The 72,089-nt window shown below is 44.6% G+C and overlaps 3 protein-coding genes across 3 annotated transcripts; 2 read left to right on the forward strand and 1 right to left on the reverse strand.

Annotated features, from left to right (window-relative positions):
* The first annotated feature begins 7,129 nt into the window (after positions 1–7,129).
* Positions 7,130–13,610, forward strand: LOC100272329 (Ubiquitin carboxyl-terminal hydrolase 3). The gene is made up of 9 exons (NM_001359598.1): positions 7,130–7,261; positions 7,367–7,498; positions 7,619–7,675; positions 8,833–8,938; positions 9,621–9,679; positions 9,769–9,843; positions 10,211–10,259; positions 10,369–10,445; positions 13,107–13,610. Exons 1-9 carry the CDS (start codon positions 7,211–7,213, stop codon positions 13,188–13,190), a joined length of 690 nt encoding a protein of 229 aa, NP_001346527.1. The 5' UTR covers positions 7,130–7,210; the 3' UTR covers positions 13,191–13,610.
* LOC103653863 (protein ALTERED PHOSPHATE STARVATION RESPONSE 1) lies at positions 13,199–20,166 on the reverse strand. Its single transcript, XM_008680675.3, has 6 exons — positions 20,032–20,166; positions 19,109–19,171; positions 17,074–17,413; positions 15,133–16,993; positions 14,899–15,044; positions 13,199–14,809 (listed from the first exon to the last, which is right to left on the reverse strand). Exons 4-6 carry the CDS (start codon positions 15,632–15,634, stop codon positions 13,574–13,576), a joined length of 1,884 nt encoding a protein of 627 aa, XP_008678897.2. The 5' UTR covers positions 15,635–16,993; positions 17,074–17,413; positions 19,109–19,171; positions 20,032–20,166; the 3' UTR covers positions 13,199–13,573.
* Positions 20,167–39,940: 19,774 nt separating this feature from the next.
* Positions 39,941–43,323, forward strand: LOC103653864 (uncharacterized). The gene is made up of 3 exons (XM_008680677.4): positions 39,941–40,172; positions 40,294–40,584; positions 42,632–43,323. Exons 1-3 carry the CDS (start codon positions 40,071–40,073, stop codon positions 43,250–43,252), a joined length of 1,014 nt encoding a protein of 337 aa, XP_008678899.1. The 5' UTR covers positions 39,941–40,070; the 3' UTR covers positions 43,253–43,323.
* The last annotated feature ends 28,766 nt before the right edge of the window (positions 43,324–72,089 follow it).

A 72,089-nucleotide genomic window follows, 5' to 3' on the forward strand; every position in this document is an offset into this window, starting at 1 on the left:
CCAAGAGCATGGTATGAATGCCTTAGAGACTTTTTAATTGCTAATTCTTTCAAGGTTGGGAAAGCCGATCCAACTTTATTCACTAAGACTTGTGATGGTGACTTATTTGTGTGCCAAATTTATGTCGATGACATAATATTTGGTTCTACTAACCAAAAGTCTTGTGAAGAGTTTAGCAGGGTGATGACTCAAAATTTTGAAATGTCGATGATGGGCGAGTTGAACTACTTCCTTGGGTTCCAAGTGAAGCAACTGAAGGACGACACTTTCATCTCCCAAACGAAGTACACGCAAGACTTGATCAAGCGGTTTGGGATGAAGGACGCCAAGCCCGCAAAGACTCCAATGGGAACTGACGGACACGTCGACCTCAACAAAGGAGGTAAGTCTGTTGATCAAAAAGCATACCGGTCGATGATAGGTTCCTTGCTTTACTTATGTGCTAGTAGACCGGATATTATGCTTAGTGTATGCATGTGTGCTAGATTTCAATCCGATCCAAGGGAGTGTCACTTAGTGTCCGTGAAGCGAATTCTTAGATATTTAGTCGCTACGCCTTGCTTCGGGATCTGGTATCCAAAGGGGTCTACCTTTGACTTGATTGGATATTCAGACTCCGATTATGCTGGATGTAAGGTCGATAGGAAGAGTACATCAGGGACGTGCCAATTCTTAGGAAGGTCCCTGGTGTCTTGGAGTTCTAAGAAACAAACTTCTGTTGCCCTATCCACCGTTGAGGCCGAGTATGTTGTCGCAGGACAGTGTTGCGCGCAACTACTTTGGATGAGGCAAACTTTACGGGACTTTGGCTACAATCTGAGCAAAGTCCCACTCCTATGTGATAATGAGAGTGCAATCCGCATGGCGGATAATCCTGTTGAACACAGCCGCACTAAGCACATAGACATCCGACATCACTTTTTGAGAGACCACCAGCAAAAGGGAGATGTGTTTTATGTTAGCACCGAGAACCAGCTAGCCGATATCTTTACCAAGCCTTTAGATGAGAAGACCTTTTGCAGGCTGCGTAGTGAGCTAAATGTCTTAGATTCGCGGAACTTGGATTGATTTATAGCATACATGTGTTTTATGCCTTTGATCATGTTCCTTTATGCATTTTGTTGCTTAATTATGGTGATCAAGTTGTACAACGCAATCCCCGGATCTCAAAAGTCCATGTGTGAGTGATGCACATATTTAGGGGGAGATGTGCTACAACTTGATCCTTTGAGACTAACCATGTGCTTAAGTTTTCTTAAATTAGTCTCAAAGACATATTGAAAGGGAAAGGTGGACTTGGACCATGAAAGACTTCCACTGCACTCCGATGAGAGGGTAACTTACTCCAAGTTCATCTCCATACTCTTATTGCCTTTTATTCTTATTTGAAGATTTTGGTGAGGCAATGGGGTTTAAGGGCAAAAAATGATCCCATTTTGGTGCTTGATGCCAAAGGGGGAGAAGTTAAGGCCAAAGCAAGAAATGGATCAGCTACCACTTGAGAATTTTGAAAATAGTAGAGTTAGAGTTTTTGTTTTGTCAAAATACTCTTATGGTCTCTTATTGTCAAAAATTGGTCTCTTGTGGGGAGAATGTTTGATTATGGGAAAAAGGGGGAGTTTTTGAATCTTTGATCAATTTCTCTTGGAATACCTCTCTCTATGCCTCAATAAGTGAATTTGACTTAGAGATAGGAAATTGAGTTTGATTTGCAAAAACAAACCAAGTGGTGGCAAAGAATGATCCAAATACGCCAAATTTGAATCAAAACAAATTCTTGTTCTCATTTGCATTGATGTTGCACTTCTATATGTTGCTTTTGTTGTGTTGGCATAAATCACCAAAAAGGGGGAGATTGAAAGGGAAATGTGCCCTTGGGCCATTTCTAAGTATTTTGGTGATTAAGTGTCCAACACAAATGGTTATGTGTTAAACTATGCCAAATGGTGGACAAAGTGCAAATCAATACAAATGTATGATTCTAGACTTAGTACATTGGTTTTTGTGTACTAACATATTTGTCTAAGTGCTAGAATCAGAGAAAAGACAAATGGAAAAGACTTGGCTCGAGCAGCCAAGGCTCTGCTCAGTCTGGGTGCACCGGACTGTCCGGTGGTGCACCGGACAGTGTCCGGTGCGCCAGGCTGGCGCTGGTCAACTGGTCGCTCTCGGGAACTCGACGGCGGCGTACGGCTATAAATCACCGGACTGTCCGGTGGTGCACCGGACTGTCCGGTGAGCCAACGGTCGGTCGAGCCAACGGTCGGCCGCGCAATCCGCGCATGACGCGTGGCCAAGCCAACGGTCTGATGGGGGCACCGGACTGTCCGGTGTGCACCGAACAGTGTCCGGTGCGCCAACGACTCCAAATCGTCAACGGTCGGCTGCGCCAGAATAGGAAAGAAATCTGCACCGGACAGTGTCCGGTGGTGTACCGGACTGTCCGGTGCACCAGTTGACAGAAGGCAAGAATTGCCTTCCTGGATTGCTCTCAACGGCTCCTAGCTGCCTTGGGGCTATAAAAGGGACCCCTAGGCGCATGAAGAAGAAACCAAGCATTTTTTGATCATCTCTTAGCACCAAGACATCTCTCTAGCGCATTTGATTCGTTGTGATAGCAATTTGAGCTCCTCTTGAGTTGAGAACTCCGTGTGTGATCTTAGAGCTCAAGTTGTGACTTGTGTGCATGTTTGTGCTCGTGTTTTGAGGCTTGTGTGTGTTGCTCTTCCCACTCTTACATCTGTGCTTCTTTGTGATCATCTCATTGTAAGGGCGAGAGGCTCCAAGTTGTGGAGATTCCTTGCAAACGGGAAAGAGTAAAGGAAAAAGAACACCGTGGTATTCAAGTTGATCATTGGATCACTTGAAAGGAGTTGAGTGCAACTCTCGTCTATTGGGACGCCACAACGTGGACTAGGCAAGTGTTGTACTTGGTCGAACCACGGGATAAATCTCTGTGTCTCTTGTTCTCACTGTGTCAATTGTGGTTCACAAGAGCTCTCCTTAGCCACTTGATTTCATTGTGCTAACACTTAATCAAGTTTGTGGCTTTAAGTTTCAAGTTTAAATAGGATCACCTATTCACCCCCCCCTCTAAGTGCTCTCAATAGGTGGCATGTGGATGTTCTCAAAATCTATTCTAAGTTTCTAACTACACTGGATCATTGGTCCCAATAAACCATTTCCTTGAATATACATCGGCGATGATCAACATGCTCGACTACTCCTCGACACATCTCCGGGAGACTGCAACTCCGCCTCCATCCTTTGTGGCGCGACGGGGGATGTGGCACCGCGACACAAGTGATGGAGCCAGCGCCCTGCCCCTTGCCCTAGCCCGATCGACGGACTCCTCAGGACCTAAATCTCCTCTCCCAAGCAGTTCCTGCACTGCTCGTCACCGTCTCGGCTTCTCCATGCACACCAAAACATCTCCCCTCTCGATGTCGCCGTCTGTAGTCGTGTTGGCGTGCCCTCAAACCCACTATGTCCGCTCTCCGGTCCAGCCAGCGACAAGCTTGGTGAAAATCGAGAACTATCTCCCTCGAACCTTACCAAGATCTACAAGATAAATGGAGAAAACCTAGTAGCAGGGGAATAAAGATGTGAGCGAAGGTCAGCTCTCACATGAGGAGGCGTAGTTGCTAGATGCTAGCACGCCATGCCCGAGGGTGACGCCGACGCTGGAGGATAAATCCCAAGGTGTGTCAGAGGCGGTGGTTCGGTGACTCCACGTGACAAGAGAAGACAAATCGGGAATAGCCACCCGACGTCCGAGGATGTCAATTATGCGCTTTTTGAACGATGAATGAGCAAAAGAAATCGTTGGAACTAGGGTTGGACAAAAAGTTCGTGACTCGGTAACTCGCTCGACTCGACTCATTAGTGACTCGACTCGACTCGGATTGTTGAAAATGAGTCACGAGCTGAGCTAACAATTTAACTCGGTTCTTAACGAGCCAAACTCGAGCTGGCTCGTGAGTTACTCGCGAGCCAAACGAGTTGTACATCACTGCAATGGCCCAACCCAGACCCATATGGAGCAGCCCACAAGGCAACCCACTCATAGGCTCACAGCCACACGACCCACATAGGAGACATGACACGACCCACATGGCCACAAACTGAAGTGCTCAGCGCCTCAGTCCCTCACGGTCACGGTCGGCCTCTCGGTCACGGCTGCAGGCCTGCAGGCAGTCCACTGCCAGTCTCCCTCCCTCACCTTCTCGGTCTCGGTCTCTCCCTCTATCTCCCCAAAACGGAAACCCTAGCGCTGCCACGGTCCGTGGCGGCGTGGAGCAGAGCAGGCTGCAGGCGCCGTCGCTCCGGTGTGCGGGTGCGACGTGTGCCTGAGACTCCAGCACTCCGTTCGAGCCGAGACTCCAGCAGTCCAGCACTCCAACCGTCCAGCGCCCTCGCCTTGTTTGACTGTTCGATCTTCATCGTCTTCCTCGACAGCGCCCTCGCCCTGTTCGGCTATCCGGCACCCACCTGTCCATCGCTGGTCGGCAGCTCGTCGCCATGGAAGCCCAAGAACCGGATGGGCACGAAGGTCATTCGCGTCTGCCAATACCACGAAGTTCTAGATCAATGAGCAAGTGCATGAGCACGAGGAAGCTTGTGCCAGCAGCCAAGAAGATGTCAGCGGCGGCTAGCACTACACCTTCATCATCCACATCTCATTGTGGTGTTGTCTCTGTATCTATAGAAAAGGTATTAATGTATGATAAATTTCAATATTTCATACATGAATAGCTTTGATTTATGCAGATGTTTGTACTGTTTTTTTCTGCAGCAACTTGATGTTGTGATGGAGGAGGGGCAAGGGGAGAGCTGGAATTGGAGGTTATGTTGTCGGAATCAGATGACAGTGAGTTTGACCATCATTATGAGTTTCCACCTTCAACTGATGGATATATGATGAGTATGGCTGATGCAATGTTGAACAAGCTTGATAAATATTGGGAAGTGAGAAACAATGTCATGGTTATTGCTACAATCCTTGACCCTAGGTTCAAAATGAGATACATTAGATGGTGTTTTGGTCAGATTTATGACTCCTTAAAGGCTGAAAAATAAATAGATGCCATTGATAAAGAATTGGAAAGGTTGTACAAGGAGTATGAGGTCATATATCGACGCAAGATTAGTGAACATAGCCCAAGTAATGCCCAATCAACCTCTTCCTCGAAGGATACAAGCAACTCCTTAGCTTCTGTTGTTCCTAGTGGATTCCAAACTTCCTTAGAGTCAAGTGCTACAGAAAGCTCCAAATTCGAGTTGCTCATTTATCTAGATGAATCGAATGTGTCCATAGATGAGAAACACTTTGATCTGCTTAACTATTAGAAGGTGAATAGTCATACATTTCCTGTGGTATCTTCTATGGCAAAGAGGTTCTTGGCTGTTCCGGCTAGCAGTGTGTCATCAAAATCCACTTTTAGCACTGGGGGTATGATCCTTGATGATTACAGGAGTTCATTGAAGCCAGCAATAGTTCAGGATTTGGTGTGTGCTTCTAGTTGGATACGTGGGTCTTGAAGTTCACCTATTCTTGTAATTGTAAGTGTACGGTGGCAATACTTGTAACTTCTAAGTGTTTACTTGACATTTCAGTATTTGAATATGTGACACTCACTTTGGACATATTTTGTAGGGAGAAGGTGATGATGGTGACATCGAGTCCGTGGAATTTCCAAAGTGTGTGGTGGCAAGTAATTGTAAGTGTTGCTGACTTGTATTGTATGAGTTATGTACTTATATGAATGTGTTGCCATTTATGAGTTATATCATTATATGACATGTAGATGTAGTCATGTTTGTAGAAAAACATGGTGTTGTCCCTGATTTATGTGTTGCTGATTTTCTGATGACTTGTAGAGGCACATGGTCACATACTCACATGGAGGAGATGGAGGAGAGGGAGAGCTAGGACCCGAGAGAGGAGACAGGAGAGGGACATGGTCATTATATTTTGTTGGCTGCAACTGTAAGTCTGCAATTGTTGGTTGCAACTTGTAAGTTGCAACTGTTGCCAACCTGGCATATTTTGTTGGCTCCCTACAACTTTGTCCTGAACTCCTGAACCTGAAGTCCTGATCTATAATTGTTGGCTGCATCACTACATGTATTTTGGTTCTAGAACTGAAACTCTGAAAGTATGGAATTATGGATTATGGAATGAAATGGAACTATTATGAACTATAAGTCTATAATTGGTGGTTGCATGTATTTCAATGTACAATTATTTTTTTTGTTTAAGTGAATGAGATGGCTGCTATTTTTTAAATAGTTATATATGATATTATATATGATTATATGTATGGTTGTTGGCTTATGGCAACTTTGATAACGAGCTGTCTTACGAGTTAATCGAGTCAGACCGAGTTACCAAACGAGCCGAGCCGAGCAGCTTCTCCAGTTCATTATCATAACGAGTGCACTCGTTATCATAACGAGTCAACTCGAGTCGAATCGAGCCGAGTCGAGCCAGCTCGAACGCAAGTTTTTTTGGAACTCTATCTCTATGTCAACGAAGCTACGCAGCAACGAATAACAGCCCACGGGCTGTTGTACGGCCCAGGTAGGCTTCCAGCCCATGCGCCGCGTGGGCGTGGGCAGACAACAATGGGCCTGTTTGGTTCAGCTTTTTTCTGATCAGCTTTTTAGATAATCTAGCTGTAGGGAGAATCTGGCTGTGTAGAGAATCTGAGTATCATTAGGATTACGTGCGGATGAAGATAAAGTTGTCCACGGGGCTCAGGATCTATAAAGTGACGGATTACTACTATTGCGACGACTCAACAGATTATATGTTTATGTTGATTTTGAATGGTTATTACCCTAACGAATTTTATAGAAGTTGACTGAAAAGCTGAGTGTTTGGCAGTCTGCAGCAACTTTTGGTGGCCAGAAGCTGCAAAAAGCCGAAACAAACACGGGCAATGGCTTCTTGCTAAAATGGTCTACGACTTGTGGGTCTACCAATGTCTCTGAACTGCGGACCCATAGGTATTTTAGCAAGACCTATTATTGACGTGGGCATATTAGCAAATCTCGTGGGCGTGTAGCGTACGCCACCTGCGTCCGCGCCTTTTCCATTTCCACCCCGATCGCATTTTACCCTACTCCCCGCCGCCTGTCCCTGCGCTAGTCGACACTCGACAGGCTCGGTTTCCGCCCTCCTCTCCCACCGCCGCGCACCGAGAAGATGGGGAAGCGGTGGATCCCGCTGGAGGCCAACCCGGACGTCCTGAACCAGGTGATCTCTCGCACCCCTGCTTCAGCTCCCGCATCCGCCTTTGGCGCTTGCTAGGGTTTCGTTTCGCTCTCGCTGATTGCTGCCGCGGAGTTGGGGTATATACAGTTCATATGGGGGCTGGGAGTCCACGAGGAGGATGTGCAGTTCTGCGACGTCTACGGCCTTGACGATGAGCTGCTCGCTATGGTGCCCCAGCCCGTTCTCGCCGTCCTCTTCCTCTACCCGCTCACCTCCCTGGTAATTAACGGTTTTCATGTCCCCATTGGTTGGTGCGATCACTTTTGTGCTTAGCTTCGCTTTTGGTTGTGTGATGCCAAAGCGGGGATTGATGTATTCGTTTTCTTTCTCGCTGATCAGGACGAGGAGAAAGAAGAATCAAGTGTTTCTGCTGCCACATCGACCTCAGCGGGCAAGGTGTGGTTGTATCATCCTGTTCTGTTTTTTTCATGTGCCGTGATGGTAATGTTTTTGACACAATGCCTTGGCCACTTTAGTGATGCTCTATGGTCTAAGTCCGTGCCCTGGAGTAGGAAAGAGAAAGTTTAATTTGAATTGTGTTAGTACCTTTTTCAAAGTTGAGAGATGTTGATTTGTGTTGTTAGAATTGTATGCTGATTATCTTTGTGAAATTTGTACATGTTACCAGTGTTGGCCCTCCAGTCCTTGAAACAGATTTTGTGATTTAGTTTGTTCTTCACTGCAATATCATCGTGTGGTTACACATTTCCACTTGTGTTCATATGTGATAGATGCCAGAAATTGGAAAGAAAGTAACGGCAGCTGTTATCTAGGTAACCAGATATTGAATTGTATTGGAAAGAAAGTAATGGTAGCTGTTATCTAGGTAACCAGATATTGAATTGTACATGTTTTTTTTCACGTGTTTATTTGTTACTCTAAGCTCTATCCACACTGGTTTTGTTACTGGTCGAATCAAGTACAGTACTGTGTGGAGGTGATATATTACTTAATAAGCCCTTCAAGCACTGATCTTTATGCTGTTAGTGAATGAACTACTCAAGGAATACCTACAATTTTTAGATCAAGTAAATCTCCATCGACTGCTTCTGTGTTGTGGTACCAGTACCTATAGAATTGCTACATAAAAATCTTATAAATATACATTCATTTTCTTTGGTTACCTTGCTTCATATGCACTAATTTTTCTGTGGCACATCACAGCTTTTCACAGGGCAAATACAATGTTAGATGCTTTATGTATCAATTTCATAATACTATGAAGTATCAACTTCTTTTGATATCCAGCTTTTGTTCTTACTTCACTTTTTTGTAACAATCAATGAACTATCTGTTTCTTTTTCAAAGAAACAGTTTATTCACATCTGGCTCCCATTTTCTTATCCTTCCATTTAATGGTATGAAAGCAAACAGATACATGTGCATCTTGTCTACTTTTTGAGTTGTGCATAATTTTCTGATGGACATCAATGCACATGTATATTTGTATCAAATTTGAACAAATGTTAATTTATTTGAATTTCTTTTTTACCTTGAGAATATCCCTGAGTCAATGTTGGATCTATTTTTTTTCTATCCCTGAATTTGTATAGGAATTGAGCAAGAAAGTATACTTTACGAAGCAGACTGTTGGTAATGCTTGTGGAACAGTTGGTGTTATTCATGCAATAGGAAATGCAACATCTCAAATCAAGCTAGGTAACTATGAAGATTTGCATTGAGCTAATGGTGTACTGTCTTAAATTTTACAAGTTGCTGTTTTGAGTCACTACGAGTCTATGACCTAATATAGAAGGTCAAACTTCTGTTTCTTATGCCAGTTCAGCTAGTTTGCCCTAATGTAACTAGTAACTAGTAGGCAATAGGCATTCAGGTCTATGTACAAACAGTTAGTACTATTTATGATATCTGGCTTCAGAGTAAATACTTTGCTTGGATTTATGGAACTTCAGTCTGTCCTCTTGTCTTGGACACTAGTCAAACTTAAATTTTTTTGACTTAATCAACTGAGTTTAGCTTGATACCTGAGGGCATGGTTACTGGCCAATCAGCATGTTTTGGAGACAAACTACAATGATACTCTATTCAGCTCCTTGTCTGTTTTGCCTTATGTTTCCATGATCTGTCATCATAAATTGGAAAGTTATCCTATTCTGATCAGATTTTTTTTTGCGTAATATTATTGATGTATACTTCATATTTTCATGAAGGTAAGTATTGGCGATTTATGACTTGTCTCAGTAGCTATGCACACTTTTCTCTCTCTGTATGTTGTGAAATTCAATGTGTTTTCATGAACACACATGTTAAATGGAGTAGTTTGAATTTAAATTACATTTGACTTGCTTGTAACATGACTTCATGGGTACCTTATTTGCAGTTGAGGGGTCCTATTTTGAGAAGTTCTATAAGCAAACGGCTGATATGGATCCAGCTCAGGTTAGTATTCAAATATGTAACCTTATTTTCCGTAATCTTCATGGTCAACTTTGTTTTGTTCTCATGTACGAAATATTTCCTTCCATCAGCGTGCTGCCTTTCTCGAGGAAGATGATGAGATGGAAGATGCACATTCTGTTGCTGCATCTGCTGGTGACACTGATGTAAGACCACCTTAGCAGTTTCTTCTGATATGTATATTATTTGAGTTCAGTGTTAAATTGTATTCATTGGAGTATGAAATAAGTTTTGCCTCTGGACATTATTTTTGTTTCAACTCTTTTTTGATAAATGTTGGTGACAGAATACCATTTATAAGAGCCATAGTTGGTAGATTCTTCTATTTACTAGTTCAGGTGGTAACCTGCATGACACTCAAATAATATGCTCCTTGAAGGAATGTTCAATAAGACTAAAAGCTCAGTGCAATGATGGTAGATAAATAATTAAATGTGATAATAGTAGTACTCTATTCTCCTCTAAATTTTGTTTAATTTTGTCATCGTAAAGTTGTCTTTCTTTCATCTGCAGGCTAATGTTGATGTTAATGAACATTTTGTATGTTTCTCCTGTGTTGATGGTAGGTGCTGCCAGTATTGCCCCAGTAAAATAGTTCATCTTACAGTTAGTACCACACATCTATTTATCTATTAGTAAGCTGCTGAAATTATTTTCTTGACGTGCATCAGGTGAACTTTATGAGCTTGATGGACGAAAATCACAACCCACATCCCATGGCCCTTCATCACCTGAAACCTTGTTGCAGGTGCAATATTTCCTTCACTTTTGCTTGCTTCTTATCTTCAACCTTTTTGGTTTAAGAAATATGCAGACTTCTGTGATTTGTCATGTGGGTTGTTCTTTACCATATGGTTTGGTGCTTTTCTACCTTATGTGAATAAAAATTTATGAGTAAAATGCACTGCTGGTCCTGGAACTTAGTTTGGTGCCAGCCAGGTCCCAAGCTTCCAAAATACACATCCAAGTCTCTAAACTTACTATTTGTGTCGTGCGAGGTCCAAATTACTATAACTTGAATTAATTCGCCTGCATGTTATGCTGATTGCATGATGAGTGGACATCACTGACATGTGGGCCCTATATGCTAGTTTTATCTTCTCTCACCTATCGACATGTGCGCCCTCCTTGTCAGTGTCAATTTATTGTTCCATCAGTGTGTGATGTAGATGGATTCACTCAAGTTATGGTCATTTAGACCTCAAGTGACATAATTAGTAGGTTTAGAGCATCTCCACCAGTCCTCCTATAATCTGTCCCCAATATGTGTGTATTAGGGTTGCCTAGTATTATTTTTGTGAATTATAGGCGAGTTGCTATAGCAGTACCCTAATATCTCTCCCATTCTCGAATGCGGGTGTCGTTTGCCTCTAGGAAACCAAAATGCAGGAGGTTTCTTGGTTGCTTGTTAGAATGTTAAGACCTTAGTTTGCCAATTTTGTCTTTCTTCCATCTGTTGGTGCTAGCGATGGCATCCTTGTAGCAGGGATTTGAGGACTGCTTGTGCAGGCCCTTGGATTATCTTAGGGGACTTTAATCTGATTTGTATTGACTAATGAGTGTTACCGTGTTGTGTTCTGTATCTTGTATTGGGCCTTGGCCCATGTACGTGTTTTGGTATATATCAATATACCACTGCCATTTTAGGGCTAAGGTTTTAGTCTATCCAGCATGATATCAAGCTAGGGTTTCTTTTCTCTGCCCCTCTTGCAGCTGCCACCTCCATTCTTCCCTTCGCCGCCAGCCACCTCCCCCACCTCTGGCGGCCGCCCTGCCCTCTCCCCCTCGTCCTTCATGGCAGGCGACTGCGGCTAGGCCGCCGTTGCCGCTGGCGCGGCAGACATTGTCACCGCCTGACGTGGTCGCCTCCTTCAACGATGTGCGCCTCATCGGCCGCCTTGGAACCTAGCACCGCCACCGCCCGTCCTCCCGCACCTGCTTTGACACGCGGCCGTCATCGCCATGTCCCTATAAATAGGTGAGCAGTGCCCATGCATACGGACACACTGAGTCGTTCACGTATTCTTCTCACCCTGGGAGCGCTTAGCCTGCGAAGCTCATCAAGTACGTATACCTTCGGACGTTGTGTCGGTGTCTCGAAGGTAACCTTGTAACCCATTGTGATTTGCGAAATGAAAGTGAATGACAACGACTCAAACTTTTACATTCATGCTTTCATGCATCTCTACGTTTACCCTATTTTTATGGTCTCTGTCCTTTGCTTTCTTTCCTCACGAAGGCAAAGGGAGAAGGTACTATCAAATTGACTATAGGAACCTTAACAGGTGACCAACAGATCGGATACCGAATACCCGGACTCGAGTATGGATCGGATCTCAACCCACTTAGACGGGTCGAATTCGAATACAGATGAATAGAAAAAACTCGGCTGGTAGGGGAAAGACCGCTCCCACAGTATTGTATTAAGAAGCTCAATCGGAGCCCCGACCGAGAAAGGTCACGAAAGCTAGGCCCCCTATGCAACATGAGGGTCCATCCCCTATAGGCCAGATCTTTACTCATGCTTTGAGGCCTCCCAGCCCCTACTCGAGGATCCACCCTCGTAGGTTAGTCCATCTCACATGTGCACACAACTAGGGAAACCATCGAGCAACTTTTTAAACCTCAACCTGAAATTTGCTCCCATTGGGATTCAAACTCAGGACTGCTACTCAGACCACCTAACCAGCTCAGCTAGATGCCCTTTCTCGAATACGGACGGATAATATTTGTACCATTTCCATCCCTACAGATGTATATTGGAGTACTGCAACGACAACTTCCCCATTAATCACAAAATTTGGGACTACCCCTGTTTTTTTGGTGAAGTATTGGAGAGCTGCTGGAGATTCTCTTGCTTCCAATATGGTAGTTTTTATAGGATATGGGAAGGTATTAGGAACTATTAGAGATGCTGGCTTTGGTCCGTTGACACCCCAAACTTCTAAAACTGAAGAGTTCATGGCTACTGTTCCTTCTGTGAATAAAGTTTGTAAATATGTATGCTAATGTGTATTTGCGTTTACTCCCTCCGGTTTCCTATTAGTTGTCGTTTTGGATAAGGTTCGAGTCAAACTTATAAAATTTTGACTACAAATAACTATTTTGTTATTTAGTTTTGGAACCTAATATTTATATGCACCAATTTGTTATAAAAAGTACTTTTATAAAAGTATAAATGTATTAAGAGTTCATTTGTATTTTAACAAAAAATATTGGTCAAAGTTATATTTTGGAGACCGTGTCGTTGTCCTAAACGACAACTAATAGGAAACCGGAGGGAGTAGCTTTGTGCATTCTCTGCCTTGCCTAATGCAACATGTGTAATTGTTTATGTACCGAGGTTGTTTTCCTTTTTTTGTTCTATCATAGAAGTGCGATCTGATTGTGTGCTTCAAATCTGTCACAGGATGCTGCAAAAGTCATCAAAGCTAGAATTGCAGAGAACCCTAACTCGATGAACTTCAACGTCATGGCTCTTTCAAAGAAGTGAAGTGTACTGTGATGGATGGATTTTCTTTGGCAGAATACGGGCCTCTTTTCCTTTCGCTTCCGCTGGGCTGCACCGAGTGGAAGGTTTGCATGGGCAAACATAGGGGGAAAAAACTTTATATGACCTGAGATGTTTGGTTGATGACTCGATGTATTCTCGTGCCTTCATGGAGAGAGAAATGACTGTTCACGATTTCAACTTTTTCCGGTGTATTAGTAGTCGAATGGAGACTTGCATTGGAAGAGTTTCACTTTGCTGTATCTGAACCATTCTAGCTTCCTCGGCAGGTTGATTCCATAAAGCTAGCATTTCTATGTTTTCCGTGCAAACGCATGTAGTTTTCTGTAGAATGTAACTTATTAAACGGAATTGGTGACACCTGGCTAACGAATGGAAACATTATGTGGGGGATTGCATACATTTACAAAGGGTAACAAGTAACAACAGCCAAAAACACCAGGACTTTTTTTTGTGGTCTTATTCGTATTTGTATTTTCTCTCTGTGTTCTGTATTCTATGAATCTATGTATAGGTGCTAGAGACATGAAAAACAAAATGCCAACGAAAAAAAGAACGAGCGGATGGCTACGACTGCATGTCGTTGGTGTTCTGCTGTGGAGCCTTGCATGCGTCCTCCAGCGAATTCGCAAGCGACGCCGAGAACGCGGCCATGGACTGGAAAACGGCAGGCAGCTTCCCTTGCACGCCGGTGATCGTGGCCGTCCTCGTGGCGTCGATGGCCTTGGCATGCCTCCGCATCTCGTCCTCCACCATCTTCCGGCAAGCCGCGATCTCGTCCCTGCGCTGAGCCACCTCGTTGCCGGCGTCGCGCGCCTGCAGGTGGTCCCTCCACGCCGGCCTCCCCCAGTGCCACATCGACATGACCCCGGGCAGGTACGAGTCGTAGTAGCTCGTCTCAACCTGCCGCAGCATCCGGGACTTGCGGTCCAGCTCACGGGAGTACTGCCTGACGCGCCGCGCCACCCGCAGCTCGTCGCTCTGGAGCGCGTGGATCGCGCGGCCGCGCCCGCGAAGCTCTTGATCGCCTTGAGCACGTCGACGCAGTTCACGCGGTCGAGCACCTTCCCCCACCGCTCGACGAACGCGGTGAGCTCCGCGGCCAGGGGAGAGGCCTCGGCGGCGTCGACAGGCGTCAGCGTCAGCGTGAGCTTGAGCCAGCCGTGGATGGCGTGGACGTAGTCGCGCTGGTGCTTCGCCATGTGTGCCATGGCCGCGGCCCAGGCGGCCATGGCGGCCTCGAGCGCCCGCGTGGCCTGGTGGTGGATCTCGGTCGTGGGGTCCATGGACGTGCGGCTGCTCAGCCCGCGCAGCTGCTGCGCGAACAGGCTCTGCGCCCCGTGGTGCTGCCGCATCGCCCGCCACATGTCGAGCGTGGCGTGGCAGAGCTCCAGGAGCTGGCGCGCGAGGCGGGTGTCGCGGAGCTGGGCGATGGAGGCCGAGGCCGCGTCCGCGGACTGGGAGGCTGCCTCGAGCTGCGCGCGCGCCCTGTCCCACGCCGCCTTGAGCTTCTGGATGTCCACGTCGACCTTCCGGCTGTACTCCTGGTCCCGCAGCGCGGCGAGCTTCTTGTCGTGTCGTATCTGCAGTTTCTCCCTGGCCTGTATGGCATGGAGCATGGTAACTACTGCCATCATGACTACTTTTAGCAAGCAAAAGCAATTGGGTTCGATTATATATATGTTGGCACCTTGACATCCTTGTAGAGCTTCTTCTCCCACGCCAGGAGCTGCTGCAAGGTGGCGCTGTGCCTCTGCCGGCTGCCCATGCTGTCGACGCGGTCAAGCGCTGGCGCCGAAAGGCAGCAGAGGGCGCCCAAGAAGCTGTGTGAGCCACCTGCAAGCAAATTGAGGTGCCCACTGCCCAGTCAGTGACACACAGTCAGCGACTATCGGCCTGGGAGTCCGGCGACGCGGCGGCTTACCGTTGAACTCGGCGGTGGAACTGGCCTCAAGCAGGCTGGACACCGTGTCTCCGGCGACGCTGGCCTTGAGGAAGTACTCCTCCAGCCCCGCCGCGACCTCCGCGAGGCTCCGGTGCCTGACCACCATCCTCATCATGTCCTCCCCTGCAGCAGCACCGGCGCTGCCGCTGCCGACGCCGACGCCGGCAGAAGCGCCGCCCCGCGCCTCCTCGCGCTGCGGCTGGTCGATGGCGCGGAGCAGCGGCGGCGGCGTGGAGGGGGCGACGACCGGGCGGTGCGCGAGCACGGCGGGCGGGGTGTGGTCGGACACCGGGAGCGGCTCGCCGACCGCGAAGCGCGTGAGCGCGGACGCCACGACGCCGAGCGACCGGAGGTAGGCGGCGTGCGAGGCCGCCAGGTGGTGCCGCAGGCGCGCGGCCTCCCGCATCAGCCGCCGCCGCTCCCGGCACCGCCTCGTGTGCTCGCGCGCCGCGTCCCCTTCCCGCGACGAGGCGGCCCCCATTCTTTGCTTGCTAAGCTGCTGCTGCAGCTGCGCGAGCTAGCTAGCGTATGTAGTGGAGCTGGAGGCGAGGTAGACAGAGGAGCTGCGCGCCGAGAAGGTTTAGGAGGGTTTAGTAGCCAGCGTTTGAGGGAGTGCGCTTATTATTGTCGGCGTCGATCCCATTGTTACGAGCACGCACCCACCGAACAGGGTAGTACTCCGTAGAAAGGAGGACGTGGAACGGGAGAAAGTAAGTATGTGTTTGGTTTTGGAACAATATGGGTCGGGTCGGAGCCGTCCCATTTTTCTGGGTTGGGTCGGACCCGTTTCTTGTTTGGTTTCAGGGATGGGTTAAACCTAGTTTTTTGTTTGATTACAGGGTTCAAGTGGGTTGGAGCTACACCATCTCTTGTTTGGTTTCATGATGAGGGATGAATAAGGGATGAACTGGATATGACCGTCTTCCTGGTCATATTACCACACTCAGAATATCTTCAATTCCAAACGATATGACAACATTCAAAATAAATGATACTGACACTATTTTAGTATTTAAGAAATCCATAAGCACAAGATATATATATATAAATTGAAGCTATTCATAACAAAGTCATAAAATTTCAGTGATAAGGTCTCACTATTACATTTCAGTCATAATAAAAGGAACATCCCAACAACACCAAGATGCATTTCAATAATCAAGTTCAACTCACAATTGCATTTTAGTGATCAAGTTCAACTCAATCTTGCATTTCAGTCTAGGAAAAATCGTTCTTGCATTTTAGTCTAGCAAAAGCTACTTATCACCATCACTGACTATTACAATCTAACAAAAGCTACTTCTCACCATCAACTCAGTTACATTCCAGGGAATTTCTCAGCGATGAACATTGTGATCCAATGTAATTTGTGCTCAAATGGCAGGTTGTAGAAAGCTTTGCCGATGTGAGGATTGGCCACCAGATGAGCATAGTAGAAAGATATATGTGCAGAATTGAAACCAGGCATTTGATTCAGCATGTCAAATAGATCACTTGGCAACTCATTATCAGGCTTAGCAACCAATTTGATGGCAGCGGCAAGATTCTCACCTACACTTCTGAAAGCTGCAACTAGCCCTTCATCTTCCATTCCAGCTAGCTTGGCCTTTTTACTTGATCTGGTAGCAGAAGATGTTGCTCCTTGAGTGCTTGTCCCCTCAGTTTGAGCATGAGCAGTAACATCATCTTCTTCTTGGCTTTCACCCACATTCTCTGTACCTAGAGCTGCACTTGAATCTTTTGCAAAGTTTCCAGTAGCCATGCTATTGCCAAATATTGATTCCATCTCTCTATAGTGCACAAGGGGCTTGTTCAAGAAATCTGCATCAGACTTGTGATCCTGATCATGGAGGAGAAATTAGTCAATGTAGAACTAGCAGTAGACAATAAATCAAGAATTGATGAAAGGTGGTCAATTACTTGGACATAGCTGTTGTAGTGCTCATTATCAAGTGTAATCATGCAATTATCTTCATCAAATAAGGCAGCACTCAACTTCTTCAGTTTAATTATCTTTGCATACCTTTTCTGCCATGTTTTTAAATGGTTCTTAACTTGTTCACCATTGATTCTAGTGCTGAATTTTTCATTAATAGCCCTGGCACAACCATTGTACATATGTTTCTTGAAGCCCTTTGATGTTTTCAAACCAGCAGCCACCAAGTCATTGAGGTGACAGAGCATTAAAGAAGACATTGCTGATGTCCAGGTGGCATGACCACTAGTTCCCCCCAGCCCTTCAACTACTTCTTCCATTGTTCTAGCATACAAAAATAAATTCAGCTATGAGAAAATTCAGCACCAATACATGTAGAAATTCAGCACCAATACATGTTAAAATTGAGCACCAACACATGTACAAATTCAGTACCAGTACAATATAAGCAATGTACCAACACATGTCCATAGAATTGTTATTCAACATCAAGTGCATGTCCACACAAATAGAAATACAATGTCCACAAAAAATAGCAATACATTACTTATGAAAATATTAGTTAACATTGTTGGATTGACGATCTGCCCACATCTGATCAGCTATTTGTTGCCTAAAAGTAACCATAGCAGCATGCTCATTTGCTTGCCCAATTCTTGTGGTAGCATGGTTGTAGCTTGGATAGTTACTCTCCTCTGTAAAGAACTCGTCATGCCCATCTTGTATGACCCAATTGTGAATAATGCAGCAAGCACAAACAATATCAACTTGTGTTGCAAAAGGGAAGAATGGAGTAGCATCATCAAGAATTTTGAATCTCCTCTTTAGTGCCCCAAATGCCCTCTCTACTGTGACACGTAGGGATGAGTGCCTAAGGTTGAAAAGTTCCTTCTCGTTTTGCACTGGATTACTTCCCCATTCATTTAAGTGATATCGAACACCACGAAAGGGGGGCAAAAATCCTGGTTTGGCTCCATATCCCGCATCGACTAGGTAGAATTTTCCTATCATATGACATTAAATTTGTGATATTTCTATAGACTGAAATTTGCATGAAAAAAGTATAGAGTTAACTACTCTATTACCTTGTGGAACACGAAGTCCATTCTCACGTTCTAAAGCATCTCGTAAAACGAGAGCATCATGTGCAGTACCTTCCCAACCAGCCAACACATAGGTGAATCGTAGATCAAAATCTACAGCGGCCATTACATTCTGTGTGCAAAATGATTTCCTACCACGAAAGGCATGCTCAATATTATTTGGAACAGATGCTCTTACATGAGTACCATCAATAGCTCCAATACAATCCTAATTATTAGAGAAAAGTATTGATTAGGCACCACACAAGATTAAATTAGTACAAACTAAAGAAATTAGGGATAAGCCTCACACCTTAAAGTAAGGATCCCATCTGTTGTTCCCTGCTATTTTGCTTGGAGTGTCCAAAGATGGGGGCCTAATTAGTTCCCCTCGCAGCTCACCAATAGCATGGAGTACTTTGTTGAAATAGCGGCTAACTGTTTCTCCGGATCTATCAAAATTAGTTCCAACTAACCTATTCCTAAGGTTATGTCCCACTGTATTTAGAAACATACCCACTTGTTGCTCAACACACAAGTGACATGTATCCTTTAGAAAACCACGCTCTCTAAAAAAATTGCAAAACCGAAAGAACTTAGATCTATTAAGTCTTAGCATGTTCAAGCAAGTTGTGTCATCCTTCCAAATTTTGTTATTTAGATACTCTAATCTCATCCTATCCCTTTGCTCCATAGGCCCATAGGTAATACCCACCCTCCTTCCACACCGTTTTCGTTTTCTAGATTGAATAATCACAGCCATCATTGACAACAACATATATGCAGCTGCAACACAAATAACAATCTTGATCCTCTTATCCATCTACAATACATGAATGAAAGAAACATATGGTCTTAGACACAATCCAAAGAGCAACAATTTCAATTGCAGAGCCATAGATAACAGAGTTCTATATATTTAGTTTTTGTATTATACCTTACAAGGAGTTGCTTGCCTCCTAGATCTGGTAGTAGACTCGCGGTTCTGCCCCTTTATCACCTGTCAAAACAATAAAAGTATTAGGCTCAGATGCAATGTACTCTTTTTTAAAAAAAACAAAAAAGTATTAGGCTATAGAAATTACTATAACCTTTTGGGTTTTCTAGTCGCACTGAACCAAAAAAATTGTAGCTAAATCGATCGTTGCATTTGGCTATAGAAATTACTAGTACTCAAAGTAAAGCCAACCGCTCTAGTCTACAGATACAAGAACAATAATAGTGAAAACTATATGTATATAATCTTCTGATCCCAAATGGACAACATATATCATATATAGTTATTTTCTCAGCTATCATTAGCACACATGCATCATTTAATTAGGGATAATCAGCACCAGCCAATAAACAAAGCCCTCATGGAGGGGTGATTAGCAGCGGCCAATAAAGAAAGCAGGGTAACGAATTGGGTGTACATGTCGTGCGCGTCCAACCTGTGTATCTTCCCTTTCCTAGCTCCTCTTCCCTTTCCTTGCTGAATAAAACAAGTACGTATAGAGAAAAGTCTGCTAGCAAGTTGCATCCAACCTGCGCCAAGAAAAGCCATCGTTCTTCCCACAAGAACCATCGTCCATTTCCCCTTCCTCCTCTCCCTAGACTAGCTTTTGAGCTTTCTTCAGCTCCCAGCAGATCTCCTCCTGCCGACCAAGGCCACACGCGCAGGCCAAGGCCGGATGGACCTCTCAGATCTCGCCGACCGTGAACCGGCTGGACCATTGTGAGCAAAAGTATTGTGCCTCTCAGATCTCACGGATGGACAAGCTCTCCAACAAAAGTATTACGGCTCTCAGATCTCGCCGGCCGTTAATCCTAGAAAGGAGGAGAAATCTTGATCCTAAAAAGTATTACGATGCTTCTCACCTATGCTGGCTCAGGACGGAGCAGGCACGGTCGAGGGCGCAGCGCGCGACGGCGGAGTCCGATGACCGAAGAACAAGCGCCCATGCGCTGGTGTCCTCCTAACGCAGGTGACAGACGGGGTGGGGAGGAACTGGGTCGAAGTGATCCGGTTGTTTTTGAGGAACCACCAGAACCCGCATTTTTAAGGAAGATTGTGACCCGGAATCAACCCAACCCGAAAACCTTTTGAACCAAACATGGGTTGATACGGGTTGAACCCGTTCCAACCCGCATGAACCCATTAACCAAACACAGCCTAAAGGCGATCGACGGGATCAGCGAAGTCGGGAAGGTGGTGGGGAAAGGAGGGGAGCATCGATCGCGCCTATTCAGATGGAGCTTACGCGTATCGAATGTGTTGTAACTCAGTGGTAACGAGACACAGAGAGTAGAAAGGAAAAATGACCGTTCTCTTTATTGTAGGGAAGACCGTGCTTATGGGCCCGTTTGGCAAAGCTCCAGCTCCTGCTTCTTTAGCTCTAGATCCTGATCCTCGTGAGGAGCTGATCCTCCTGATTCTCCTAGAAAATCAGAATTATTTTTAAAACCGTTTGGCAAGTAAACTGATTCTTGTCTTCTGAGAGTTGGTGGTCTATGGCGATTGTCTGTTTTACTCTTTGCAGTTCAACTTTATTACAAACCAATAAGTAGGATGCATATACGGGAAAAAATATGAAACAATAACATATAAAATATTCCCATCATAGTAGTGCATAAAATGGTCTCAAATGTTTAATCCATAAATTGGCTCGTTATGTTTTTGTCCAATGGCAATTGCGGGTAATTTCGATCAAACTTTAAGGGGAGGTCCATATTTGGTTGGTTGAGGAGCTGTTTTAAGGGAGGGTGGAGCAGGTTTTTTTAGATCTCACCCTTCTTCACAAAAACGACTCCTGATCTTTCGGCTCCACACGAGAATCAGTTTAAAAAAATACCCGTTTGGCACGGCTCCTCCAGATCCTCGCTTAGAATCAGGAGCTGGAGCTGTGCCAAACGGGCCCTATATATACATGCGAACTAGTGCCTTCCCAAGGGGTGCGTCCCTTGGGGAGAAACTGTCGCACCCCATGGAGGGGATTGAACACACATATTGTAACACTCCCCCTTGATCAATCCAAGTCCATTTGATCATCTGCAAGCTGTCTTCCAATATATTATCTCCTCAAAAACCCTGTGGGAAAAATAAGGAGTACACAATATCTTTTGGATTATGAGTAAAACTCATATTGAACTCCAAAAGAAAATATGCTTGTAATCATCATGTATAAAAACCCCCGTGGGAAAAATCAATGATGAAGCATATAGCTTAGTTGATATTACCTCATTAAAAACTTTGGATAAGAAAACCTTAACAAGGCAAAACTCATACAAAGAAAAGAGTGTAATATGATGGATCAAAACAGGTCAAATATCATGGAGAATTACTCCCCCTGATTCTTGCAAGCACTTAAGTCTTCTCATACCAATCACCTCAACACATTTCTGAAACGTTGAGTATGGTAGAGATCTTGTGAATAGATCAGCAAGATTATCACAAGACTTTGTTTGCAAGATGTTAATATTTTCATTTTCCTGTTTCCATCTGAACAACACAAGCTCAATTATCCTTATGGATAATGGTCAGTGATTCAATCGAATCATGGTACGTTGTTCTCCAATGGACCTCTAGCCCAAAGAACAATAATATGTCTGTAGCCATCATCTCAAAAACCCCCGTGGGGAAAATAAATGATGAGACATATAACTCAGGCTAATATTTCTCCAAGATAATCGTGTCAGAAAATCTGGGAAATCAACATATGAGCCGAGTCTTCTTAAAAACCCAACGGGAAAAATAAGGAGAGTAATCATACTCTATTGTTGATTCATTTGACTCTAGGGAGATAAACTCATATCCTAGTTCAAATACAACAATAACTATGCCATAATGTATCATCCTTGAAAACCTCTACGGGAAAAATAGATGATACGACATAGACCTTGTGTTGATGTTGCCTCATTAAAAACTTTGAATGAGAAACCCAAATATGTGAAAACTCATGCAAAGAAAAGAGTGCAACATGATGTATAAACAAGTTCTTTCAATCAAGAGGGAAACTCCCCCTGATCTTTACAAAACACTAAGTCATCCCATACATACTCACAAACACATTTAAAATGTGGAGTAAGTTAGAGACTTAGTTGGTAACTTGTTTTTCATCTAAACAACACAAAGTAATATTATCTTCATAGATAATAAGGCCACTGATATAAAATCATGACCACCAAATACCCTCTGTATGTAGTATATCATTCTGTACAATCCCATGAAGTGTACTATAGAATGATTAGTGTAAGTGACCATTAATCTCTGTTGATTAACATTTATCAAACAGTAGGTCCAACTTACCAGAAGTATGTCATTGATCTTGTACCTGGGGATCTTCTATAGATATCCAAGATCAATATATCCAAACATAAGGAGAGCATGAGTACATCTAGAGATCATAACTCGATCTCATGTGCTGTTAGCTAGCAAATCATTGCAAAGCAATATCCGGCCGGATGCTCTTGCAAGATACAATAGCACATCTCATGATCTGAAAGAATCAAATGACTATGATTCCATTATATTGAATTTCTTCAATATACGTTGGATATAGACAACTTTGTATCCAAGATAATCAAGATAGTTTAGCTTGAATTGAAAATCTCTTTCAATTCATATCCTCTATCTCGAACTCCATCGATAAGTAATGTATGTTTAAAATATGTTGCACATATTTACACTGAACATACCATACTTTGTGTATCCTTTCAGAAGGAAGGATTCACAAGGTCAAATGTACCATATTTGACCAGGATGCTCTAAGTCACAAAGACTTTCCAAGCATTGCAAATTTGTGATTGGTGATTATGTATTTGGAATCCTTCAAAGCTCCATAAATACCATAATCCAGTGACCACATATGCACATGTTGTCACTACATCTATCAACTGCAAAGATAGATGATTTACTGCCCATATTATTGTATCGGAATTTAACTACTCACAGTAGAGGAGAATTTATAGCATTAAAATAATGCTTGGGTTTGCGTATAAACCCAGTTGCTACTAGCCATGCTTTCTCACCACCTCATTGTTTCCAAGTCCATGAAAACAAACTTGTATCCACAGTAAGATACCTTGAAGTGAAAATAAGTTAACACTTCTTTCCGGTGAGCAAGGCTATCTCTGCAACATTGTACCACTCAACAAGATCCAATTTGAGCATACTCGTGCTCTGCTATGGCCATAGTCTTTTGGATCACTTGGAGTGCATATACAATTGCTGAGATGTATGTGTCGACACTTGTAGCTTTTAAATAACACAATTCTCCAGTTGACATAAAGTCATTTTTTATGTACCCTTATGATTCCTCGTGAAATCCCAAAAACGAGAATCAAGGGCTTCCGATAACCTAGCCTCATCAGTGCGCACTGAGCTAGGTTGTGAATGTCTTCCATTCACAGGATAATCCATATTCTCTAGGTGTCTACCAACACTAGGTTGGTTACCAACGAATAGTTGGTCTGCATTTACTATCTCAGAAGGCCTAGCCTTCAGCTGCTTGCAAGCATCTTAATCCCAATTTGTGACCATACTTCTCCCCCTCTTATTTACAACAACGTTGCAATAGGGAGTTTAGTGGTGTTCTATTTAACCACTCTTTCTGGCACTTCCACATAGGATTAATTTGAGTGACACCTCATAGTAAATGCATATGGCAGTTAATTTGCAACTTCTTACAAATCATTCGAACCCAAAGGTTCAGTTTTAGTACGTGATCCTGAGCCTGAATGCTTACCGCATTCATTATAATTTCCTGGCATTCATTTTTGGTACTTGAAATCTCCCCCTAATGCCTGGAAAAGCTCATGATTCAAGCAAGCGTACGGGCCATAAATAGATTCTCATGAAGAGATTCTAAAACTTAATGATCGACGGAGAATGAATTCTCACATAGATCCCCAGTTTTCTGTGTGCCCATATATGTACGCTGCGGTGGTGAGATTGGGAACATACCCAATGTACGCATGGGAAATCTTTCACGGATTCCCACGTACTAAAAACCATAGGGGAACTTGTACATACAGTACATGCAGGTAATCACAAGTCAGGAGCGTGCACAACTTCCTGATTCCAACCATAACCAGTTGGAAATTACAATTCATTACTGATGGTCATTAATGATCTGAAATTTTCGAATCTATCATAGATTCATCATATCCTTTATGGATATCATTCTGAGTACCAAGACAAACAATCATCATTGTAAGCACATTTGGTAAATTCAGTAGTGTGGGGGCTAATGTGCTCAAGCTTGAGACATTATTACTTAATGGTCATGTGTTGTCCAAAGGACACACTTGAGGTCATCATATAGATGCACCAGAGAACCATATAAAGCCTTCAATGTCCATACAATCTCTGTAATGGACCACACTCGTTTCTTTGAAAACAATTCAAAGAACTTAACCAATTCAGATCAGATTTTAAGATAAGAGGGACTTAAAATCTCATTCCCAATGATACTCATCAAGTATCCATCTTATGGGAAAAACATGACCAACAGAATTGTCCATAACTTTTCATTTCATCCCAACAATGGGATGACCAATTCAATCTTACCCAGCATGGTAAGTATAATCACTTGAAAAGTTATAACATATGCAACAACTTTGTATGGGAGGATGTATGTAGAATACGGTCCATAAGAAATGTTTCTGAGAAACATATGCAATATCCATCACTATCACCTTGTGTTTCCACATGATAGCAATTTTATGGATGTCTCTATAATTTGGTAAGATAAATTAGGATATGTCAACACATCCTTGATACTTCCAATACCAAAAGGGGATATGATAATAACATATCATGATATCGCGCGGAGCGATTGTTAAAATATTCTTTCCTCTTTCCAAAGGAATATGAGAATATTTTGTTTCCCCACTTATAGAGTTTGTGGCTCAATTCTCCACATTGCATGTTTCTTCCTCAATTGGAAGAATCCCTGTACAAGTTTGCACAACTCAAATCAATGAGTCTTCAACTCCCTTGATGAGTTGGTTCAACTCTAATCGATGAGTTTGTTTAACTCAGATATTTGAGTTTTTACACTCAAATCACATGAGTGTGTTCAACTCACACCGCATGAGTTGAACCTATCACAACATCAATTATGAGATTATACCAAATCTCATGCATCATTTAAATATTACTCAAAAGCAAATCATCTAACAAAGTGGTCTTCTCTTAGAAAAAGAAGTGTTGTTACATGATTAGTGCAAATCATGATTTACACAACTAACCACTGTTATCATGTCAGATGGAAGATTGAAGTACCCTTCATATCTTAGCTTTCATGAGTAGTTTGTATATATTGGGATTTCATATACAAGATTAGATGCTTAGGCATAAAACACTATATCACGTATAGTGTAATGACAAATGAGTTTGTCATACTCATTGCCCTTCTCTTTTTAATGTGCTTGTATATTTGCTTTCAAGCAAAATATATGAATACAAAGTGTTAGTCTACAACATCATGTAGACACATACTCATAAGTCCACAAGTCTTATGATTTTCTTTGCTATTCATTTTGCGCTTACACATCAAGCCGCAAGAGCACATAAGTTCTTTTCATAAGAACCATAAGAGAAAGAGAGCATCTCATATCCTCCAAATCGAAGAGGTGAATTCCCATATCATGCAAAAATGAAATGAACATATCCAATGAACATTAAGGATAATTAAGCCCATTAAGCGAGTTGATCAAACTCTATTAAATCATTATCCTTTAAATGGCTTAACCATTTTCTGATGTTGTAATATGCTGCAAAATATATCATATCTTCATATGTTGGAGAATTATAGGTATCACATAGTGTACCAACAGATTTTTGAAAATTTTGGTGGACACAACGTAGATAATCTCCATGTAATGAAACAATGGAGTAGATCTCTCAGTAGTGGGCAAAACTTTTGCTGCCTGAAAGCATGGTCTCTGGGCTGATATATTCAAGGAACATACCGCAGCCAATGCTTAGGACTCCACTACCCTGTGCTTGACCAAATTTTCAAAAACAAAATGGTAATCACCATAAAGGTGAATAACCAACATCAAGTCTCCTACATATCTACTTGGGATAGCACATAGGTAATCATCATGACCATATGATGTAGACCTCTTACTGATGGGCAAATAATATTTTGCTGTCTAAAAGCTTGGTCTCAGGGCAAATAAATTCCAAGAACTTATTGCAGCCAAAGCCTAGATCTCCATCATGTGTTGAATAATCCCAAGTTCAAGATATGTGTCATATTTTGCAAGAATTCATCGTTTAATTAAGTAGAACTTAATTAAAAGAATTCTTTTAGCAGTCACCATGACTGCAGCGTCCAGCCTGGCTCCATAGCCCGCGACGCCTGCTTGGTCCGTGATCTTTTTGGGTTAGCACGTATAGGTAATCATCTCGAAAGATGTAGACCTCATAGTGATAGGCATTTCAAATGCGGCCTAAAGCACGGTCTCTGGGCTACTAAATTCTATAAAGAATTTAGCGCAGCCAGTGCTTAGGACTCCATCACCCTATGCTTTTCCCAAAAACATGCAATCTTATGTTGCATGAGGACCGTTAAGTTTCGACTTATTTATGTGCTATGTTTTCTATGCAAACATAAAAGAATGCAAAAACAAAAGCAAGTCGAAAATATATGAATTATAAATGTAAATATAATTCACTATCAAGTCTGTATTTTTTATAATAAAAATAGACAAGTATGTACAATTACATATATCATCAGCAGTCTAAATTTTCGAATTTAGACATACGTTAAAACAGTAATTGAACGAACACATAGTTCTTTTTATTTAAATTTCAGTAAATAAAATAATAAATAGTAAATGCTTCGGCCCAAGCGTAGGCAGCCCATGCAGATCGAATCCAGCCCAGGCGGTCCTCCAGGCAGCCTCCCCAGCCGGCCCACCGGCCAGCCCAGTGGCCAGCGTAGCCCAGCCGACCATATAAGGGTAGCAGTTAGGGTAAAAACCCTAACTGCTCCTCCCTTCCTACAGCCACCGGCGGCCCTAGCGCGCTCCACGGCGGCACGCGGACAACCCGACGCGCAGGGGCGCGGGCGCGTGGCCCCCGGCTTAGAAGCGGCGGCGCGGGGCACGACCTCCTGGCGGCCCGGGCGCGCGGCCCCGAGCCTAGGAGAGGCAGCGCGGTGCGCAACCTCCTGGCGGCCCGAGCGCGCGGCCCCCAGCCTAGGAGCGGCGGCGCGGGGCGCGGCTCCCTCGGCGGGTCGGGGGCAAGGCCCCCCACGGTGCGCAGGCACGGCCTCGCATGGCGGCTTGGGCACGGCCCCGCACGACGGCGCGGGCATGGCGGCTTGGGCACGGCCCCGCACGACGGCGCGGGCATGGCCCTCCACGGGTGCGGCTCGGCGGTCGACAGCCCCGGCCAGGCGGGCCTCGGCCAACGCGAGCGCACGGCCCTGGCGCGCGGGCGAGCCCCAGCCACGACGCTGGCCCAGCGCGGGTACATCCTAGCGCGCGGGCGCAACGGCGCTAGTCTCAGCGGTTGGTCGCGGGCGCGAAGGCCCCAGCGCAGGCCCTGGCGCAGCCACGACGGAGCGGGCACGCCGGCCACGGCCCCATTGGCAGCGCGGTCAGGCAGCACTGCCCCCAGCATGCGAGCCAGGCGCTGGTATAGCCTCGCCGCGCAGGAGTGGGTCCGACCCCGGCTACGCCGACAAGCAGCCTCGTTGTAATACTCAAATTTGTATACAAAGGAATATGGTGGATTTCCACATTTTGTGTGCCTTATTTGCATCATAGAAAGAGCACTTATGTAATTGAGAGTGACTAAATAAAATAATGATTCTAAAATAAAAGAAAGTGCATTTGTTGGAGTTTTATTGTTTGTGCATTTAGTAAAATGATAATGTTGATAATAATAATAAAATAATAATTCTAAAGGTTGAATTGAATCCCTAAATTAAACCCTAGGGTTTAAAAAAATAAGAAAAAGAGAAATGATATAAAAATATATAAAAAAATAGATATTCCTAAACTTGGATATTCTTAAACTTATTACTGTTAACTATACAAACATAGTGTAAATGATAAGCCATAAAAGTTTGAATTTAAACTTGGATTCAAATTGGATTTTGAAAATGAAGAAAATAGAAAGAAAAATAAAAAGAAAAAGGATAAAATGCCTTATGGGCCGGCCTCTACTCATTTTGGCCCAGCAGTGCAACCCACCCGCGCGGCCCGGGCACCCTCCTTTCCACCGTGCGCCGACAGGCCGGGCCCGCGGGCAGCCACTCCAGTCGCTGGTGTGTGGGGTCCGTTTGACAGCTGAAACCCGCTCCTTTCCCATTCATTAGTTTTCTGGTATCGCTTACGTGTGGGCCCGGTTGATCGGAATCATCCCTATCCTCTCTAACGAACCCCGCGCGTGATGTTCGGCTGGCCGACTCCGTTCGCCTCAACCGGGCCGCATCTATCGGGGTAGTTCACCGTCCCGCCTCAGCTACAAGAAGCCGAAGACCTGTCGCGCTTACCGAAGACCTAATTCCGCCGTGCCACGAGACCAGACCCTATTGCCACCGTCCGTAAGTAGCAGTAGAGGCCCGCCACCAGTAGCCTACCTCCGTACTCACGCCTCGCCTTCGGTGCACCACCAATTGGAATCGCCAGGGCGCCGTGAAGCTGTTGGTGACCTCATGATGGGTCGGGGATCGTCGGCGCGTGGTGAATTCGTCGTCGGGTGATGCCGCCGCGGACTTTGTCGCGGGCAGCGCTGTCCTCGCCAGACTATCAAGTAAGACCCTGTCCACTGATCTTGCGCTCACCTCCGCCCTGCGTAGGTAGAACCCGTGTTCGGATTTAGGTAGCCAGATCATCGATCCACGGGGAGAGGGTGCGCTGTGAAGGTCTGCGCCGCCGTGATCGGAGCTCAGCGGAGAAGATGATGCGCGGACCTTCGATCTGTGAACGAACGGCTCCGATTTAATCAGGGTTCCTCTTCGCGAGATCAGCCCGGGATCGTTGGATTTCATTTGGACGAACAGGATTAGGTGTGGGGGAAAACAATCGGTCGGCTTGGGATCTGGACCGTCTGTTTGGAAACCGATGGATGGATCCGACCTCGCGTTAAAGTCGTGTAACGGTCGTGGACCGTGGGATTCAAATCCAACGGGCTGGAATAGAGTAGCGGTCTGAGCGCGCAACCAATCTAATCCGGGCCTCTGATTTCCGATCGGACGGCTAGGAATCGTTGATACCCTTTCGCCGAGCCATAATTGCAAAAGAGCCCCCGCAGAATCATAAAACCAACCCGCCGTCCCTAGCGACTGTGCTCTGTGTCTTGGTGTTCTTACGCCCGAGACCCCTGCACTTCTCATATTTTAGCGCCCAGTCCAGAGGATTAGAAAATCAAATAAATAAATTCAGAAATAGATTTTTAATATAAAAACAATTCCTAGAACTTATTTAATCCATAGAAAATTCATTTTTAGTCCAAATCACTCCATTCCAGTTTCTAAAATTTTGTAATAATGTTCTCTATCACTTAGTATCTCTGTTTTGGCATAAAAACAGTAAGAACATTAATTTAACATTTAATCCTATTATAATCACCTTAAATCTTAGGAAATTCATAACTCGAAATCTATAACTCAGAAAATTATGATTCCAGTTCCTAGGTTTTTATTTTAATATGTAGAATATCTCTGTGTATTTTGTTTACATGCTTGGTGTAATGTTAATTTTCCCTATATCCTGTGCTTGTTTGTATTGTGGCGAGTAGAAGAGCCCGTTGCTGAGGATCCTGGTGAGCAGCAGATTGAGATAGCTGAGCAGGAGCTCATTGAAGGCAAGTTGTGCCCTTGACCACTTTTTACCCAATAATGTTCTTTAATATCACTTATCCATGCATAGGTTAATTTTGATGGGACCCAATAGGTCACCCTAGATTGTTTATCTCATTACCTTGTTTACCCCTGAATCACTTGGGTAGTTTGCTATTGCTTTATATGGTTTTGGGATAATCATTTATTACCTCTATGTTCCAATTCTTGTTGTTATTCTGTTTATGTTCATGTTGTTATCATTAATGTTAATTGGAACATAGAGCTTAACTTGAGAACCACGTGCCACCACAAGGGTTTAATGGGACGCCCTTGGCTGATTAACTAGGAAAGCTAGTGGAAGACTACCTTACCCGAAAGGGGCAAGGGCAGTAGGGGAGAGGTCAGTGCGGGGAGGTCCCTGGTTGATTTTGCTGCGATGGCGGTCAGCCAGGAACCCTGTACTGGATCTTCCCATAAACTGTAGCGGGTTTTCGGAAGCTAGTGGAACTTTGTAAAGGCCTCGTAGTGTTGCCCTGCCGCGCTTCCTAGGTAGAGGTGTATGGGATTCATGACCCCTTGGCAGATGGGTAACATGACTTGTGGGTAAAGGGTACAACCTCTGCAGAGTGTAAAACTGGTATACTAGCCGAGCTCACGGTCATGAGCAGCTCAGGACTCTCTGATGTTTAAATTATGGAACTTAAATTCAATTTTGTCATTTGCATATGCATGGGTTTATTATTAATTTTGTTCTATTACTTTATTTAAGGTTTGGTATTTACTTACACTTAGTAACTGCTAATAAAATTTTGACCAACTACTTAAAAGCAATGCTCAGCTTTAACCATTCTCTTTGATAAGCCTTACACTCCATGAGCTCCCACCTTTGGTGAGTTCATGTCACATTATTCCCCACAACTTGTTGAGCGATGATCATGTGTGAGCTCACCCTTGCTGTCTCACACCCCCCCCACAGGAGATGATCAGGTGGTTCAGGAGGAGCCGCCTAACACTGAGGAGTTCGATCTGATCTAGGTGGCGTTTCCCAGTCGACATTGGCGCCAACGATCCTTAGTTCGTTTTATGTTTATTCTTTTATTTTGTAATAAGTCTTCCGCTATGTAATAAATACTCTGATGTTATTGACGTTTATCTCTATACACTCTGTTATTATATATGTTGTCTTCTTGGCGCATGTATGAGATGCACCTGGCTTTGTTCCTTAAAGCCGGGTGTGACAGAAGTGGTATCAGAGGAATGTTGACTGTAGGACGAAACCTAGATAGAAAGGGACAACCCTCACCTATTTATCTCATTCTGATTCATTCTATACTCACCTTACTTTGATTCTTTCTACACTTATCTTGATCCTGTCTCACCTTCTACTGTTCTACTCTGACCATTCTTACCTTTTCTACTCTGAGACAAGATGGATTTCATACCTTGGAATCCCTACCATTATGACCTTCTTAAGGGATAGGAGACCTAAAAAAAATTTAAAATTATTTTCTCTATTAAAAATGTTGGTTGATTGTTCTGATGATCAGTGCCTGATTTGCTTCTTTGATTGATTGAAATGGTATAGACGGGCATCTTAGCATGTACCACCATAAGGTAATGTATTAGCTTTAGTGGATAACACACTAATCTACTTAGCTAATAAATCCCCCGCAGTAACATTTCTAGTAACTACTCGCCTTGTCTATAATTCTTCCTTTCTTACCCTGTATTTCTAACCCAGATGGACTATCCCTATAGTGTTAGAAGAGAGCACTATAGACGTGATCCTTGGTATGTCATGGTTAAGAAAGGCAAAGGCAGCATATACACTGTGCTAAGGGAACCGTAGAACTCACCAGTTCCAAAGGACAAAGATTTGAAGTTGAAGTTGCGGTAACTACCACCATCAGACTAGCGGCATTCTTAGTAGATGAGAAGTTGGTGGGTGACAACATCCGTGCAGTTAGGGATTGTTCGGATGTCTTTCTAGAGGAGTTGTTAGGGATGCCACCAGATATGGAAGTTGAGTTGGTTATTAATCCCTTATCTAGGACTGCCCCTACTTTCAAACGACCATACAGGATGTCTGAAGAAGAGTTAAAGGGACTGAAGAAGCAGTTAACGGAATTACAAGTGGTTGGGTATATTCGTTCGAATTCTTCACCTTATGGAGCACCGGTTCTATTTGTGCAGAAGAAGGATGGATCGCAACGGATGCGTGTGGACTATAGATCACTTAATGATGTCACGGTGAAGAACAAGTATCCATTACCCCGTATTGAGGATTTGTTTTATCAGATGAGAGGAGTCAGGGGTATTCTCGAAGATTGATCTCCGATCGGGATACCAACAAATGAAGATTAGACCATTGGATTTTCCCAAGACGGATTTCTCGACCCGATATGGTTTATATGAGTTCACCGTTATGTCATTTGGACTAACTAATGCAACAACCTATCTTATGGATCTGAAGAATAATGTGTTCATGATCTGGACAGATTCGTCGTAGTTTTCATCGACAATACTCTTATTTGTTCTAAGAGTGAAGTGATCATGAGGAACATCTGAGATTGGTGCTACAGAAGCTACGAGATAATCAAGTCTACGCCGAGTTCAGCAAGTGCGAGTTTTGGATTGACAAGGTGCCACTCCTTGGACATACTATTTCTAATGGAGGAATAGCAGTGGATCCTGCTAAAGTGAGGGAGATAATGGAGGGGAGAGTGCCCACTACAGTTACTGAGATTTGGAGTTTCGTGGGACTAACAGGATATTATCGGAGATTTATTGAAGGATTCTCTAAAATTGCCAAGCCTATGACATCGCTTTTGGAGAAAGGAAGAGAATTCAAGTGGGATGAGAAATGCCAAGAGAGTTTTGATCAATTGAAGGAGAGATTGATGTCACCTCCAGTATTGATTATGCCAGACCTATAGAAGGGATTTGACATTTATTGTGATGCATGTGGCCAAGGACTTGGATGCGTGCTTATGCAAGAAGGTCATGTGATTGCTTATGCATCTCGTCAGTTGAGGAAGCATGAATTGAACTACCCCACTCATGACTTGGAATTGGCAGCGGTTGTGCATGCACTTAAGATTTGGAGACACTACATTATGGGAACTAAGTGTCAAGTGTACACGGATCATAAGAGTTTGAAGTACATATTCACTCAGAAGGATCTCAATCTTCGGCAACGCCGTTGGTTGGAGCTCATTAAGGATTATGACTTGGAGATTCACTATCACCCAGGCAAGGCGAATTTGGTTGCAGATGCCTTGAGTCGTAAGGAGCATGTTCACTCCGCTTTCGTCGTCCAGCTACCTGATGAATTAGCAAAAGATTTTGAGAGACTCAACCTGGGAATTGTTACACATATGGAAGGAGTGACTATCGAATTGGAACCTACCTTGGAGCAAGAGATTCGTAAAGGTCAGATTGGTGATGCCAAAATCCAGGAGATCAAGGATCTAATAACAGAGGGTAGAGGCCCGGAATTCACAGAGGATGAGCAAGGCACTATATGGTTCAAGAATCGGATCTGTGTTCCCGATATTGATAGTCTTCGGGAAACCATATTGAAGGAGGCACATGATTCAGTTTATTCTATTCATCCGGGAAGTACAAAGATGTATCAGGATTTGAAGCAAAAGTATTGGTGGTATGGACTAAAGAGGGATGTGGCTGCACATGTGGCTATGTGCGATGTGTGCCAAAGAGTTAAGGCTGAACACCAGAGGCCAGTCGGGCTATTGCACCCACTAAAGATACCTGAGTGGAAATGGGAAGAAATTGGCATGGATTTCATTGTTGGATTACCCCGCACGTCTGCTGGATATGATTCTATATGGGTGATTGTGGACAGGCTAACTAAAGTAGCCCACTTTATTCCAGTAAAGACCACATATTCAGGAGCCAAGTTAGCAGAGTTGTACATGGCACGGATTGTATGCCTGCATGGTGTGCCAAAGAAGATTGTGTCAGATCGAGGATCACAGTTTACCTCTCGATATTGGAAGAAGTTGCACGAGTCATTGGATACAAGATTAAATTTTAGTTCGGCTTACCATCCCCAGACTGATGGGCAGACTGAGAGGACTAACCAAGTGCTGGAAGATATGTTAAGAGCTTGTGCTCTTAAACATGGTGGAAGTTGGGATAAGAGTCTACCTTATGCTGAGTTCTCTTATAATAATAGCTATCAGGCCAGTTTGAAGATGTCACCGTTTGAGGCTTTGTATGGCAGAAAGTGCAGGACTCCCTTGTATTGGAATCAAACTGGTGAAAGGCAGTTGTTTGGACCTGAGATTATACAAGAAGCAGAGGAACAAGTTCAGCAAATAAGGGAGAATTTTAGAACTGCACAATCCAGGCAGAAAAGTTATGCTGATACCCGGAGAAGACTGCTAGAGTTTAAAGAGGGAGATTATGTCTATTTGAAGGTGTCACCGCTCCGGGGTATGAGAAGGTTTAAAATCAAAGGAAAATTGTCCCCTCGCTTTATTGGACCCTTCTTAATCTTAAAGCGAGTTGGAGAGGTGGCATATCAATTGGAGTTACCGGATCATCTTGCAGATGTTCACGATGTTGTTCATGTATCTCAGCTGAAGAAATGTCTCAGGGTACCTGAGGAGCAACTACCAATGGAGGACCTTAGTGTTCAAGAGGACTTGACTTATGCTGAGTACCCCATCAAGATTTTGGATACTTTGACTCGAGTTACGAGGAATAAGGTTATAAAGATGTGCAAAGTGCAATGGAGCCACCACAGTGAAGATGAAGCAACTTGGGAAAGAGAAGAAGAGCTTCGTATAGATTTTCCCCACCTTTTCCCTAGATCTTCTTAAATCTCGAGGACGAGATTATTTTTAAGGGGGGTAGGATTTGTAATACTCAAATTTGTATACAAAGGAATATGGTGGATTTCCACATTTTGTGTGCCTTATTTGCATCATAGAAAGAGCACTTATGTAATTGAGAGTGACTAAATAAAATAATGATTCTAAAATAAAAGAAAGTGCATTTGTTGGAGTTTTATTGTTTGTGCATTTAGTAAAATGATAATGTTGATAATAATAATAAAATAATAATTCTAAAGGTTGAATTGAATCCCTAAATTAAACCCTAGGGTTTAAAAAAATAAGAAAAAGAGAAATGATATAAAAATATATAAAAAAATAGATATTCCTAAACTTGGATATTCTTAAACTTATTACTGTTAACTATACAAACATAGTGTAAATGATAAGCCATAAAAGTTTGAATTTAAACTTGGATTCAAATTGGATTTTGAAAATGAAGAAAATAGAAAGAAAAATAAAAAGAAAAAGGATAAAATGCCTTATGGGCCGGCCTCTACTCATTTTGGCCCAGCAGTGCAACCCACCCGCGCGGCCCGGGCACCCTCCTTTCCACCGTGCGCCGACAGGCCGGGCCCGCGGGCAGCCACTCCAGTCGCTGGTGTGTGGGGTCCGTTTGACAGCTGAAACCCGCTCCTTTCCCATTCATTAGTTTTCTGGTATCGCTTACGTGTGGGCCCGGTTGATCGGAATCATCCCTATCCTCTCTAACGAACCCCGCGCGTGATGTTCGGCTGGCCGACTCCGTTCGCCTCAACCGGGCCGCATCTATCGGGGTAGTTCACCGTCCCGCCTCAGCTACAAGAAGCCGAAGACCTGTCGCGCTTACCGAAGACCTAATTCCGCCGTGCCACGAGACCAGACCCTATTGCCACCGTCCGTAAGTAGCAGTAGAGGCCCGCCACCAGTAGCCTACCTCCGTACTCACGCCTCGCCTTCGGTGCACCACCAATTGGAATCGCCAGGGCGCCGTGAAGCTGTTGGTGACCTCATGATGGGTCGGGGATCGTCGGCGCGTGGTGAATTCGTCGTCGGGTGATGCCGCCGCGGACTTTGTCGCGGGCAGCGCTGTCCTCGCCAGACTATCAAGTAAGACCCTGTCCACTGATCTTGCGCTCACCTCCGCCCTGCGTAGGTAGAACCCGTGTTCGGATTTAGGTAGCCAGATCATCGATCCACGGGGAGAGGGTGCGCTGTGAAGGTCTGCGCCGCCGTGATCGGAGCTCAGCGGAGAAGATGATGCGCGGACCTTCGATCTGTGAACGAACGGCTCCGATTTAATCAGGGTTCCTCTTCGCGAGATCAGCCCGGGATCGTTGGATTTCATTTGGACGAACAGGATTAGGTGTGGGGGAAAACAATCGGTCGGCTTGGGATCTGGACCGTCTGTTTGGAAACCGATGGATGGATCCGACCTCGCGTTAAAGTCGTGTAACGGTCGTGGACCGTGGGATTCAAATCCAACGGGCTGGAATAGAGTAGCGGTCTGAGCGCGCAACCAATCTAATCCGGGCCTCTGATTTCCGATCGGACGGCTAGGAATCGTTGATACCCTTTCGCCGAGCCATAATTGCAAAAGAGCCCCCGCAGAATCATAAAACCAACCCGCCGTCCCTAGCGACTGTGCTCTGTGTCTTGGTGTTCTTACGCCCGAGACCCCTGCACTTCTCATATTTTAGCGCCCAGTCCAGAGGATTAGAAAATCAAATAAATAAATTCAGAAATAGATTTTTAATATAAAAACAATTCCTAGAACTTATTTAATCCATAGAAAATTCATTTTTAGTCCAAATCACTCCATTCCAGTTTCTAAAATTTTGTAATAATGTTCTCTATCACTTAGTATCTCTGTTTTGGCATAAAAACAGTAAGAACATTAATTTAACATTTAATCCTATTATAATCACCTTAAATCTTAGGAAATTCATAACTCGAAATCTATAACTCAGAAAATTATGATTCCAGTTCCTAGGTTTTTATTTTAATATGTAGAATATCTCTGTGTATTTTGTTTACATGCTTGGTGTAATGTTAATTTTCCCTATATCCTGTGCTTGTTTGTATTGTGGCGAGTAGAAGAGCCCGTTGCTGAGGATCCTGGTGAGCAGCAGATTGAGATAGCTGAGCAGGAGCTCATTGAAGGCAAGTTGTGCCCTTGACCACTTTTTACCCAATAATGTTCTTTAATATCACTTATCCATGCATAGGTTAATTTTGATGGGACCCAATAGGTCACCCTAGATTGTTTATCTCATTACCTTGTTTACCCCTGAATCACTTGGGTAGTTTGCTATTGCTTTATATGGTTTTGGGATAATCATTTATTACCTCTATGTTCCAATTCTTGTTGTTATTCTGTTTATGTTCATGTTGTTATCATTAATGTTAATTGGAACATAGAGCTTAACTTGAGAACCACGTGCCACCACAAGGGTTTAATGGGACGCCCTTGGCTGATTAACTAGGAAAGCTAGTGGAAGACTACCTTACCCGAAAGGGGCAAGGGCAGTAGGGGAGAGGTCAGTGCGGGGAGGTCCCTGGTTGATTTTGCTGCGATGGCGGTCAGCCAGGAACCCTGTACTGGATCTTCCCATAAACTGTAGCGGGTTTTCGGAAGCTAGTGGAACTTTGTAAAGGCCTCGTAGTGTTGCCCTGCCGCGCTTCCTAGGTAGAGGTGTATGGGATTCATGACCCCTTGGCAGATGGGTAACATGACTTGTGGGTAAAGGGTACAACCTCTGCAGAGTGTAAAACTGGTATACTAGCCGAGCTCACGGTCATGAGCAGCTCAGGACTCTCTGATGTTTAAATTATGGAACTTAAATTCAATTTTGTCATTTGCATATGCATGGGTTTATTATTAATTTTGTTCTATTACTTTATTTAAGGTTTGGTATTTACTTACACTTAGTAACTGCTAATAAAATTTTGACCAACTACTTAAAAGCAATGCTCAGCTTTAACCATTCTCTTTGATAAGCCTTACACTCCATGAGCTCCCACCTTTGGTGAGTTCATGTCACATTATTCCCCACAACTTGTTGAGCGATGATCATGTGTGAGCTCACCCTTGCTGTCTCACACCCCCCCCACAGGAGATGATCAGGTGGTTCAGGAGGAGCCGCCTAACACTGAGGAGTTCGATCTGATCTAGGTGGCGTTTCCCAGTCGACATTGGCGCCAACGATCCTTAGTTCGTTTTATGTTTATTCTTTTATTTTGTAATAAGTCTTCCGCTATGTAATAAATACTCTGATGTTATTGACGTTTATCTCTATACACTCTGTTATTATATATGTTGTCTTCTTGGCGCATGTATGAGATGCACCTGGCTTTGTTCCTTAAAGCCGGGTGTGACACTCGTTGCAGAGCAAACGCCACCGTGTGATCTTACTTATTCATTTGGTCGCATTACATGTAGACGAACACACTAGTTCTGTCCTCATCTTGTGATCAGAAAATTGGACCATACGTAGTACCTTGTTATGGGTGTTGATAGCATTTACCACACCGTCGGTCCGTCGGTCGTAGCGTGCCGCACCATCGGCCGTAGCGTACCGATGACGACCATCGTTGGAGAGCCCTTCCTTGGAAAGCAAAGGTGCTTTTGTTCAAGAGGCAGAGCCCTCCAAATTTCTTCGGCAGCGAGCGATACATTCCTCTTCTTCCTCTGATTTCGCGAGCACGTGCTGATAACATGTTGTAACTCAGTGGTAACGAGACACAGAGAGTAGAAAGGAAAAATGACCGTTCTCTTTATTGCAGGGAAGACAGTGCTTATATATACAGGCGAACTAGTGCCTTCCCAAGGGGTGCGTCCCTTGGGGAGAAACTGTCGCACCCCATGGAGGGGATTGAACACACATATTGTAACAGAATGCGTGGTGTTTTTTAAGGCTATCCACGTAGTATACTCTGCTGCTTTGCAGTTTGCTCTCCAGCGGAGCGTCAAGGGTACACCGTGCGTGTTGCGGTGTCGCGGCGATAGCTGACACGTGTCAATACATGCTCGTATCTATATATCTATATAATTCATCGGTTTAAACTTTACAAAACTCATCCAACCAAATTACTCTTACACCCACTAAATCTATTAAATAAATTATAATCAGACTTAACATACCATCAAAAAAATCAATAGTTTAGATTGGTGGACGATAACCCTCTCTCCCCTACTCACTTAAATCTTGAAGAGGAGGGTGTCTTCTTAAACTAGTGTCTCTTAAAAGCAGTATATAGTCTAACGTACAGCAAACTGAACACAAGCGCAAAGGTGGTCATCATCATCATCATCCTGATCCACCGACTGACTCAGGCATGATTGCTGGCCTTTTCCTTAGTTCGCTGCTGCACACGCTAAAAAAAAAATTTCGAATCGTGGTGGGCTGTCGGCTCCAAAGCGATGAGGTTGAGAGAGAGAGAGAGAGAGAGGAGGAGGAGGACCCCCACACGAAGGATCCAATTTGAACAACGGGGGATTCATGCCTAAGAAAGAGAGGGTGAGCCATACTAACGCTCTAGATGGAGGCATCGTGTCATCTCCCACCGTTCCCCTGTCCCTCCGCTTTCGCGCCTGCTTTTGCGTCGACGGCCGCCCTTTTCTACCAAGAGCCGTTTGAATGAATGGTACGGGCGGCAGCTCCGATTCTATACCTGCGTCATTTTACCACTCACTTAAAATCGTGAAAAAAAAACATTAATGACGTGTCGATTTTACTCTTAGATTAAATTAATTAATTAATTAATGTGCTACTAGTCGGCAAATGGAAACATCGGCTGTCTTTCGGTTCGGCGGGCTTTTGAAACCTCATTTTCAGTGGAACCGTGACACCCCCTACCATCGTGGATAAGCACAATGTTGTCAGATTCGAATCAACTCGCTTTCTCATTGCCTTGTTATGTATGACACAATTGTTTGTAGGTGGCTATTATTAACGCTGCTGCTGGGTCGATTAGTTTATTCTGGCTAGCGTGCCGTGCGCCGGTCTCGCACGCACGTGTGCCGGCTTTCGTGCTCCGCTTGCGCTTCCTGCGGCGCCTCTCTGTGTTCCGAAACCTGAATACGGCCCATGTATACTAAGGCCCATAAAAAGGCACGTCCAGCCGTCCAGGAAAACGGTAGAAGGCTAGAAGCAAAGCGCATGGGCAACAAGATCTTTTCCCTCTCCACCGGTCCACCCCCAACCAACCTCCTCCCCCCGTCTCTCCTCTCCCTCCAGGCCTCTCCACTCCCGGCAACCTCGCCGCCGGGGCCATGGACCGGTGGACCGGCGTCGTCTACGTCCCACTCTCCAGAGGCGGACCCCTCTTCCGCGTCGCTGCCTCGCTCCTCCTCTCGCCAGCCAAAACGCTCGCCGTAAGGCCCAAAACTCTGCCCCCGCGCGTTCCCTTTTCCTCTTCTCAGAGTTTTTTCAGACACACTAGCCTTCTGCCCGACAGACTCGCCTACGGAGCCTGAACTATTCCGATGGAAGCAGGTTCCACGAGTCAACGCGATCCTTTTCACGGGCGACCGCGTCCGCGGCACGGGCGATCCGGTGATCGAGCGGCTCTCTGACGCCGCCCACCTGGCTGGGGTCCTCGCCGGGAAGCTCCCTGGGGAGGCCAACGCGTGGGTGGTCGACGCCGCGCGCTTTGCTGGGCCGTTTGCGGTGTACCGAGAGCTCGTTCCGACCGTCGACGCCGCTGGAGACCCCAAGGGGTATGACCCCACTGGCTTCCCCGCCGCCGCCGGTGTTGCCAACATCCTTGCACGCAGCATTGGTGAGGTATAGTGTTTGGTGAATTCCGGCGAAGTTTGAAACTTGCGACCTTAGTTACGCAGATACGATTTTCAGTGCAAAACATCTTTGGTGCAGCTGCAAAAAAACCATCGGATTGTTGCTTAGTTTATCTTCCGGGTGCCTATTGCTGAACCGTTCTCCTCTCAAAAGGTTTATTTATTACTCCACTGCTGGTAGAGCTGTAGTGGATTTCCTAATGCAGGAAATGTGGAAAAAAGTGCTTTTTTCTTTGCTTATTTTAGCCACGAACATGGTATTCAAAGCTTTAAGCTGCTCTTGCAGCACTCCTGAACTAATTTGTATTGAATATCTTGGATTTTTGTTTTATACCGGGATAAGGAGGTGTTGCCATCTTAGTAACCGGACAATAAACTAGTTTCTTTCCTTCTTTGTACTAAGAATGTTGATCGAGCTTCACTCATTTGGTTCACGTTTGGTGACATTAGCAAATGTTCCTCTGATTTCCCCTTGCTGGAGATAATGCTTAGGTACTGACGACATGATGCTCAGCTCCAGTACGCTTTGTACAATAAACTGTTAGTTGTTCGATAAATTCGACCATTTGCGTCGTAAATGTAGGCCTGCAAATGGTGTGGGTGTAAATGCGTATTTTAGGTGGGTTTAAGAAATGGTTTTGTTTTGGTGGGTTGTGATGGGTTTTAATTATTAACGGGTTAGGTTGGGTGGGTTTATTTTATATTTGCGGGTTAAAATGGTGGATACCCATGTGTATAGATGGATTTGTATAGGTATGGGTTTCCATGGTTATTCACCAAACAGACTACCACCTTAATCAGTACCATTTTATTTCAGGTTTAGAGAAGTCTTTGATTTCTTTAGTCACACACAACACACTATACTATATCATTTTATCAGTACCATTTTATTTAAAAATATGACCAACTATAAAGTTGTATAACTTTTTGATATCTACAAATTCTATTTTAATAGTTTCTACATCCGAGACCGTTTACAAAATTTGAATTTTAAATTTGAAAACTTCACACGGATTTGGATTTTTCAATGATAAGATGATTTCAAATAAAAAATTTGACAATTACAAAGTTTCATAACATTTCAAGACCTGCAACTTTTATTTTGGTGGTTTTTCCATCCGAGGTAGTTTGAAAAATTTAAAATTCAAACATAGTTTTGCATAACAAGATGATTTCAAACCAAAACATTGTCAACTACAAAGTTTCATAACTCTTCAATACCTACAACTTTTATGTTGGTGGTTTTTTCTTTCTAAGTTGTTTTCAAAATTCAAATTTTAAATTTTTTAAATTCAGGCATAGTTTTCGTTGCCAATATGACTTCAAATGAAAAAGTTGTCAACTACAAACTTCTATAACTTTTTACGATCTACAAAGTTTATTTTGGTTGTTTGATCATTTGTTCATCTCACATGATAGTTCTAACAATATGCACAAATTCTATACATATCTCTCGTAATTCCATAAACTATGAGAGAAATACAGGTTTTATGAACAAATTTATTTTTAGTTTATCATATGAAGAAATGTTCAAAATATAAAATGTACATCATGATGAGTTATACAAATTTGTAGTGGAAAACTTTTTCATTTGAATTAATTTACTGCTTTAAAATGTGTATGCAGTTGGCTTGATGTGATACAATAAGCTAAACTCACGGGTTTTCCATGGGTTTCCACCCAATTACGGGTTGGTTTGGGATCAATAATGTTATTGGATGGGTTGGGTTTAACTTTCCTCTAATATTTTTGGTTGGGTGTGGGATGGATATCAAAGTAATTAGATTTGGGTATGGGTAGGAGTGGATTGGATTTTTTGCCATTAGCAGGCCTACGTAAATGGACAAAAACCTGCTGACAGTGACCGGTGTAATATTACCGCAGTGCTCTGCTCAAACTAGATGCTTGCTTTCTTTAACTGCAAAGTTATGTCTCGTCATCAGCAATTTTATTTTGCCTACTAGCTGGGACATTCGGAAAGACCCCAAACCCAATCATTTCAATATTTCCTGACACACACAGTACGTGATGAACAGATACAGAATCAAGTCCCGGGGTTGTCGGCGAAGGATTCGGCTGGCAACCAGCACCCTCCATCCTACCATCCACCGGCTAGGACTATCATCCTTGGCTTCAGCAAGGGTGGAGTGGTGGTGAACCAGCTCGTGACGGAACTTTCTCGGTGGGGGGCATCAGGATCAACGAACCAGGCGGCGGCGGCCGACGTTCCACGACCAGCAGCAGCAGGTCCAGGTCCACCACCCCATCCGACCCAGAACGACCTTCTTCTCCTGGGGGCTCCTACTCGGAGCAGCGACGACCTGCTGTCAAGTATCTCCGAGCTCCACTACGTGGACGCCGGCCTCAACCGCGCCGGAGCGTACGTGGCCGACCGCGCGGTGATCGGGAGGATACGCGAGCACGTCGTACGCGCCGGCGACAAGAGCCTCCGCTTCGCCCTCCACGGTACCCCGAGGCAGTGGTGTGATCCGAGCCGCCCGTGGATCCGGGAGGAGAAGGACGCGATGGTCCAGGTACTCGCGGACGAGGCCCGGAGGAGCGAGGGGAGGCTTGTGCTGTCTGAGAAGCTGTATTTCGAGGGCAGACCTCGCAGCCTGCTCATGCATTTTGAGGTCTTGGAAGCGATGGATATATAATGTAATGTAAGCTGATACTCGATAGGTCTGATAAGCGATGGATATATAATTTGTTGTCCCCTGCTGATGCATGGCTTGCCGGTGGGATTGTGTGTTAGTCAGTCGGGATCCCCCCCCCCCCCCCCCCCCCCCCTCGTGCTAGTTAGTATTCGGCCGTGAACAAGTCAAGATGAGCAGAGCCAGCCTGGTATCTATTGTCGGATTCGGATATATGGCACGACCGCGGTGCGTGGCCAACAGTGGACGACGTGTTGCCGCAGCTGAATCCTGATTGGAGGACGGGCGCGCTTAGTTATTATTTTTTTATTAGTGCATTCGGCTAGCTGTTGCCCTGTGCGAAGGATACTGCCCGGAGTGGTTCTGTTAGTTAAAGTGGCTAGTGCCATACGAACGAACACACACGCACATAGATTACAAAATCCTCGCTGTTCTTGTCTCGCCTGAACCGGTCAAACGACAGTGTTCGCTGTTCCAGACAAATCCGGACCTGCAGCAGTTCCGGAAGAAGGCGATCTGTTTGTGTGTGCCTGCCGCCCGTCCCATGGACAGCAATCTGCACTGACGTCCGACTCCGAGCTGCGCTTTCGTTTTCGATCGTCCTTGCGTCGCTCGGCCCCTCGCTGCGTGACAAAACACGAGTAAGACCGCACGAAGGGATCAAATCAACCGCAGGCCGACGCCGATTTGAGTCCAAAAATACGCTTTTTGTGGGGGGTGGGGGTGGCTCTGGTTGCTTGCGTGACCGGATCGCGCCATTGAAAGTTGAAACGGTCAGCTCGCACTCAGAGAGATCACAGCAGACCAAGACCTGAACGATCTGATCATCCGATCTTGTAGCGCCGGGAAGCAACTCAGCCTGCACTCCTTCTGTTAGCTACTGGTACTGGGAATGGAGGAAGAGAGCAAGAAGGAAGGCGAAGAACTCAGAACCAGGAAGCCCGTTTCTGTACTACTAAATAATTCTTTTACATAGGCCATACCCTTTCCTCAAGACAAATATTCTTATTTGTCAAGGCGACCCACATGGTATAGGCACACTCAAACTTTCCTCAAGACAACTATCCTTATTTGTCAAGGCGACCCACATGGCATAGGCACACTCAAACCCATACCTAGGACTTAATCGGTTAAAGATGGATTGATGGGGATTAGAAGAGACTAAATCTATTTCTATTCAATTTTGAATCACCTCCAATCCCTGTGCAACCAAACACGGGAGCTCTTATCTTTAGCATGTCCGGCAACATCGGATATGCGACACCTTCCGTCTAGAAGATTGTCAGACGCTCGTCTTCCCCGCGGCAACGATAGCCGGCACAGCCAGGAAAATACGAAGGTGAGGAGGAATTGTTTGTTATTCATTTCCTGACTCGCATAGCAACAGTCTGCAGGTTTATACTCCTGTCATTACAGCCTAATGGCAGACGGCCCACACCAATTCGGCCCACGGCCCACTACACGACCCACTCAGCTCCAGAAATCCGAACGCTAGGCCTTCTCTTGCGCTTTGCCCTGGCTTCAACTTCCTGTGCTCCTTCCTCGGCATTAGTTTCTCCCGCCGCTGCTGAAGAACTGCTGACATTCCCCCGCCGTTGAAAGCCCGCTTGCCCCCAAGCGGGCGCATCTGGAAATCTTGTCCGCAAAGCCTCCTCATCTTCCCAAGTTGACAAGACCTCATCACCATCGGACCACTGGATAAGCACTTGTTGAATCGAAGACGAACCACGCTGAATGACTCGACGGTCCAGAGCTCGGAGTGGAATTTGAATACTGTCAGTCAGATCAGGCAACATTGTACTCACTTGTTGATTCCCAACAGCCCCTTTAAGCTGAGAAACATGTACCACAGGATGGACAGTAGCTGACGGAGGTAGCTGGAGTTTGTAAGCAACTTTGCCAATTTTTTCCAATATGGTATAAGGACCAAAATATTTAAAACTCAACTTATGATTAGCCCTTGTAGCTACAGAGGACTGGACATACGGTTGTAGTTTAAGATAAACTTTGTCACCCACTTGAAATTCCCGCTCAGAGCGGCGCTTATCAGCCTGCGATTTCATACGCTGTTGAGCCCTCAAAAGGTGTTGCCTGACAAGATTAACCATCAGCTCCCGTTGAGAAAGCCATGTCTGCAAGTCAGTGTGAACTGAAGCATCAGCCAAGGACAAACCCAAATGACGCGGTTGACGCCCATAAAGCACCTCAAAGGGAGACCTGCCCAAGGAAGAATGAAATGTTGTATTATACCAATATTCAGCCAAGGACAGCCACTGAATCCATTTGGACGGGCAAGCGTGGACAAAACTCCGAAGGAAGGTCTCCAAACACTGATTAACGTGTTCAGTCTGCCCATCCGTTTGAGGGTGGTAAGACGAACTCATCCGTAGGGTAGTACCAGCCAACCGAAACAACTCTTGCCAAAGTCGACTTGTAAAAATCCGATCCCTGTCCGAAACAATAGAATGGGGCAGTCCATGGAGCCGATAAACTGAATCCACAAATACTTGAGCCACCTTAAGAGCAGTGAATGGGTGTGACAAGGGAATAAAATGAGCATATTTGGAGAACAAATCAACCACCACCAGCACAGTATTAGCACCACCAGATCGAGGAAGACCCTCTATAAAATCCATACTAACAATCTGCCAGGCATGTTCAGGTACCGGCAATGGCTGCAAAAGCCCAGGGTAGCGATTCCTGTCCGGCTTAGCTTGTTGGCAGACTGCACAATTCATGACATAAGACTTGATTTGAGTTTTCATTCCAGCCCAAGCAAACAACTGTTTGATACAGCGATATGTCACTGGAAAACCCGAATGTTCGCCCATTGGACCGTCATGTAAGGCCCGAATCACCTGGAGTTGCAAGGTCTCATTAGCCCCCAGCCAGACTCGACCCTTGTACCTCAAAATGCCTTGAGAGAAGGTAAAATTACCCTAAGAATGCCCAGTTACTGACAGTTCAGACAATAACTGTTGCGCATGTGCATCACTGGAATAACCTTCCACCACTTGAGTTAACCACTATGGTGTACCTGATGAAATACTGAACAGCGAGGATTCACTTTCAGACACTGGTCGGCGTGACAAAGCATCAGCAGCCCCATTATCGACCCCTTTTTTATACACAATGTGATACTGTAGACCAAGCAGCTTAGTGAATACACGGTGTTGCCATGGCGTGCTCAAACGCTGCTCAGTCAAATGAGATAGACTTCGATGGTCCGAATATATAAGAAATTCAGCATGCTGTATATAGTGACGCCACTTGTCCACTGCCATCAATATTGCCAAATATTCCTTTTCATATGTTGACAAGCCTCGATTTCGAGTCCCAAGTGCTTTACTCACATACGCAAGAGGATGGCCATTCTGTAATAAAACTGCACCAATGCCCGAACTCGAAGCATCTGTTTCAATAGCAAACTACTTTGAAAAATCTGGAAGAGCTAACACCAGGGCTGATACAAGAGATTGCTTGAGAGCAGAAAAAGCCTCATCATGCACACTAGTCCATACAAACAACACTCCTTTCTTCAGTAATTCCGTAAGTGGCTTTGCAACAATCCCAAAATTCCGGACAAACTTGCGATAATAGCCTGCAAGCCCAAGAAATCCCCTGAGATCCTTGACATTCGAAGGAACAGGCCAGGATGCCACAGCTTCAACCTTTGTAGGATCTGTAGCTACTCCCTACTGGCTGATCACATGTCCCAAATATGCTATTTGTTGTTTGGCAAACGTGCATTTAGAGAGTTTAACATACCAACGCTTCTGATGCAAAATATGAAGTACCTGCTGTAAACTATGCAAGAGATTGGCCCATGTATGGCTGTAAACCAATATATCATCAAAGAAGACAAGCACACCCTTCCTCAAAAGTGGGGCCAACGCAGAATTCATGGCGCTTTGGAAAGTCGCTGGGGCCCCAGAAAGTCCAAAAGGCATCACTCGAAACTCAGTGGCCGTGATGAGTTTGAAATGCCATCTTGTGCTGGTCCTGTGGATTCATGCGAATCTGATGAAAGCCAACTCTAAGATCCAAAGTAGTAAACCAAGCAGCTCCCGACAATTCATCAAGAAATTCATCGATGATTGGCACTAGAAATTTAGTCTTGACTGTCAGGGCATTCAAGTGGCGATAATCAACACAAAATCGATACGTGTTGTCTTTCTTTTTAACTAGAATGACCGAAGAAGCAAATTCACTCTGACTTGGCTGGATAATTCCTGTCTTCAACATATCAGCGACTTGTTGTTAAATCTCAGTCTTGAGGGCAGGAGCATATCGATATGGCCGCATCTGGACAGGTCGAGCCCCTGGAAGCAAGGGCACCTTGTGATCACAATCCCGAACAGGCGGCATTCCTTGAGGCACCTCAAACACTGTCGAATACTGATGCAGAAGCTGCTGAATATCATCAGGGAGTCCTTTAAGAATTGACTGCTCCTTATCCGACAGGTCTTGAATACTGCAGACTTGAATCAAGGCAGTCTGCATGACCGAAGTTTGAATTCCACGCAACATTACAGTAGAATTCCGAAGAGGAATGCACAGCCATTTATGTGCCCAATGGATCCACATGGGACTATGAGCTTCTAGCCAATCCATACCAATAATGATATCATAAGTTGGCAAGGGCAACACCTTCAATGTGGATGAAAAGGAAACACCACTAATAGACTAGCATGCACCAATCACCTGTTGCGTACACTGTAATTGAGATCCATTTGCCACTTGAACTTGGAAAGGCTTACTGATTGTGGTCACATTTGGCAAGGACTGAGCCACAGTAGTACTGATGAAAGAGTGTGAGCTCCCTGAGTCCAACAAAACTAAAACATCCAAGCCAGATATATGTCCCACAAATTTCATCATACGGGGAACCTCCAGACCAGTAACCGCTGCTCTCGACAGGTGCAATACATTAAGTTCTGTTTCACCATCAGCTGTATCCTCCACCAATTCTTCCTCTGGTAGTTGCACCATCTTCCACATCTCCTCAACCAAGTGCAACTGAACCGAGTCAGCACACTTGTGACCTCGTGCAAATGGAGCCCCACACTTGAAGCATAAACCCTTCGCCTTGCGATAAGCATATAATGATGTGAGCCGATCATCAGAAGATGTGCCTGTAGCAGTCTTGTCCTCCCCTGCTATAGAATTGCTCTTGATATCCCTGGCTGTCAAAACTGAAGCCCCAAAATTCTTAGTATAATTTTTAGAATCCGGCCACCGAGACTCCCTCTTCTTCACCAAAGCGCCAGCTTCCTCCTGCAATTGGGCAAGAACAGCAACAGTATCCACGTCGGGAGGTCGTTGCAACATAACCACGACCTTAATATCATCACGAAGACCATCAACAAATTTCATTGTATAATAAAGTGGATCCGGCATGGTTTGATAAGCATTAAGCTGATCTACCAACTGGTGAAATTCCTCAACATAAGAGGCTACTGATGCAGTTTGGCGAATATGGAATAATTGTCTAAGCAACATCTGGTGATGATTCTTGCCAAATCGTTCGCGCACCATATGAGCAAATTGATCCCAGGTAAGTGAAACTAACTGAGACTCTACCGACTGCACCCAACGGGCAGCCGACCCCGTGAACTGCATATAGGCCACCTGAATCCATAAACTCGGATCAACTGAATACATATGGAAATAGTCCTCACAACGTTTCTGCCACAATCTGGGATTCTCACCATCAAACGATGGGAACTGGATTTTAGGAAGATTGCCTAAGGTTCTCGGGTGAATCATATCCTGGAAGCGACCCCCATGCACCTCAGCCCCCGAAGGATAGTGCTCCCAAAACTGAGAAGCCGGATACTGCTCATGATGAGGAGTGGGAGGTGGATTCATACCATTGTTCGAGAGATGGTTTGGGGAGAACGGAGCTCCACCACCATACTCCCGAGGCCGATGTGTAGTGCCGTGTCCGATCGGACCATTGGGAAAACTCCATGGCGCAGGCGGTCGCTCCTCCTCCGGCCTCTGGTTGTGAGACGCGCCGTGGCCGCCATGTTCGAGAGCATCCGTCAAGCGATGGAGGTCGGAACGAACGAAATCGACGAAAGTTTGAAGCGATTCAATATATCCTTCAATCCGCGGCCTCCAAGATTCGTAGACCGAATTGACGTTCTCCAACGCCGCCATACGCGTAGTCGCTGAAAGTCGCCTAGAGGGGGGTGAATAGGGCGATACTGAAATTTACAAAGTTAATCACAACTACAAGCCGGGTTAGCGTTAGAAATAGTAATGAGTCCGAGAGAGAGGGCGCAAAACAAATCGCAAGCGAATGAAGAGTGTGACACGCAGATTTGTTTTACCGAGGTTCGGTTCTCGCAAACCTACTCCCCGTTGAGGTGGTCACAAAGACCGGGTCTCTTTCAACCCTTTCCCTCTCTCAAACGGTCCCTCGGACCGAGTGAGCTTCTTCTCTCAATCAAACGGGAACCAAACTTCCCCACAAGGACCACCACACAATTGGTGTCTCTTGCCTCGATTACAATTGAGATGATCGCAAGAAAGAATGAAAGAAATAAGCAATCCAAGCGCAAGAGCTCAAAAGAACACAACAAATCTCTCTCACTAATCACTAAAGCCTTGTGTGGAATTGGAGAGGATTTGATCACTTGGGTGTGTCTAGAATTGAATGCTAGAGCTCTTGTAAGGTGTAGAAGTGTGAAAACTTGGATGACTTGAATGTGGGGGTGGTTGGGGGTATTTATAGCCCCAACCACCAAACTAGCCGTTGGGTGAAGGCTGCTGTCGACGGGCGCACCGGACAGTCCGGTGCGCCAGCCACGTCACCCGGCCGTTAGGGTTCGACCGTTGGAGCTCTGACGCGTGGGCCCGCCTGGCTGTCCGGTGGTGCACCGGACAGGCCCTGTAGGCTGTCCGGTGTGCCACCACGCGCGTGCCTGCTCCTCTGCGCGCGCCGGCGCACATTTAATGCTGTAGCAGGTGACCGTTGCGCTGAAGTAGCCGTTGCTCCGCCGTAACACCGGACAGTCCGGTGAATTATAGAGGAGTGAATTCCCGAAGCTGGCGAGTTCAGAGTCGCATCTCCTTGGAGCACCGGGCACTGTCCGGTGTACACCGGACAGTCCGGTGAATTATAGCGCGGCGCCTCTGAGTTTCCCCGAAGGTGCGAAGTTCAGCTTGGAGTCCCCTGGTGCACCGGACACTGTCCGATGGTGCACCGGACACTGCCCGGTGGCACACCGGACAGTCCGGTGCGCTAGACTAGGGCACACTTCGGTTGTCCCTTGCTCTTTTTGTTGAACCCTTTTCTTGGTCTTTTTATTGGCTTATTGTGAACCTTTGGTACCTGTAGAACTTATAAACTTGGGCAAACTAGTTAGTCCAATTATTTGTGTTGGGCAATTCAACCACCAAAATCAATTTAGGAAATAGGTGTAAGCCTAATTCCCTTTCAATCTCCCCCTTTTTGGTGATTGATGCCAACACAAACCAAAGCAAATATAGAAGAGCATAATTGAACTAGTTTGCAATATGTAAGTGCAAAGGTTACTTAGAATTTGAGCCAATAAATATTACTTACTAGATATGCATGTATTGTTTCTTTATTTTTAACATTTTGGACCACGCTTGCACCACATGTTTTGTTTTTGCAAATTCTTTTTGTAAATCCTTTTCAAAGTCCTTTTGCAAATAGTCAAAGTTAAATGAATAAGATTTTGTGAAGCATTTTCAAGATTTGAAATTTTCTCCCCTTGTTTCAAAATGCTTTTCCTTTGACTAAAACAAAAACTCCCCCTCAATAAATTCTCCTCTTAGTGTTCAAGAGGGTTTTAAGATATCAATTTTGAGAATACTACTTTCTCCCCCTTTTGAACACAATAAGATACCAATTTGAAATTTTTCAATTGAAAATTATTAGTTTTAAAATTAGGGTGGTGGTGCGGTCCTTTTGCTTTGGGCTAATACTTTCTCCCCCTTTGGCATGAATCACCAAAAACGGATACTTAGAGTGAAATATAAGCCCTTTGATAACTACTTTCTCCCCTTTGGCAAATAAAATATATGAGTGAAGATTATACCAAAGACGAAGAATTGCTCGGAGCGACGGCGAAGGATGAGTGATAGAGTGGAGTGGAAGCCTTGTCTTTGCCGAAGACTCCAATTCCCTTTCAATATACCTATGACTTGGTTTTGAAATACACTTGAAAACACATTAGTCATAGCACATGAAAGAGATGATCAAAGGTATAATACATGAGCTATGGGTGCAAGATATCAAAAGAAATTCCTAGAATCAAGAATATTTAACTCATGCCTAAGTTTGGTAAAAGTTTGTTCATCTAGTGGCTTGGTAAAGATATCGGCTAATTGATCTTTAGTGTTAATATATGCAATCTCGATATCCCCCTTTTGTTGGTGATCCCTAAGAAAATGATATCGAATGGCTATGTGTTTAGTGCGGCTATGCTCAACGGGATTATCCGCCATGCGGATTGCACTCTCATTATCACATAGAAGAGGAACTTTGGTCAATTTGTAACCATAGTCCCGCAGGGTTTGCCTCATCCAAAGCAATTGCGGGCAACAATGGCCTGCGGCAATATACTCGGCTTCGGCGGTAGAAAGAGCGACCGAATTTTGCTTCTTTGAAGCCCAAGACACCAAGGACCTTCCCAAGAACTGGCAAGTCCCCGATGTGCTCTTTCTATTGATTTTGCACCCCGCCCAATCGGCATCCGAATAACCAATTAAATCAAATGTGGATCCCTGAGGGTACCAAAGCCCAAACTTAGGAGTATAAGCCAAATATCTCAAGATTCGTTTTATGGTCGTAAGGTGAGATTCCTTAGGGTCGGCTTGGAATCTTGCACACATGCATACGGAAAGCATAATGTCTGGTCGAGATGCACATAAGTAGAGTAATGAACCTATCATCGACCGGTATACCTTTTGATCGACGGATTTACCTTCCGTGTTGAGGTCGAGATGCCCATTGGTTCCCATGGGTGTCTTGATGGGCTTGACATCCTTCATCCCAAACTTGTTTAGAATGTCTTGAGTATACTTCGTTTGGCTAATGAAGGTGCCCTCTTGGAGTTGCTTGACTTGGAATCCTAGAAAATACTTCAACTCCCCCATCATCGACATCTCGAATTTTTGTGTCATGATCCTACTAAATTCCTCACATGTAGATTCGTTAGTAGACCCAAATATGATATCATCAACATAAATTTGGCATACAAACAAATCATTGTCAAGAGTTTTAGTAAATAAAGTAGGATCAGCCTTGCCAACTTTGAAGCCAATAGCAATAAGGAAATCTCTTAGGCATTCATACCATGCTCTTGGGGCTTGCTTGAGCCCATAAAGCGCCTTAGAGAGCCTATAGACATGGTTAGGGTACTCACTGTCTTCAAAGCCGGGAGGTTGCTCAACATAGACCTCTTCCTTGATTGGTCCATTGAGGAAGGCACTCTTCACGTCCATTTGGTAAAGCTTAAAGCCATGGTAAGTAGCATAGGCTAATAATATACAAATTGACTCAAGCCTAGCTACGGGTGCATAGGTTTCACCAAAATTCAAACCTTCGACTTGTGAATATCCCTTGGCCACAAGTCGAGCCTTGTTCCTTGTCACCACACCATGCTCGTCTTGCTTGTTGCGGAAGACCCATTTGGTTCCTACAACATTTTGGTTAGGACGTGGAACTAAATGCCATACCTCATTCCTAGTGAAATTCTTGAGTTCCTCTTGCATCGCCATCACCCAATCCGAATCTTGAAGTGCTTCCTATACCCTGTGTGGCTCAATAGAGGAAACAAAAGAGTAATGCTCACAAAAATGTGCAACACGAGATCTAGTGGTTACCCCCTTATGAATGTCGCCGAGGATGGTGTCGACGGGTGATCTCGTTGGATTGCTTGGTGGACTCTTGGGTGTGGCGGCCTTGGTTCTTCATCCTCCTTGTCTTGATCAATTGCATCTCCCCCTTGATTATTGCCGTCATCTTGAGGTGGCTCATCATTTTGATTTTCTCCTTCATCAACTTGAGCCTTGTCCTCATTTTGAGTTGGTGGAGATGCTTGCGTGGAGGAGGATGGTTGATCTTGTGCATTTGGAGGCTCTTCGGATTCCTTAGGACACACATCCCCAATGGACATGTTCCTTAGCGCGATGCACGGAGCCTCTTCATTACATATCTCATCAAGATCAACTTGCTCTACTTGAGAGCCGTTAGTCTCATCAAACACAATGTCACAAGAAACTTCAACTAGTCCTGAGGACTTGTTAAAGACTCTAAACGCCCTTGTGTTTGGATCATATCCTAGTAAAAAGCCTTCTACAGTCTTAGGAGCAAATTTAGATTTTCTACCTCTTTTAACAAGAATAAAGCATTTGCTACCAAAGACTCTAAAATATGAAATGTTGGGCTTTTTACCGGTTAGGAGTTCATAGGATGTCTTCTTGAGGATTCGGTGTAGATATAACCGGTTGATGGCGTAGCAGGCGGTGTTGACTGCCTCGGCCCAAAACCGATCCGGCGTCTTGTACTCATCAAGCATGGTTCTTGCCATGTCCAATAGAGTTCGATTCTTCCTCTCCACTACACCATTTTGTTGTGGGGTGTAGGGAGAAGACAACTCATGCTTGATGCCCTCCTCCTCAAGGAAGCCTTCAATTTGTGAATTCTTGAACTCCGTCCTGTTGTCGCTTCTTATTTTCTTGATCCTTAAGCCAAACTCATTTTGAGCTCGTCTCAAGAATCCCTTTAAGATCTCTTGGGTTTGGGATTTTTCCTGCAAAAAGAATACCCAAGTGAAGCGAGAATAATCATCCACAATAACTAGACAGTACTTACTCCCGCCGATGCTTATGTAAGCGATCGGGCCGAATAAATCCATGTGTAGGAGCTCCAGTGGCCTGTCAGTCGTCATGATGTTCTTGTGTGGATGATGAACACCAACTTGCTTCCCGGCTTGGCATGCGCTACAAATCCTGTCTTTCTCAAAATGAACATTTGTTAATCCTAAAATGTGCTCTCCCTTTAGAAGCTTATGAAGATTCTTCATTCCAACATGGGCTAGTCGGCGGTGCCAGAGCCAACCCATGTTAGTCTTAGCAATTAAGCAAGTGTCGAGTTCAACTCTATCAAAATCTACCAAGTATAGCTGACCCTCTAACACTCCCTTAAATGTTATTGAATCATCACTTCTTCTAAAGACAGTGACACCCACATCAGTAAATAGACAGTTGTAGCCCATTTGACATAATTGAGATACGGAAAGCAAAATTGTAATCTAATGAATCAACAAGAAAAACATTGGAAATGGAATGGTCAGGAGATACAGCTATTTTACCCAAACCTTTGACCAAACCTTGGTTTCCATCCCCGAATGTGATAGCTCGTTGGGGATCTTGGTTTTTCTCGTAGGAGGAGAACATCTTCTTCTCCCCTGTCATGTGGTTTGTGCACCCGCTATCGATGATCCAACTTGTGCCCCCGGATGCATAAACCTACAAAACATTTTAGTTCTTGACTTTAGGTACCCAAACAGTTTTGGGTCCTTTGGCATTAGACACAAGAACTTTGGGTACCCAAACACAAGTCTTTGACCCCTTGTGTTTGCCCCCAACAAACTTGGCAACTACCTTGCCGGATTTGTTAGTTAAAACATAAGATGCATCAAAAGTTTTAAATGAAATGTCATGATCATTTGATGCACTAGGAGTTTTCTTTTTAGGCAACTTAGCACGGGTTGGTTGCCTAGAGCTAGATGTCTCACCCTTATACATAAAAGCATGGTTAGGGCCAGAGTGAGACTTCCTAGAATGAATTCTCCTAATTTTGCTCTCGGGATAACCGGCAGGGTATAAAATGTAACCCTCATTATCCTGAGACATGGGAGCCTTGCCCTTAACAAAATTAGACAATCTTTTAGGAGGGGCATTAAGTTTGACATTGTCTCCCCTTTGGAAGCCAATGCCATCCTTGATGTCAGGGTGTCTCCCATTATAGAGCATACTTCTAGCAAATTTAAACTTTTCATTCTCTAAGTTATGCTCGGCAATTTTAGCATCTAATTTTGCTATATGATCATTTTGTTGTTTAACTAAGACCATATGATCATGAATAGCATCAATATCAACATCTCTACATCTAGCACAAATAGACACATGCTCAACGGTAGATGTAGAGGGTTTGCAAGATTTTAATTCTACAACCTTAGTATGTAATATATCATTTTCACTTCTAAGGTTAGAAATAGTAACATTGCAAACATCAATATTTTTAGCCTTAGCAAGCAATTTTTCATTTTCAATCCTAAGGCTAGCAAGAGAATCATTCAATTCTTTAATCTTAGCATGTAAATCAACATTATCATCTCTAAGATTGGGAATTGAAACATTACAAACATGAGAATCAACCTTAGCATTTAATTTTTTATTTTCATTTCTAAGGTTGGCAATTGTATCATGGCATGTGCTTAGCTCACTAGATAATTTTTCACATTTTCAACCTCTAGAGCGTAAGCATTTTTAACCTTAACATGCTTTTTTGTTCTCCTTGATTAGGAAGTCCTCTTGGGAGTCCAAGAGATCATCCTTTTCATGGATGGCACTAATTAGCTCATTTAGTTTTTCCTTTTGTTGCATGTTGAGGTTGGCAAAAAGGGTACGTAAATTATCCTCCTCATCACTAGCATTATCATCACTAGAGGATTCATATTTAGTGGAGGATTTGGATTTAACCTTCTTCTTTTTGCCGTCCTTTGCCATGAGGCACTTGTGGCCGACGTTGGGGAAGAGAAGACCCTTGGTGACGGCGATGTTTGCGGCGTCCTCGTCGGAGGAGGAGTCGGAGGAGCTCTCCTCGGAGTCCCACTCGCGGCATACATGGGCATCGTCGCCCCTCTTCTTGTAGTGCCTCTTCTTCTCCTTTCTTCTCCCCTTCTTGTCGTCGCCCCTGTCACTATCACTAGATAATGGACATTTAGCAATAAAGTGAACGGGCTTACCACACTTGTAGCAAACCTTCTTGGAACGGGACTTGTAATCCTTCCCTTTCCGTTGCTTGAGGATTTGGTGAAAGCTTTTGATGATTAAAGCCATCTCCTCGTTGTCGAGCTTGGAGGCGTCGATGGGTGTTCGACTTGGAGTAGATTCCTCCTTCTTTTCTTCCGTCGCCTTGAATGCGACCGGTTGTGCTTCGGATGTGGAGGGGCCATTAAGCTCGTTGATCTTCTTTGAGCCTTTGATCATCAACTCAAAGCTCACAAAATTACCTATAACTTCCTCGGGGGTCATTTGTGTATATCTAGGATTACCGCGAATTAATTGAACTTGAGTAGGGTTAAGGAAAACAAGTGATCTTAGAATAACCTTAACCACTTCGTGGTCATCCCATTTTTTGCTCCCAAGGTTGCGCACTTGATTCACCAAGGTTTTGAGCCGGTTGTACATGTCTTGTGGCTCCTCCCCTTGGCGAAGACGGAAGCGACCGAGCTCCCCCTTGATCGTCTCCCGCTTGGTGATCTTGGTCACCTCGTCTCCTTCGTGCGCGGTTTTTAGCACGTCCCAAATTTCCTTGGCGCTCTTCAACCCTTACACCTTGTTATACTCCTCTCGACTTAGAGAGGTGAGGAGTATAGTGGTGGCTTGTGAGTTGAAGTGCTCGATTTGGGCCACTTCGTCCTCATCATAATCTTCATCCCCTACGGATGGAACCTGTACACCAAACTCAACAACATCCCATATATTTTTGTGGAGTGAGGTTAGGTGATATCGCATCATATCACTCCACCTAGCATAATCTTCATCATCAAACGTTGGTGGTTTGCCTAATGGGACGGAAAGTAAAGGTGTATGTTTAGGAATGCGAGGGTAGCGTAGGGGGATCTTACTAAACTTCTTGCGCTCATGGCGCTTAGAAGTGACGGACGGCGCGTCGGAGCCGGAGGCTGATGGTGATGAGGAGTCGGTCTCATAGTAGACCACTTTCCTCATCCTCTTGTGTTTGTCGCTTCTCCGATGCGACTTGTGGGAAGAGGATTTCTTCTCCTTCCCCTTCCCTGTGTTGGAGTCTTTCTTCTCCTTCCTCTTGTTGCGGGACTCTTCCGATGAAGTCTCCCCGTGGCTTGTAGTGGGCTTGTCGCCGGTCTCCATCTCCTTCTTGGCGTGATCTCCCGACATCACTTCGAGCGGTTAGGCTCTAATGAAGCATCAGGCTCCGATACCAATTGAAAGTCGCCTAGAGGGGGGTGAATAGGGGGAAACTGAAATTTACAAAGTTAATCACAACTACAAGCTGAGTTAGCGTTAGAAATAGTAATGAGTCCGAGAGAGAGGACGCAAAACAAATCGCAAGCGAATGAAGAGTGTGACACGCGGATTTGTTTTACCGAGGTTCGGTTCTCGCAAACCTACTCCCCGTTGAGGTGGTCACAAAGACCGGGTCTCTTTCAACCCTTTCCCTCTCTCAAACGGTCCCTTGGACCGAGTGAGCTTCTTCTCTCAATCAAACGGGAACCAAACTTCCCCGCAAGGACCACCACACAATTGGTGTCTCTTGCCTCGATTACAATTGAGATGATCGCAAGAAAGAATGAAAGAAATAAGCAATCCAAGCGCAAGAGCTCAAAAGAACACAACAAATCTCTCTCACTAATCACTAAAGCCTTGTGTGGAATTGGAGAGGATTTGATCACTTGGGTGTGTCTAGAATTGAATGCTAGAGCTCTTGTAAGGTGTAGAAGTGTGAAAACTTGGATGACTTGAATGTGGGGTGGTTGGGGGTATTTATAGCCCCAACCACCAAACTAGCCGTTGGGTGAAGGCTGCTGTCGACGGGCGCACCGGACAGTCCGGTGCGCCACCGGACAGTGTCCAGTGTGCCAACCACGTCACCCGGCCGTTAGGGTTCGACCGTTGGAGCTCTGACGCGTGGGCCCGCCTGGCTGTCCGGTGGTGCACCGGACAGGCCCTGTAGGTTGTCCGGTGTGCCACCACGCGCGTGCCTTCTCCTCTGCGCGCGCTGGCGCGCATTTAATGCTGTAGCAGGTGACCGTTGCGCTGAAGTAGCCGTTGCTCCGCCGTAACACCGGACAGTCCGGTGTGCACCGGACATGTCCGGTGAATTACAGCAGAGTGAATTCCCGAAGCTGGCGAGTTCAGAGTCGCATCTCCTTGGAGCACCGGACACTGTCCGGTGTACACCGGACAGTCCGGTGAATTATAGCGCGGCGCCTTTGAGTTTTCCCGAAGGTGCAAAGTTCAGCTTGGAGTCCCCTGGTGCACCGGTCACTGCCCGGTGGCACACGGACAATCCGGTGCGCCAGACCAGGGCACACTTCGGTTGTCCCTTGCTATTTTTGTTGAACCCTTTTCTTGGCTTATTGTGAACCTTTGGTACCTGTAGAACTTATAAACTTGGGCAAACTAGTTAGTCCAATTATTTGTGTTGGACAATTCAACCACCAAAATCAATTTAGGAAATAGGTGTAAGTCTAATTCCCTTTCAGTCGCATTGGCCGCAATGGCCCCGATACGCTCCTGAACCGCCGCCTCCATGGCCGCGACTTGCGATACGACCTGGTCACCCACATCGCGGCGGAAGGCTTCGATCTCACCGTCTTCCAACTTGGCCTGCAACACTGCGATGTTGTCCGCATTTGCACTGACCACCTTCTCCAGGCTACTCCAGCGGTGGTCCTGGGACTCAAGCCGGTCACAAAGCTATTGGAGCAACTTGGACTGCGTCGCCAAGGTCCGCGACTGCGCGTCGAGAGACTTGGATTGCGCTTCCAAGGCCGCCGCGATACCCGGATCTGGAGCACCCGCCATCCAAGCGCTTCTGGTGAAGTACGGTGGCGCCGTTCGCCCAAAACCGGTGTCTCCGATACCAAATGTCAGACGCTCGTCTTCCCCGCGGCAACGATAGCCGGCACAGCCAGGAAAATACGAAGGTGAGGAGGAATTGTTTGTTATTCATTTCCTGACTCGCATAGCAACAGTCTGCAGGTTTATACTCCTGTTATTACAGCCTAATGGCATACGGCCCACACCAATTCGGCCCATGGCCCACTACACGACCCACTCAGCTCCAGAAATCCAAACGCTAGGCCTTCTCTTGCGCTTTGCCCTGGCTTCAACTTCTTGTGCTCCTTCCTCGGTATTAGTTTCTCCCGCCGCTGCTGAAGAACTGCTGACAAAGATATACGCGTAGCTTGGGCGCTGAGGAGCCGCGCCAGGGACTCAGCTCAGATTCCTGCATCGGTGGGTTGAGCTCCGATTTAATTTGTGCGTTCAAAGCAATGCTGCCGTTTCCTAATGGCGATCAACTTGAGCAGGCTGACAGGTAGCTAGAGTATATAGTTTTAGCTGAACAGTGATTGGTTGGGGCTGGGGGTGGCAATCGTCGTCGGATTATTTCTATCTGATTATCCGCTCGTTACGTTACTACCCAGGAAGGCAATGCAATGTGACACAGGACAGGAGCGACGTGGATGGTATTGGTATGCGCCTCTTTGCAGGCCACGACGTCGGTGATTGGTAAAAGTGTCTGTGCTGTGCTGTGCTGTGCAGGTCCGGTCTTCTTCATTTTTACCCTGCATATTCCAACCACCGTCCCTGTCCCTGCCTGTCTATTTCACCCCCACCCCCTGCCTAGTGAATGTAACCGCTTACTACCGGTCTGTGCTTGCTGTGATAGCAAATAAAATCTCTAGGGGACTAGACCCTGTTAAACTAACCCAGGTACTAGAAGACCAAAGCACGACGACGATTAAGAATGCGAAAGAAAAGAAAACTGCGCGCAAATGAAATACTAGAGCAGCATCTTCGCTAAGCAAACGCGCGCGTCGAAGCCTGATCGGCAATGACGTGTGTGCTGAGATCCTCCTACAAGTGGTATATAGCTAGTGTCACACCCAGCTTTAAGAAACAAAGTCATTTGCATCTCATACATGCGCCAAGAAGACAACATATATAATAACAGAGTGTATAGAGATAAATGTCAATAACATCAGAGTACTTATTACATAGCGGAAGACTTACAAAATAAAAGATAAATATAACAGGATCTAAAAATACATCCTTGGTGCGAGAAAGTCAACTGGGAAACGACGACCTAGACCTCTCACGAACACAGCGCAACATCCACCATGCGCCACCTCCAATGATACCTGTTCTTGACCTGTGGGGGGTGTGAGACAGCAAGGGTGAGCTCACACATGTTCATCGCTCAACAAGTTGTGGGAAATAATGTGACATGAACTCAGCAAAGGTGTGAGCTTATGAAGTGTAAGGCTTATCAAAGGGAATGGTTAAAGCTGAGCATTGCTTTTATAAGTTGGTCAAAATTTTATTAGCAATTACTAAGTGTAAGTAAATACCAAACCTTAAATAAAAGTAATAGAACAAAATTAATAAATAATCCCATGCATATGCAAATGACAAATTGAGTTTAGGTTCATAATTTAATCATCGGAGAGTCCTGAGCCGCTCATGACCGTGAGCTCGGCTAGTATACCAGTTTTACACTCTGCAGAGGTTGTACCCTTTATCCACAAGTCGTGTTTCCCATGTCGCCAGGGTTAGCTAGGCCCTTAGACACTACCGAGGTGAATGGCTAGGGATCCACTACGAGGCCTTTACAAAGTTCCACTAGCATCCGAAAACCCGCTACAGTTTATGGGAAGAGCACTTGCAAGAATCCCTCGTCTAACCGTCATCGCAGCAAATCAACCCGAGAACCTCCTTGCATGCAACTCCCCTACTGCCCTTGCCCCTTTCGGGTAAGGTAGTCTTCCACTAGTTTTCCTAATTAGTTAGCCAAGGGGTCCCATTCCTCCCTTGTGGTGGCACGTGTTTCTCAAGTTAAGCTCCATGTTCTAATTAACAATAATATAATGATCTTGACATGAACATAAATAAAATAACATAAAAACTAAAACATGGATATAATAAATGTTAACCCAAAACCATGTAAAGCAATAGCATAACTACCCATATGATTCAGGGGTAAACAAGGTAAATGAGATAAACAATCCAGGGTGACCTATCGGGTCCCATCAAAATTAAACCTATGCATGGTAAATGATTATAAAGAACATTATTGGGTAACAAAAGTGAATCAAGGGCACAACTTGCCTGGCACTTGAGAATCCAGTTACCAACTTGCTTTTCAGATGACACGAGTCCTCACGCTAGTCGTAGCAATACAAACAAACATGGTATAGATAAAATTAACATCACACCAAACATAAGAACAAACTGAATAATAATAATCTACGCGTTGCTACGAGACTAACGGAACTTGAACGGATCAAATCGGAGTTAAAACGGATTAGTTATGATTTTCCGAAGTCTGTAGGTGTTTGGTATGGAAATAACTAAGTGATAAATTTTAATCTAGTTGTCATGCTAAAACAGAGTTACCAATTGATAAACATTGTTAATATGAATTTTATGCAACTAGAATGGATCCATTTGGAGCTATAATGAATTTAATATGATTTATCCAAATTTCTGGAATTGTTTTTATACTAAAAACCTATTTTATTTATTATTCCTGAATTTCCTAAGAGTTCTGGACCGCGCGCATAAAAACAGAGAAACCTGGGGGTCTCTGTGCAAGAAACACCAGACACAGCGCCAAAGCCGTGTACGGCGGGTTAAATCTTATGAAGTACAGGGGCTCTTTTGTGAAAAACACGCGGCCGAAGGGGTATCTGCCCGCCAGAGCCATCGGATCCGCGATGGACGGCTCAGATTAGATCCATCATTCCCTTGAACCTGTTGGAGTATTAGTCGCCCGATTGGAGATCAACGACTAGCAGTGCTTCATGACGTGATCTAACGTTAGCCTTTGGATCATGAATCAGTGACCCAGATCGAACCCGTGAAACGGTATGGGTTGCATTAATCTGGACCGCTGCTTTGCAAATCTACGGCCCAAATCAACCGCCGTCCACTTCTAATCCTAGACGACCAACGATGATCCAACGATCAGAACGCCGCCTACCCATGCCTATGGCTGCTACGGCGGCGGAGCGCGCGGTACCGCGGCGGAGGATTGGCCGGAGTTCAACCATCTGTCGCGCCAGTGCCCAAATTGCATGCCTAAGCAATTCAAAGCGATGCTGGGAACAAGGAAATTCGAAACGGGGAGGACTCACCGTTAATCGCACAGCTGTAAGCCCCGGCCACGACGCATGGCGGCACCGCCGCGAACCATTTGCTCCGATGAGCAATTTGCCGCTACTCCGGACACCACGATCACCGTTATCGCCTCCAACGGATTCCAGGAACGTAGTCAGATCACCTGCGCCGGTCACTGCTGGCACGGGAGCTCCACCGACGACGATTGCTTGCAGCGGCAATAGGATCTACCTGGTGGCGCTCACACACCCTCACGGCAGTGGGTTAAGCGGGGCTTAATGGCTTGGCGCCAGGCGTGGATCATGGTGGAATAGCGTCGCACTTCGAGGCTCGGGTCTTATACTCAAGACCGATGGCCACCACTTGCCCGAATCCCAGGGGAAAACTCTGGGCCGTCATCCTCGCAACTTCTGTTGGCGCGCTCCGAATCTCGCGGGGAGGGAGATGCTTCTGGCGGCTAGGGTTTGGGCGAGCTGCTGGGCTGGCCGGACTACCGCGCGCGGCTCCACTGGCCAGACGTTGGGAGCGGTCCGCGCGTGATACGGGAGAGGGAAGAACGGGCAGCGGCGGAATCCGCGCACATGCGAGCGACGAATATGTGGCGTTCTGTTGTGGAGCTCGCGTGGGAGACAAGCCTGACATGGTGACCCCACCAAGCAGTGACCAACAAAGAAAGCGAGCACAGGGTGGCTGACATCTCGGACCCAGGTGTCGGCGCTAGATTAAGGCGCGGCAATGGGCCAGCGCGAGGAGGAGGGTTCAATGGGCCGAGTGAAGTTTGGGCCCAGCAGACGTTTTCTCTTTTTTTATTTGTTTCTTTTATTTTCTTTCCCAAGTCCAAGACTTCAATTCAAATTTAAATTTCTATTTGAACTTCGATTTTAAATAGTAAACACAAATATAATATGAATAGTGATTTCACTACCCGCCATAATATTATATTTTTTTATCTTATAATGTGTATTCATTTATTTTTCCTCTCTTTTCTAGATTCAAGAATTTCTTTTAGATTCTAAATTTCCTTTTGAGATTGAAATGAATTCAAACAGTGCTGTGAACTTGTACTCTAATTAATGTACAAAAATAGGCATAGTAGTATATGAGGGTTTTAATTATTTGTATGTTTATTTACTTTATTTTTGTGTAGTGTCTTTCCTATTTTTCTCCAAATCTCAATTTCCAAATTTAGGTTTAATGCATGTTTCAAATCTACTATATTTTTTTATCATTATCTTTGGGAGTGAATGCACAAACAAATAAAATTCAGCATGATGCATAATTTAGTGGCATATATTTTTATTAATTATTTGTTTTCAAATGAAGTGTTCACATGTGATGATAAATGGAGAAATCACATATAAAGGAAAAAAATCTCCCTTTTATATTCTCTCTTGCAAATCGGGTATTACAAATCCTACCCCCCTTAACAAGAATCTCGTCCTCGAGATTTAGGAAGAACTAGGGAAAAGATGGGGAAAATCTATGTGAAGCTTTTCTTCTCTCACCCAAGTAGCTTCATCTTCTCCATGATGACTCCATTGCACTTGGCACAACTTTATCACCTTATTCCTTGTAACTCGAGCCAAAGTGTCAAGAATCTTGATCGGATACTTTATGTAAGTCAAATCACCCTGAACACTGAGCTCTTCCATTGGTAACTGTTCCTTAGGGACACGGAGACACTTCTTAAGTTGAGACACATGGAATACATTATGCACATCAGATATATTATCAGGTAGCTTGAGTTGATAGGCCATCTCTCCAACTTGCCTAAAAACTCAGAATGGTCCAATAAAGTGAGGGGACAATTTGCCCTTAACTTTGAATCTCCTCATTCCACAAAGTGGTGACACCTTGAGGTACACAAGATCACCTTCCTTAAACTCCAGTGGTCTTCTTCTATTATTAGCGTAGCTCCTTTGCCTGGTCTGAGCTACCCTCAAATTCTCCTGAATTATACGGACTTGTTCTTCTGCTTCTTGTATAAGTTTAGGCCCAAAGAATTGTCTTCCTCTAGTCTTATCCCAATATAGAGGAATCCTACATTTCCTGTCATACAGAGTCTCGAACGGTGACATCTTCAGACTGGTCTGATAACTATCATTATATGAGAACTTAGCATAAGGTAAACTCTTGTCCCACTACTACCATGCTGAAGGGCACAAGCTCTCAACATGTATTTCAATACTTGATTAGTCCTTTTAGTCTGTCCATCAGTCTGGGGTAGGCTGAACTAAAATTCAACTTTGTATCCATATTCTCATGAAAACGTTTCCAAAATCTGGAGGTAAATTGTGATCCTCTATCCAAAACGATCTTCTTTGATACTCCATGTAAACACACAATCCGAGCCATATATAACTCTGCCAATTGAGATCCCTTATAAGTAGCCTTGACCGGAATGAAATGAACCACTTTGGTCAGTCTATCCACAATAACCCATATAGAATCATATCCTTTCGAGGTGCGAGGCAGTCTAGTAATAAAATCCATACCAATCTCTTCCCACTTCCATTTAGGTATCTTTAATGGGTATAATAGTCTAGCTGGTCTTTGGTGTTCGGTCCTAACTCTTTGACACACATCGCACATAGCCACATGTGCAGCCACATCTCTCTTTAATCCATACCACCAATACTTTCGCTTCAAATCCTGATACATCTTGGTACTACCAAGATGAATAGAATAATCCGAGTCATGGGTCTTCTTTAAAATAGTCCCATGAAGGCTTTCAATCTCAGGAACACATATCCGATCCTTGAACCATACTGTGCCTTGCTCATCTTCCGTGAATTCCGGACCTCTACCCTCTGTTATCAGATCCTTAATCTCTTGTATCTCAGCATCACCAATCTATCCTTTGCGGATTTCTTGCTCCAAAGTAGGTTCCGCATCAATAGTTACTCCTTTAGTGTGAACAACTATCCCCAGGTTAAGTCTCCTGAAATCCTCAACAATCTCATCGGGTAGCTGGGCAACAATAGCAGAATGAACCTGCTCCTTTCGACTTAAGGCATCCACAACCAAATTTGCCTTGCTTGGGTGATAGTGAATCTCCAAATCATAATCTTTAATAAGCTCCAACCAATGGCGTTGCCTAAGGTTGAGATCCTTCTGAGTGAATATATACTTCAAACTCTCATTATCCGTGTATACTTGACACTTGGTTCCCATAATATAATGTCTCCAAATATTAAGCGCATGCACAACGGCTGCCAGTTCTAAGTCATGAGTGGGGTAGTTCAACTCTTGTTTCCGCAACTGTCGAGATGCGTAGTCGGTCACATGTCCTTCTTGCATGAGCACACATCCCAAGCCTTGGCCACATGCATCACAATAAATGTCAAATCCCTTCTGCAGATCTGGCATAACCAACACTGGTGGTGGCATCAATCTCTTCTTCAATTGATCAAAGACATTTCTCATCCCACTTGAACTCTCTTCCCTTTTCCAGGAGTGAGGTCATAAGCTTAGCAATCTTAGAAAATCCTTCAATAAATTTCCGATAATATCCTGCAAGTCCCAAGAAACTTTGGACCTTAGTAACTGTAGTGGGTATGCTCCACACCACTATCTCCTTGACTTTAGCAGCATCCACTGATATTCCTCCATTAGAAATGATATGTCCAAGAAAGGGCACCTCGCCAATCCAAAACTCGCATTTGTTAAACTTAGCGTAGAGTTGATCATCTCGTAGCTTCTTGTAGCACCAATCTCAGATGTTCCTCATGATCACTATCCTCTCTTGGAATAAGAATATCGTCGATGAAAACCACGACGAATCTGTCCAGATCATGAACACTTTATTCTTTATATCTATAAAATAGTTGGTGCATTAGTTAGTCCAAATGACATAACAGTGAACTCATATAAACCATAATATCGGGTCGAGAAATCTGTCTTGGGAATATCTGATGGCATAATCTTCATTTGATGATAACCCGGTCGGAGTTCAATCTTCGAGAATACCCTTGCATCTCTCATCTGATCAAATAAATCTTCAATGCGGGGTAATGGATACTTGTTCTTCACAGTGGCATCATTAAGGGTCCTATAATCCATGCACATCCCTTGTGATCCATCTTTCTTCTGTACAAATAGAATTGGCGCTCCCCCAATGTGAAGAATTCAAACGAATGTACCCAGCCTCTTGTAACTCTGTTAATTGATTCTTAAGTTCCTTTAGTTCTTCTATGGACATCCTGTATGGTCATTTAGAAATAGGAGCAGTCCCAGGTAAGAGATCAATGACCAACTCAACTTCCCTATCTGGTGGCATCCCTAATAACTCCTCTGGAAAGACATTCGGAAAATCTCTAACTGCACGGATGTTGTCACCCACAAACTTCTCATCTACTAAGAATGTCGCTAGTCTGATGGGGGTAGTTACTGCAATTTCAGCTTCAAATCTTTCTCCTTTGGAACTGGGGAGTTCTACGGTTCCCTTAGCATAGTGTATATACTGCCTTTGCCTTTCTTAACCATGACATACCAAGGATCACGTCTATAGTGCTCTCTTCTAACACTATAGGGGTAGCCCATCTGGGTTAGAAATACAGGGTAAGAAAGGAAGAATTGTAGACAAGGCGAGTAATTACGAGAAATGTAACTACGGAGGATTTATTAGCTAAGTAGATTAGTGTGTTTTCCACTAAAGCTAATACATTACCTTATGGTGGTACATGCTAAGATGCCCGTCTATACTATTTCAATCAATCAAAGAAGCAAATCAGACATTGATCATCAGAACAATCAACCAACATTTTTAATAGAAAAAATAATTTTAATTTTGTCTTAGGTCTCCTATCTCTTAAAAAGTTCATAAATGTAGGATTCCAAGGTGTGAAATCCATCTTGTCTTAGAGTTGAAAAGATAAGAGTAATCAAAGTATGACAGCAAAAGGTGAGACAAGATCAAGATAAGGTAAGTATAGAATGAATCAGAGTAAGGTAAGTAGATAAGGGTTATCTATTTCTATCTAGGTTTTGTCCAACAGTCAACATTTCCTCTGACACCACTTCTGTCACACCCGACTTTAAGGAACAAAGTCAGGTGCATCTCATACATGCGCCAAGAAGACAACATATATAATAACAGAGTGTATAGAGATAAATGTCAATAACATCAGAGTACTTATTACATAGCGGAAGACTTACAAAATAAAAGATAAATATAACAGGATCTAAAAATACATCCTTGGCGCGAGAAAGTCAACTGGGAAACGACGACCTAGACCTCTCACGAACATAGCGCAACATCCACCATGCGCCACCTCCAGTGATACCTGTTCTTGACCTGTGGGGGGGTGTGAGACAGCAAGGGTGAGCTCACACATGTTCATCGCTCAACAAGTTGTGAGGAATAATGTGACATGAACTCACCAAAGGTGGGAGCTCATGAAGTGTAAGGCTTATCAAAGAGAATGGTTAAAGCTGAGCATTGCTTTTATAAGTTGGTCAAAATTTTATTAGCAATTACTAAGTGTAAGTAAATACCAAACCTTAAATAAAAGTAATAGAACAAAATTAATAAATAATCCCATGCATATGCAAATGACAAATTGAGTTTAGGTTCCATAATTTAATCATCGGAGAGTCCTGAGCCGCTCATGACCGTGAGCTCGGCTAGTATACCAGTTTTACACTCTGCAGAGGTTGTACCCTTTACCCACAAGTCGTGTTTCCCATGCCGCCAGGGTTAGCTAGGACCTTAGACACTACCGAGGTGAATGGCTAGGGATCCACTACGAGGCCTTTACAAAGTTCCACTAGCTTCCGAAAACCCGCTACTGTTTATGGGAAGAGCACTTGCAAGAATCCCCCGTCTGACCGCCATCGCAGCAAATCAACACGAGAACCTCCTTGCATGTAGAGATGGCAACGGGTACAAACCCGCTGGGTTTTGCCGTCCCAAACCCGTACCCGTGAAAAATATCTATGCCCATTAAAAAACCCGTACCCGTGACGGGTTTGAGATTTTGCCCAAACCCGTACCCATCGGGTTAACGGGTACCCATGGGTTACCCGCGGGTTTCATCTCCAATATAATTATCTTCTCATAATCAATAAGTATCATAATGATTAATGATATCATGATCCAAAATCTATGTAATGAACAACGAGTTCATGATTTGGTATAAAAATTATTAGTAGAGAGAATGAAATACAAATAATAAGTTGTATAATTAAGTGACCTTGCACTAAGTTATCCATCCACCACAATATAACGCTAGTAAAAACTATAATAGCAAGCAAGCAACACTCTCACCGATTACTGATACATTCACCAATTGTTAAAAATTATGAAGCAAATAAGGAATAACAAGTTTGTTGTTCGTTTATAAAATAAAATGACAATATGCACTAGGTTTTGTCGGGTTTAAAAAACCCACGGGTTCACGGGTTTGGGTACTATAGGAACAAACCCGTACCCATAAACCCGCTGGGTACATATTTATGCTCATTAACAAACCCACAGGTATGAAAATTGGCCCAAACCCGTACCCTAATGGGGTAAAAACCCATCGGGTTTCGGGTTTCGGGTACCCATTGCCATCTCTACTTGCATGCAACTCCCCTACTGCCCTTGCCCCTTTCGGGTAAGGTAGTCTTCCACTAGCTTTCCTAATTAGTTAGCCAAGGGGTCCCATTCCTCCCTTGTGGTGGCACGTGTTTCTTAAGTTAAGCTCCATGTTCCAATTAACAATAATATAATGATCTTGACATGAACATAAATAAAATAACATAATAACTGGAACATGGATATAATAAACGTTAACCCAAAACCATGTAAAGCAATAGCATAACTACCCATATGATTCAGGGGTAAACAAGGTAAATGAGATAAACAATCTAGGGTGACCTATCGGGTCCCATCAAAATTAAACCTATGCATGGTAAATGATTATAAAGAACATTATTGGATAACAAAAGTGAATCAAGGGCACAACTTGCTTGGCACTTGAGAATCCAGTTACCAACTTGCTTTTCAGATGACACGAGTCCTCGCGCTAGTCGTAGCAATACAAACAAACATGGTATAGATAAAATTAACATCACACCAAACATAAGAACAAACTGAATAATAATAATCTACGCATTGCTACGAGACTAACAGAACTTGAACGGATCAAATCGGAGTTAAAACGGATTAGTTATGATTTTCCGAAGTATGTAGGTGTTTAGTACGGAAATAACTAAGTGATAAATTTTAATCTAGTTGTCATGCTAAAACAGAGTTACCAATTGATAAACATTGTTAATATGAAATTTATGCAACTAGAATGGATCCATTTGGAGCTATAATGAATTTATATGATTTATCCAAGTTTCTGGAATTGTTTTTATACTAAAAACCTATTTTCTTTATTATTCCTGAATTTCATAAGAGTTCTGGACCGCACGCATAAAAACAGAGAAACCTGGGGGCCTCTGTGCAAGAAACACCAGACACAGTGCCAAAGCCGTGTACGACGGGTTAAATCTTATGAAGTACAGGGGGCTCTTTTGTGAAAAACACGCGGCCGAAGGGGTATCCGCCCGCCAGAGCCATCGGATCCGCGATGGACGGCTCAGATTAGATCCATCATTCCCTTGAACCTGTTGGAGTATTAGTCGCCCGATTGGAGATCAACGACTAGCAGTGCTTCATGACGTGATCTAACGTTAGCCTTCGGATCGTGAATCAGCGACCCAGATCGAACCCGCGAAACGGTATGGGTTGCATTAATCTGGACCACTGCTTTGCAAATCTACGGCCCAAATCAACCGCCATCCACTTCTAATCCCAGACGACGAACGATGATCCAACGATCAGAACGTCGCCTACCCATGCCTATGGCTGCTACGGCAGCGGAGCGCGTGGTACCGCGACGGAGGATTGACCGGAGTTCAACCATCTGCCGCACTAGTGCCCAAATTGCATGCCTAAGCAATTCAAAGCGATGCTGGGAACAAGGAAATTCGAAACGGGGAGGACTCACCGTTAATCGCACAGCCGTAAGCCCCGGCCACGACGCATGGCGGCACTGCCGCGAACCATTTGCTCCGATGAGCAATTCGCCGCTACTCCGGACACCACGGTCACCGTTATCGCCTCCAACGGATTCCAGGAACGTAGTCAGATCACCTGCGCCGGTCACTGCTGGCACGGGAGCTCCACCGACGACGATTGCTTGCAGCGGCAATAGGATCTACCTGGTGGCGCTCACACACCCTCACGACAGTGGGTTAAGCGGGACTTAATGGCTTGGCACCAGGCGTGGATCATGGTGGAATAGCGTCGCGCTTCGAGGCTCGAGTCTTATACTCAAGACCGATGGCCACCACTTGCCCGAATCCCAGGGGAAAACTCCGGGCCGTCATCCTCGCAACTTCTGTTGGCGTGCTCCGAATCTCGCAGGGAGGGAGATGCTTCTGGCGGCTAGGGTTTGGGCGAGCTGCTGGGCTGGCCGGACTGCCGCGCGCGGCTCCACTGGCCAGACATTGGGAGCGGTGCGCGCGTGATACGGGAGAGGGAAAAATGGGCAGCGGCGGAATCCGCGCACATGCGAGCGACGAATCTGTGGTGTTCTGTTGTGGAGCTCGCGTGGGAGACAAGCCTGACATGGTGACCCCACCAAGCAGTGACCAACAGAGAAAGCGAGCACAGGGTGGCTGACATCCCGGACCCATGTGTCGGCGCTAGATTAAGGCGCGGCAATGGGCCAGCGCGAGGAGGAGGGTTCAATGGGCCGAGTGAAGTTTGGGCCCAGCAGGCGTTTTCTCTTTTTTTATCTGTTTCTTTTATTTTCTTTCCCAAGTCCAAGACTTCAATTCAAATTTAAATTTCTATTTGAACTTCGATTTTAAATATTAAACACAAATATAATATGAATAGTGATTTCACTACCCGCCATAATATTATATTTTTTTATCTTATAATGTGTATTCATTTATTTTTCCTCTCTTTTCTAGATTCAAGAATTTCTTTTAGATTCTAAATTTCCTTTTGAGATTGAAATGAATTCAAACAGTGCTGTGAACTTGTACTCTAATTAATGTACAAAAATAGGCATAGTAGTATATGAGGGTTTTAATTATTTGTATGTTTATTTACTTTATTTTTGTGTAGTATATTTCCTATTTTTCTCCAAATCTCAATTTCCAAATTTAGGTTTAATGCAGGTTTCAAATCTACTATATTTTTTTATCATTATCTTTGGGAGTGAATGCACAAATAAATAAAATTCAGCATGATGCATAATTTACTGGCATATATTTTTATTAATTATTTGTTTTCAAATGAAGTGTTCACATGTGATGATAAATGGAGAAATCATATATAAAGGAAAAAAATCTCCCTTTTATATTCTCTCTTGCAAATCGGGTATTACAGCTAGTCTGGTGGTCCGTCTGCGCTATGCAGGGCCAGCACTGTGTCACGTTACAGACTGATGATGATCAGGGAACGGGAACGGAGCTAGAAAAAAATTTAGGAGAAACTAAACTAAATTACTGCATAATAAAAGCTTATTCTATATTATATTATATACTTTTAGATTAGCGGAGGCTATAGTGGGGCTCCATAAAATCTGAAACAATAGAGGGCTCGAGTTCTGTCCGCCCCGCCGCTGAATCCGTCCCTGATGATGACGACAATTGATAGTAAGGAGACGAAAATTCAGCTCATGCCCCGGCCGGCACT

This window comes from Zea mays, chromosome 4 (genome assembly GCF_902167145.1).
Source record: "Zea mays cultivar B73 chromosome 4, Zm-B73-REFERENCE-NAM-5.0, whole genome shotgun sequence".
NCBI lineage: Eukaryota > Viridiplantae > Streptophyta > Magnoliopsida > Poales > Poaceae > Zea > Zea mays.

Coding starts and splice junctions, on each gene's coding strand:
- LOC100272329 (NM_001359598.1), top strand. CDS start 7,211: ATGGGGAAGCGGTGGATCCCGCTGGAGGCCAACCCGGACGTCCTGAAC. Junction 7,262..7,366: donor ACCCGGACGTCCTGAACCAG/GTGATCTCTCGC, acceptor GGGTATATACAG/TTCATATGGGGGCTGGGAGT. Junction 9,844..10,210: donor CATCTGCTGGTGACACTGAT/GTAAGACCACCT, acceptor TTTCATCTGCAG/GCTAATGTTGATGTTAATGA.
- LOC103653863 (XM_008680675.3), bottom strand. CDS start 15,634: ATGGGGGCCGCCTCGTCGCGGGAAGGGGACGCGGCGCGCGAGCACACG. Junction 15,045..15,132: donor TTCCACCGCCGAGTTCAACG/GTAAGCCGCCGC, acceptor ATTTGCTTGCAG/GTGGCTCACACAGCTTCTTG. Junction 14,810..14,898: donor AGCTCTACAAGGATGTCAAG/GTGCCAACATAT, acceptor CATGCCATACAG/GCCAGGGAGAAACTGCAGAT.
- LOC103653864 (XM_008680677.4), top strand. CDS start 40,071: ATGGACCGGTGGACCGGCGTCGTCTACGTCCCACTCTCCAGAGGCGGA. Junction 40,173..40,293: donor CGCCAGCCAAAACGCTCGCC/GTAAGGCCCAAA, acceptor CGATGGAAGCAG/GTTCCACGAGTCAACGCGAT. Junction 40,585..42,631: donor TTGCACGCAGCATTGGTGAG/GTATAGTGTTTG, acceptor CGTGATGAACAG/ATACAGAATCAAGTCCCGGG.